Genomic DNA, 72,089 nt, shown 5'->3' with positions numbered 1-72,089 from the left:
ACTAGGCTTGTTCTACAATTAATTTACTGTACTTTTCCTGCACACACCAATTTCGGTTCAATTTACTAGACTAGGCTTGTTCTAATTGAATTTTTCTTTGATGCAGGATTCTACTTACAAATACTTCGAGATTATCCTGGTTGATGCTGCTCACAATGCAATCCGCAATGACCCTCGGATCAATTGGATCTGCAAGCCTGTTCACAAGCACAGAGAGCTTCGTGGGCTCACCTCGGCTGGAAAGAAATATAGGGGTCTCCGTGGAAAGGGACACTTGAACCACAAGGCAAGACCTTCACGAAGGGCAACCTGGAAGAGGAACAACACCCTCTCTCTCCGTCGGTACCGTTGATTTTAGTAGTATTATTACTTGGTGTTATTTTATTACCGTTGTTGTCTTGGATTTTCAGTTGTAGGGTTTGTGGCTCTCCATTTTGAGGAAAAGAGTTTTGATGTCGTATGTTTATGAGACTTGGCTAAACTCAAATGATTTTGGAAACTGTGATTGGTAACTTGTTTAAGAGTGTGGCAGTTGTCACTTTTGGGATCTCTTTGGCAATGATTCTATAGCTACTTTATTTTCTAATAAATTTCTTACTTGCATTAGAGATCATGTGATACATAATTTTGGTACAATGATTAATTTCATTGCATTGGAATTACCGTCTAATACTCAGCCTGCACCGCTGGGCACTGGTCCCAAATCTACAGGGGGCATAGGATGATTAAATTGACTTGGATTCGAACTTGTTGATTCTGTTAAATACTCTTTTTGGGTTCTGAATTTGTTGCTTGGAGTTGAACATACCATTAACAATGTTTTGCTTTTGCACTCAGTGAAGTGGGTAACCATATGATGGGTCAGATTATCCATCATTAAATACGTAGGATGTATAGGGTATTGTTACTTGCCAAATTGTTAGTGGTATCATGCAAGATGCCCCTTTGGGGTTTCTCATTTTGGAGTCTACACAAATGACCATTGTCGGTCGTGTAGACCCATTTTGGTCCATCTGCACCATACTGTGAAGTGTTGTTCCTTTCTTCTACCTGCAACTGTCTTGTGAGATTGTTAATCAAATACATGTATGGATCAAGTACTAGTCTCATTTATGGATCAAGTACCCCAAAGTTGTGGGCAAATATGACTGGTGAGGGAACATGTGGATTACAATCTAAGGATACCACATCAATTGCTTTAAGACCATGTATTGGTCGACTAAAATGGCAAAAGTGAAGTGTTTACATGGCCTAGTTTAGTTTAAAAGATGGGTGGTGTTAGGTGCATTCATAATAAATTTTGTGGTGTTTGGTTAAGCACAGATTTGTTAAGGCTGTTGGGAGTTGGTATCCGATCAAAAGATGAATAGTTACTTCAAAGCAAGAATGCTATCAATATCAATATTAGAACCAGCGATTTCATCCAAAATGTTAATCGTATTGCCAGAGAGCTTATGTCATTAGTGGATTCTTTTTCTGGAAATTTGCTTGAAAACATGAAAAGGCTACCGTAATCGGTGTCACAGATGTTTTCTTGTGGAAATGCTCCAAAACCTTAGCGTCGTTGCGAAAGAATAGTGCTTGCCGGCCCATTTTCATGACTGTAACCTTCACCATTCTTACTTTTCCAGTATTTTGAAGCTAAACTTGTAAGGTCAATCGACGATGATACCATAGACTTGTATTCTATTCCCATCATCAGCGAGTTACTGATCTCATTAAAATCAGATTTAGTGATAAAAACAGAAGAAACTCCTACAGTCCTACTTAAACCAAACCCCAAACAGAGCAAAATCATTATTTTGGATTAAGATGGCACTTTTTTTTATCTATAAATAAAAACATATCATTGTAACTTCTCTAATCTTCTCATTCGCTCTATCGTCCTCTCTCGAGCCTCCCCAGTTTCTCTATCTTTTCATTCTCGATTTCTCTCTTTTACCTTTTAACTCCCAACACCTTTTTCAAGTTCTCTTTTACGACATACCTCAATCTTGAGGGAACCGCGTCAATCGTTGTCCTTGTGTGTCTGATTGCATCTTGTGTTTATAGTGCATTGGTTAGGTTTTTTGTAACATTCACCCTTAGGAAAATGATTTTTCTCCATTGCCTAATGTTATTCTCTCACGATTACTCCCAACTCTAAAACTAAAAGCTAGCTCTTTTCCTCTTTTTCCTACGTACAATCAAAACAATCAAACGATGAAATTCATTTTCTCAAGGAATATTTTGCCAGAAAAATTCCCCCCAATCCTAGAGACCATCCATGTATGGAAAAGGGCTGCACTTAATCGTTGGTTTACTAATTAGGATTAATTTACTAATCAATTCTTGACTCCTTTGGCAACTCTTGGCTTGATTTTAGAAACCATATTTATTTGGACCACATATATAGGTTAATAGTCTGAAAACAAAGCATCTTACAATATTATCTACAAGTTTTACATATTTCTTCTCCAACTCTACTTTGTAAATGCATTGCAAACTATTAATATAACCCAATCTCTTGATTAAACCTTAATAATTCCAGTGATCGCTCGGTCCCTTCAATACTTCTCACTTGATGAAGCAGATTTTGTATACTATCAACCCATTTCTGCTTGTAAATCTTGTTCTTGCTTTTGAACTCTAAAATTTCTTGTGCAGTTTTCAGACCAAAGTAGCAACTCTCTTCCATGCTCTCCTCGCTTTCTCTCATCGACCACATGGTAATCCCATCACAGACACCATACACAACACCTGGTACAGACATAAAATCATAACATCAGTATAATATACCAAGGAACCGATAATAAATTTCCATCTCCATGGTTTAATAAACTTTATTATTACAACTTTGTGCAAATTATATGTGGATTGGTCCACAAAACATAAAATATATCCAATCCTGATGATTAATGATGTAAATTTACTCGACTTCAAAATCTGAAAAAGATAAAAGAAAGCTTACACTTCTTTTTCTTTGAAAAAGCTCCTGCAACATGTTTGCTTTTGAGCTTAACCATGACCTGTGAACTTTTGTTGATGTAGATGGAGACTCGCTTCCAACGAAGGATCCCTGTCAAATATCAAATATCAAATTTGTTAATGTCAAAACCCAGATTATAAAAACGCAAACACAACGAATATATAACACATACATCACCCATCAAGATTTATGTGGTTCGACAAAGTGCCTATATTTCCATTGATGAGGTAATGATTCATTAGCTCTGTTTTCGATCTCTAGAGCCTAGATGGTCAACCAAATGAATGGTTTGGATGAACGAAACAGTGGGCCATATGTACATTCAATGGGTTCCATGAAGGATCTTATTTTCCACAAGCTACACTAATAGAGTGATGGTGAAATTGTGACCATCTTATATATAGATTGAATGATAGCAATCGTTCAATGAGACTAACTTATGTTGAAAGATTGTTATGTGGGACCCAATTGAATGATATTTCCAATTCACTGCACATACACCTCAACGATACTGTTTACTATAGGCACTTGTTGCACATGAGAATCTAAAATGATCACCAGTTGAATGCTGATTTTGATAATGGGATAGACGGATTACCTTTTCGTGTACGATGAAGCAAGTCACCCTTGCACATAAAATCATGACCTCCCTTTCAGCTCGACAAGTATCCACGACACCCCTTTCATATGGAATTACAGCTGCATTGTTCCTCACTTCTTTCGGTTGTCTTGCTTTCAGTGCTGCCGCTCCTCGTAAAGCTTTTTCAATTGATAAAATTTGTGAACAAAAAATTGAAAATAAAACCGCTAAGGCAAGAAAAGAAGGAAGAACACACAGAATACAACAAGAACTAACATGGTTTGGTAGTGTGTATCCATGCAAATGTGATAGTGATTTACTAACTATGAGAAAGAAACTACGATTCGGTTTTTCTTTCAATAATCTTAAAAAGGAACAATGCAATTACATTTTCATAGATAATTTTTTATTTTATATCGCAAATGACAATAGCACCCTTACTTTTATTACTACAAAAATCTTTTTTGAGGCAAAAATGGAAAACACATGTGTGGAGTTACCATGTCCCGTTGAAGTCTTGAACGTTAGCATTTCCTATAGGCATTCCTTAAACTAGAATATCAACATTGCCCTTGAGATCCTTAATTTGGATATAGGTTTACAATATTCCTCATGTACAAATAAATTAATTCTTGGTGATGAATCATGACAAAATATTATTGATTAATAAAGGTTGGCATATATGAGTGCATCGCATTGCATCGTGAAACATTATTTGCCACAAAATCATTAGAAAATTTAGAAAAATGGAGCTGATACCTGTTGCAGCTGCAGCTGTAAGTGTCATTAGATCGCCCGGGGTTCTAACATCAACAGCTGATCTTACTATGGAAGCCACACGATCATGATCTGCCCCAGCTAATTCAGCAGTCTCGATACAATGTGATGCTAAGAGCTCTGTAGCAGATGCGACGGTGGTACCCATTTTCGAGCTTGGACCATTGGAGTTCTCAGTTGCAGCCACAGCAGCCAATGCTGCAGCAACTGCAGCAACTGATAAGGCAGCATGAACCCGGGCATTGTCCACACGTGCCCTCTCTTTCTTCTTTACTTTGTTATTGCTAAACTCCTTATTAAGAAACCATTTCCCAACTGACCCTGCTTTCCGTGCGTTAACTGTTTTAACCGCCTCATTAACTGTTTTGCAAAGCTGCCAAACAATAAAGATGATACAAGGAAAACATCAGAAAACAATTGGTAGCGTGTAGATCATCGTCAACAACATCAACAAAGCTTTACGCAAAAATTAATTTGGGAAACTGGTTGAGTGTAAGTATGATCTACTAATGGCATCATTTCCCTCCCAAGAGATCTTCGATGCCAACTTGGGACCTGATTGAATGATCCTAACGATCTGATATCTAGTTTTTCATTTGGACCATTGATTGTAATTTGCATTAACCATCCAAAATTTGGACGATGAGGCTCATTCCTTTCAGTGTGGTATCTAAATATCGAAACTTATCATATCTCAAACATATTTGGATGCTTCATTCTATGTTGAAAATTTTGGCCGACTTTGGCTTAATTCTACCATATTCATCATCATATATGTTGTTTATTAGATATTCACATAGAAAACATGAATCCTATTTTTTCATTCAACTCTTTCTAAAGTAGTATATTCAGCTAAGACTTGTATCTTAATATATTTTCTAATCATCTCTGTCTGTCCAAGTAATTTCTGGCCATCCTTTATCAAGCACTTCTAGATTTTCTTTTTCTTTTCTTTTTTTGGTAATAAAACAGGTGAAGGTGGGTTCTGATTTCATGTGTTGTATCAACATTCACATACTTTACCAACTAACTAAGTTTTTTTCTTTTTGGAAGGTAATCGTGAAGTTGGGTTCTAAGAGAGTCGAACCTAAGACGTGGGAAGACTTTCCACACGACTTACCAACTTGCTAAGCTGGCATCTTCAACTAAGTTGCTACTTTCTATAATACGCTTTTAGAGTTTTTGACTCGCATCAAAAGCTCATACAATTCAACAAGGTGCATAGAAAAGATAGATAGATCTTACATATTGCGGTGCAACAATGGTTTCCCGATTCTTATCAAGATGGTTGTCGAAAAGGAAATGTGTATGTTTATGAGTGAGAGCCTTGGAGATTTCGGAAGCAGAGAGAGTCCATGATCTTGACAAGAACTCCATGGGTTCCTTTGGTGTCTGTGGTGGAGGAATTGACAACAATGACGATGGCGCTACTTCCAGCACTTCATCCTCCTCTACATCCTCTAGCCCATGTAAAGAATTCTTTTTCCATGTCAAATAACGACCACCCTCCATTCTCCCAATCAGTCACTGAAAATGAAAACAAGATAGACATCAAAATTTCAAATCAATGGACCCACTTGTTTCTCTTGAAAAAATGCTAAATCTAATGGATAGAAATGATCAATCAGTTTGACTTCAAGGTTTTGAAGTCTATCTCAAAGTGCTAAATGGTACACCAATGAATCCATGAATGGTTTGGTCCATCATGTGTGGACCTTCACAATATTAAACAGCCTGATTGCTGATTTCCTGTTGTTTGATTCGACTAACCTGGTCGGGGGCTTGTTTGTGAAGCCCATGTTGAAAAATTGCTAAATCCTACAATGGTTTTCAAAGTTGCTTTCTACTTTCTCATCTGCTTTCATTACCAACAGCGCCCAAGCTGACTCGAATGAGTAATGTTGTATATAATTTTTTACAAATATATATTTATAAAAAAATATATTATAGGATCAAATTAATACTCAATCCAGTACGCATCATATTGGTTCTGGAGTCAATCAGATACTTATGGTTTGGCTCTGATCCGTTCCGAACCCAATCCATTGACAGTCCTTTCTAGCCATGTAGGGCTAGAGGTGCCAACGGATCGATTCTGCTTTTAGGTCTCAAAACCTTGCAAAAAGAATTGATCCTACAAATACACATTACCCATCGGTAACCAATGATAAAACCAACAAAAATTTTAATTAGAAAAGAAAAAAATAAAATTTAACATGTAAATTTCTCAATTGATAGTTGATACTAACCATGAATTCTTGACTGTCTTTGCAAAGAAAAAGTGGAAAAAAAAAAAAACAACTAAGTCTACACATTCTCTTCAGATTCTAATTTTAGCTGAAGTACATTTATTTCTGGTTAGCTCATTGATTAATATTTAATTAGATTACTCAATGCTTATATAAATTATAAATTATAAGGAAAAAAAATCCATTATCAGATCTCCTTCGAGTAACCAAAAGAGACCAGAATCTTAAAGGGTAGACCCAAAACCGATTAATCGGTTTTTGGATACATTTGGAAAGTGGGTGATTATGGTTTCAAATTAAATTTTGATAAAAACAAAACCACCCAAGCAGAGATTTGAGATTTTTCACATATTTTTAATTGGTGTAAAAGAACCCAAGCTATATAATTTCGAAAAAAAGATATATAGAGAGAGATGTATGTTATATTACCTTGCAAGCTCAGCTCTTAATAAACAAAGAAACTGACGACTTAGCTTCAATTAGAACTCCAAATTCTCTATGGATGTATATATATAGTAGACAACTAGTTGGAACAGAAAAGATGAAAATCAGGAGTGATCAGTAAGAGACAGAAACAGATACAATAGAGTCCTCGTGCTTGATTATTAATACTCCATGAAATCAGGTGCTGGGTTTTCTTGTTTTCGAGCTCGAAATCGAAATCTATCTACAAAGACACAAACAGTTGATGTTCATTCCATTTGAATTTCAAAGAAACATTCTCCTTGATAAATGGGTTTGTGCTTCACTTCCCTCGTGCAACCCAGCTGCACTAGATACTTATTATATATTCCAAAGTAGTGATCTTGTACTCTAAGGATGACAAGAATTTGTTATGAAATCATACGTGGAAGTTTTTTATAAGTTAAAATCTTTTCTTCGACACGTGTGATCAGCAAGACAGACGTTATATGCACGAGACCATGATCCATAATCATTATGTTCTCTTAAGTGGAGTTAGTCTTTAGTGATTGGGGCTTTCGGTGGTGGGCGAGCGTGCGTGCTTGCGTGACAGCGGTAGAATTTTATATGGAGACTACTTGACGTAAAAGCACAGGCATCGTGCTTTTCTAGGTGGATCCTAGGGAGTATGTCTTCCTTTCTGGCTAATAGCACAATATACACGATTCTTGTTTGGATGGTAAGGCCTCACTTGGATTTTGGAATCTTCACACGTGGTGGTCTTTCTATGAATATTTTAGATACCGTTGTATTTTCAAATTTGTGATATGCCCCCCATGACCTTGGTCTTCTTTCATCAACTAATGATAAATGACCTAAAAGACTTGGAAATCTTTGATTTTTCTTCCTCAAATCAATCATCTTTGAGCTCTTGATAAGATGATGATAATTAATGGAAAAAAAACAAGTGTAATGAACTAAAGTTATGAATATACTGGTAATGACAATGATGGTAATGACGATGATGGTGTTGGTGATAATAATTATGATGATTATAATGAAGGTATTTAAGTCATTTTCTACTAGGATAATGCTTCTTAACGCCAAGAACGTGGAAAGTATCTCATAAACGACTTCCCAAATACTACCATAAAAAATACTACTACTAAATAAAAAGTAAGAAAATAGTGAAGTGACCATGCAAGACATTGTGTCAGACACTGCTTACGTTGAGGTGGAGATGTGCACGGAACCATAGATGTGTTTCCATGAGATATGAGTGAAAATTATCAATGGTTTTGTATGCACCTCCTCCTCGTCAGCACAATTACCCTAGCACGACTCTAAAAAGTATTGGCAGTGTTATAAATTTAAGGAGCTTAATGGATTCATATAACACCTCGCTTGCCAAGCCTCAAAAAAAAAAAAAAAAAAAAACAATCCCACGATATATCACAAAACAACTTTGAAGAATGACATTATATTGAGTGAAAATAATATGCCTACTTTAGAAAAGCAAGCATTAATGATGCGAAAACCATAGAAGGGATTATTAACTAAAATAATATTCCAGAGATTAGGGAACTATTTGAAAGTAGAGAGTTGGGGTTGAAAATTTGCAACTAATAGAAAAGTTGCTATATTCATGTGGGTTTAGAATGCCAACTTAATAAAGTAGCCAACTCTCTCTTTTAAGGAGCCGACAATTCTTTACTTGTGAGGTGCGAGTTATAATTAGGAAGAGAATCGATAACTCATCAGCCCATAGCTTGATATAAGAAAACGATCGAAGATGAAGATGATCATTCGACTATATATATATTTGATAGAAACTCAAACCCGACCTCTTTCAAACATCTTAATTTCACAAATAATAAATCATACTAATGGCCAATTAATCTATTGAAGGATCTAAAACTGTCCAATTCAAGCATAAACTAAGTTGAAAAAGTACTGGAGTTGGATATTTCTAAAGACTACAACTGAGGTGATCAATTCTCACATGTAATCCTACCAAACACAAACACTTGAATCGTAATTATCTCTCACTATCAACTTTTAAAAGTTGAACTTTAGATGTCCAACTTTCAATATTATAATCCCACGAACCAATCAGACCCTAGTAGTATAAGAGTGTCACGTGGCATCTTAGGAAGTCGTTATCAAATTAATTTTAAATAAAGACATTTTATCCTAGCTTTTCCACCTCAGTCTCAGAAATGTTCTAATCTAAACTTACTTTAGAGTTGTTGGATTGGATACCTTGCTTGCAAACTCACTATTCCCTCCTTATCCTTCCCACTTGGGATCCAAAAAAGCAAAAGAAAGCTTTTTTTTATTTTTATTTTTTCCCCTCCACTATTCCTCTCTCTTTAGGATACAATATTGTGACTACTCAAATTTATTTGATCCAATTAAACTGTTTTTACTGAATCCAGTTCAGATTTTTTTTTTTTTCAGACTCGGGACAGATTAAGGGAACCTTAAATTTTATTGTACACCATGGGTTGGATTATATTCTGGTTTGTTTTAGTGCCAATCATGAAAAAAAAAAAAAAAAAATCTATGCATACTCAATCGACTCCCTTGACATGACTTGTACTAGAATCGTAAATCTGTACTCCTTGGGATACACAATTGCAATCCCCATAAATATATGTAATTGTGTATCCCGAGGAGGATGGACCTACGATTCTAGCACATGTCACATCAGGAGAGTCGATTGAGTATACCACGTGGGGTAGTCATTTTATCACGACTTGTTTCTTAAAATATCTCAAAATTTGGTTTTTCCTAGGTTCAACATTGAAAGATGAGTTGGACACTGAGTTGACCTAATTCAACGATTCTCTATCCATTGTCAGGTTAACTCAGTGTTGGACCCAGTGTCCAACACAGGCAGTCAAGCATTTTCCTTGAAAGATCCCTATATCTTTTCTCTTCAAAATTTTTGTCAGTATCATTATTTAAATTAAAATTATTTTATAATGTGTACTTCCCACTGAATTATTAAAATTAAAATATAAATATAAATTATTTTCCTGAAAAATGTTGAGTGGTTTGAGACTTAGAGAATTAGAAGTTCTCTGTAAAATCCATCCAAGCCATATTGTTTTTCCAAAAAAAATATTTCTTACATGCATTTTGGATAAAAAAAAAAGAATAATGTATATTATAATTAATTGAACATATTGTCATTCTATTAAGAAACATTCTAAAGATTAAAAGAGACTGTTATTGACTCTTAAACCACAGAATATGTATCTATATGCGAAATCAAAAAAATAAAAAAGAGAGGGATTTGCAACACTATAATAGAACCCATGGCCCAACAAATAGTCATTGAAGCGATAACAAGGCACTTGGGTCTATTTTTCACGTTAATCTGGTCTATTCCTCCCGAAAAAAATAAGGGTTAGAGCTCTATACAATTAAAAAAAAAAAATCAGCCCATCAAAACCGTACCACATCAGGAATTAGTAGTTCTTGTCTCGACCCTGCCTGCCTCTATAATGTATATATAGTTAGATTAACCAATGATTTAATGTAAAAAAATAATTAAATATATTGTAAAATTACGTCCAGTTGTCATAGGAGAAAATCTATATGGAAGAAGGGGATCAATTTTACCATAAAGTATTTCATGTAACTGTTGGATCAGGTTTACTATAATTAAGAAGTTCTTGGACTTATCCTTCCATATGGAAGAAGGCCATTAGATCCTGAGATTCTTCCACCTTCATAGATCGAATCCATTTCAAAGTCGATTATGATGGCATGCAAAAGAGCCCAACAATTAACCTGCATGCAGTAGGATCTTACGCATCACCATGAATCTGACCTGAGCCCACAAGGGTCGGATTTAGACTTAGTCAACTTAGTTCCTATATGAACTTCAGGGAAGTCGGCTTTTTGGAATCGATTTAAGATTTACCTAAGACTACCCATTTATGAAATAATAGAATAAGAAGTAATTTGTTCAATTTTCTCATTTTCTCTTCAAATCTCTCTGATTTGGGGGGAGAAAAAAATTGAACAATTTTCTCTCCATTAACTTGCTCTTCTCTCCTCACTTAACTTCCTAAACAAGAGAAATGGAAAGAAAATAATTTTTCGCTTCTCTTTTCTCCATTTCTCTCAATGCAAATAGAGTGTTACAGATTATTAATTTTAAGAATCACAAAAATATAATTTGCATAAATTATCACTAACATGAGGTATCATTATTCCATCCAGACACACCGTACAAATTAAACTTAACACTCTCGCACTCACAACCACCCACGCTTTGGTTTAGGATGACCAACCCTAAGTTTCGGAACTCAAAAGATGCCTATCGAGTCAGTCAGGTCAACTAAACTTGACAAAGTTAACGCAGACTATCAAATAAACATAAAATAAATGTGAGTACGGAACCATAGATACTTTTCTTCGAGATACGAGTGAAAAGTATCTATGGTTCCGTATACACCTTCACGTCAACAAAGTGTCAATTGATGTTACTTTTAAAGTAACTCCAACATGACTTAATTTAGAATTATTATCTATTTTCGAAAAGAATTAGAGTCCCTTTATTTGCACACACCAAAATGATAAATTGTATCCACTTAGTTGTGATACCCTCCTTAACTTTATAATAACCATTTGTACACCTAATTCACTGATTTCTTTAATAATTTTGATTGCACACACTTGTGGGTATGGCATGATTTTTCTTCCTCTTCGTCTTATTATTTGTATGTAGAAAGGTTTCAAATGAGAATTTTTCTTATCCTAATACTTTCAATCAAATTAAAATGGTTCACACGTGAATGTTTTGTATGGTAGATACCTACTGAATCTATTTTGTAAGATTCAACAAGTACTTACTGTGGAGGGAAATTCTCAGATGCATAGACACGTAGCTCATACGTTTCTCGGATGCGTAGACACGAATCTCGGATAACATGCATCGTGGATACAATGGTGGGAACTTCTCGGATGCACGGGCACGCAGCTCATACGTGCATCGCCAACCCATCAAGTAACTTGGAGGAAATGCTCCGTAGATATCGAAAATAAATATAAATCGGTAAGACGGATCTGACAGATGTACCATCAATTGATTGATATGACAACCCATATCGTGGCAGATCAGTTTTGATTATTCCAGGATTGTCAAAGCAGTTGCAACTACACCTGCAACTGACAAACCAAAGAATAAGTTAATTACTCTGAGTCACCTCAGGGAAGGGCACAGAGAACGAGGATAGAGGACTCCTATAAAGGGAAGGGAACCACTCAAGAGTAGGGGGGATCTCTCTTCTCTAAAAAAATATTTAAAACAAAAAAAACAAAAAGGAAAGAGTGCAGTTTTCTAACTTGATCGTCAGAATGAACTCTTTTGCAAGTCCGAACGGGCTACGAAAGGGAGGAAGAGCATCTCGAAATAGAGCAAAATTTAGCATCTACACTTTCCGAATCTATTTAGTAATATTCCATAGTTACCTATCGAATTTTCTAAAATAAGTTTGGTTTGAACTTACCAGACAAAATCTCATAATTAAGTCGATAGTGAAAATCCGACCCAAGTTACCCCACAATAGCAAGGAAAATCTTATTTATGATATGTAAAATAATTTTTGTTGCAACCAACGAGTTTTTGAGTCTACAAATTGCTTCATTGGTGATTCACTACCGCCTTAACTCAGATTTCGTCGAGTTCTGTCATTTTCTCGACCACAATCAAATCATAAAAATTAAACATTCTTTAAACCTTTTTGTTGATTTCATTATAAATTAATTGTACACATAATTAAGGGTCATTTGGTAATCTTGATTTATGAGTTTCATAATCAATTATCGATTTATAATTAATAATGAGCGCTATAAAAGGTGTTGGGTAAGATTTTACAAAATCAATTGTCTTAGAAAGATAAATAAGAAAATAGATTGTTTTAAATAAATAAAAAAAGTTATTTGTAATAAAAAAAATTAAGATTCGATAGTTGGACTTGGCTAAGACTAAAAATTTAATTAAGAAATAATCAATTAATTCATTGATTTGCCGATTTTATCGTCTGCTCTCTTATCTAAAGAATTCTCCTTTAAAAAAAATATATATTTAAGACTTTTGTGAGCTTGGGAGAGAGAGCACATTCCAACTGTTTGATAAAATGCCTCAATAATGAATTGAGGGCAAATAAAAGAAAAAAATTGGGTAACCGTGATCGTAATCCCCGTTCTGTTAGTCCTAGAGGACTAAGCTTGGGAGAGAGAGCACATTCCAACTGTTTGATAAAATGCCTCAATAATGAATTGAGGGCAAATAAAAGAAAAAAATTGGGTAACCGTGATCGTAATCCCCGTTCTGTTAGTCCTAGAGGACTAAGCGAATAGCTGTGGCTTTGGGGGGAAACCTAAGCTCCACACGTGTCTCTGCGCTCGATCCCTCCCCTCTCCCAAAGTAAACTCCTTTTCGAGTCCGCATCTCTACGAAATTCGGCCCGGGGACTTTCCTGGGCTAATCCATACCTGAGAGGTAGGAAGGCCCAATCGCTTCGTCACGGTTACCGCACACTCTCATGTTTGAAACCAATATAAAAATATATTTTTGGGCAATGTGGGACTATATCATACCGTCTAAGACACGCAGCCATGGTTCCTGTTATTAAGAATTCAGATTGTGTGCATCCAGGGTGGAGGAATAAAACGCTCCTCCCACACCTCAGTATAGGCCACGTTAGTCACATTTTAAGGAATTAAAGCCTTAAGTATCCTCTCTCTTTTTTTATTCAAAATTTCCTTGAAACGTAGCTAAGGTGTCATGTACTGACGTGTGGGAGGAAGGTTTCATTCCTCCACCTGCGTGCACAGGATCCGGATTCTTTTATTAATTAGTGTGCCAATTGTCGTCATATTTATCTGCCACGTGTCAAATTCAGTTATGATTTAGCACATTTTCTCTATGGCATGGGCGTTCTAACGGTAAAAGCTGCAGCCTTTCGAAGATCTTATCGCAACTCCTCGAATATCGCCATGACTCTGTTTCTCTGTCATATAAATTTGAGGATTTCTTCTTCATTTTCGATTGAAGTTCAAGTTCAAGTTCTCTGCAGCAACAATGGAGAAAGACGCAGTGAGGGTTCTCGTCACTGGCGCTGCTGGTAATTAACCTCTCTCTCAATATTATTCTCTTTCAATCTGTTTTGATTAAGCTTATTGGTATGTTCTTGTACGAAGGATTGAAATTTAGAGATTAGCTCAGATTCTTTGCTTCATGACCTAGAAAATTTTCCACTAGTTCAATTTCTTTTGGAAATTTTCTTGGAATCTCGAGGATTTCTTCGTTTTGGTGGATTTTTATTGATTTGGTTTTACTGTATTTATAAGAATGAGAAAATTTTCTGTTCTTAATCGAATTTTTTGGTTCTTAAAGATAATTAATATCGTTTTAGTCCCATTATATTGGGAAAATGGAGTACCTTGTATTACTTCAAAAGTTCGGCTATTGTGATATTACTTAGAGAAATTTTGAGATACTCCTCTATGTTTTGGGGTATTTCTGAGATATCCCTGTTTTTTAAAACTGGCCTCAGTCTTCAGTCGAAGACTAATGGAAAATGACCAAATAGCCTTGTCTTCAACCTCTTGCCTAAATCCTTAATTTTTGTCCTTAAAAACCAATATCTACAACCTCTTAACTCCACATCCCAGTGCAATTTCGAGTAAGGATTAGGAACTAGCAGATAAATCAATGTGAAGAAAATAGTAAATATTTTACTCTAGAAGACTTTGCCAAATAAATCAAGGGTTGAAGATAATTGGTTTTGGGAAAAAAATCAAGAGTTAATGAATTAAATCAAGAATGCCAAATAAATTAAATTTTTTTGCCTTAAAGGTCTATTTATTTATTTATTGTTGAATTTATTTATCATTATTATTATTATTTGGTTGGTTGGGGGGGGGGGGGGGGGGGGGGGGTGTTATTGTGAACCATGTGTTTCCAAATAAATTGCCTCTTTAATGTAAATGCTGAAGAAGTTGGATTTTTGGGGAAAACCAAGTGGTTGAAGATGGGGGTATTTCAATCTTTTTTTTAATTAATCTCTCTCACGGAAGCGGTTGTCAAGTGGGTTATGTCACCAATGTGAAAACCAGGGGTATCCCAAATGCACACCAAAATCTGGAACAGTACCTTTTTTATTTTCCTATAGAATAACTTCCATAGAACAATGTGTCTTTATAGTGATCAACTCACAATTGAGCTATGGACTCAACCCCAAATCTATGAGATTTATTATACTATTACTATCTAAAGAAGAAGTAACATATCCAAGAAAATGATGACGATGATCATCATCAATTCGGTCTAAAGTCATACCTTTTGTTAATTCAATTGTGGTTAAATCCTCCATTACTACTATCCACATCCTTCTGGGGCTTTCTCTCGTTCTTTTAGGCCCACTCATGTCTAAGCAATTTTTTTTTTTTACGATAAACACTAAAAAGAACTATGGCTCCATTGTCATATTGCTTTTTAATGTTCTCTTTTGTTCCATGTTTATAATGTCTGTTTGTGCATAATCTTTGACTACATATTTTGTATAGGTTGACATCCACTTGTTTTACAGGGCAAATTGGCTATGCTCTTGTCCCAATGATCGCTAGAGGGGTAATGTTGGGTCCAGATCAGCCTGTTATTCTGCATATGCTTGATATTGAACCTGTTGCAGATGCCTTGCATGGGGTGAAAATGGAGTTGATTGATGCTGCATTTCCTCTTCTTAAAGGTGTGCCTCTTATATTCCATGGTTCAATCAAAAAATTATAGTTTCCATAGAACTTTTTTTTTTTCTTTTATTTATTATCTGTGATCAATATATGGTTCAACAGGTGTTGTCGCTACCACGGATGTTGTCGAAGCTTGTATTGGTGTCGATATAGCAATTATGGTTGGTGGGTTCCCCAGGAAGGAGGGAATGGAAAGGAAAGATGTGATGTCCAAAAATGTGTCAATCTATAAAGCCCAAGCTTCAGCCTTGGAGGAGCATGCAGCGACTAACTGCAAGGTGAATTATGGATCTCCTGAATAGTTTGCATAATTTTTCAATTCCTAGGTAGTTATGGACATAGTACAGTACAATAGACAGATTTTTCAAACTTCAGTATTGCGAATTATATCCTTGTCGATTATCTTTTTGACTCTTCAATTTCTTCATTACCGTGGAATGATAATATTGATAACAATAGGTTAAAATCTATCCGATAAACAATAATTAAATGATTGAAAACCAATGTTGGAACGCCTGATAATTTTAGTATGAGAAAAGGATAAAGCAAATGACCTTGTGTGGTCTATGGAAAACTAAGAAATGATGATTGCCTGCTAAGTAACAAGCAAAAGACACATGTTTTCCAACACCAATACGAAGCATGAGACACACATTGGACCTCATGAACTGCATCCATGCTGTTAATTCCATATGTTCAGAGGATACAACTTTTTATCTATCTAGAGAGAACAAACTTGTTATTTCTTGGGATTCAGGGGCAGCCATATGTGCATGGCAGAATTATTTTTAAAGGCAATGTCCCCTCACTTATACCTGGTGGCTCCATCTAGAGAAATCAAAAAGAAAATTCTTGTTCAGAGAACCATTGTTAAATATCTTGTGTTCCTGTCAAGTTTGGAATGTAGAAAGAATGAAATCAGATAATCTATACATTTTAAAATCTTATAAATAATAAAATGAAATATTTGAATAACTTAAGTTTTGATATGCGTGAAACGTTAGGGAATGGAATCAGCCAGTAGATAGAGCTTTGCTTGGAATGTGGACAAAACAAATGTTTTTTGATAGTTTCAAATCCTTTATGGTGACGATGCAATGATATTATTTTGGAAACCACATGGACCTTCTGAATTTCTGGGTATGAAATATGTATGGTAGGAGGTAATGCTCTAAATCTGTGTTAGTTCACTCAATTTCTTAGCAAAAAAAACAGGGGATATAGGTTTGTTATATAAACTTTTATTAGAATTAAGGAATATGGTTTCTATAACTGCGGGAGGAGTAACCCTCATGGCCTGAGGAGTTCATAAGCTTTCCTTGCTTTTGTGATAAGTGGGTTATTCCAATTCAATTGTGTGCTTTGCAGGCATCTATTTCATTGAAGGTAATCAAAACATTTTTACTGCAGAAAAATTTGTCATTAGGAAGTGATAAAGGTACTCGGTCATATCTACATGTATCGGCTGGGCCAAATCCTTCAATATCATTGTTCATCCATTTAAAGCTAGACTTTGGATGCTCTTTTCATAAAAAAACGAAACAACAAAGAGGACAAAAATCACATAAAACACAAGGATTTACGGGGTTTAGCAGTGTGCCTACGTCCACGGATCAAATCAAGAACAATCACTATTTTCTTTCAAGTTTTACAGCCCTAGAGATCTCTATTTATAAAGTTGGGAGATGCAAAAATGTGTATCTCCCCAGAAATAGAAATTCAGAAAATATTACACAATTGCCTTTCTCGAAACCCTAAAAAAAATTGGACCTGGGGCTCCGCTCCCGAGCCCCTGGTATGGGACCTGTCCCCTTCACCCCCGCAACTCAGTGTACTGCCAACGGAATACAAGACATTTATACCACACTTTTTTCCTCCAAAGAGCTAATGTATGTTTTCTTTTTCAATAGGTTCTGGTTGTTGCCAATCCAGCAAACACCAATGCACTCATCCTGAAAGAATTTGCCCCTTCAATTCCAGAGAAGAACATCACGTGCCTTACACGACTCGATCACAACAGGGCTCTAGGACAAATATCAGAGAGGTTAAATGTCCAGGTCAGTGACGTGAAGAACGTAATCATATGGGGCAACCATTCTTCAACTCAATATCCTGATGTGAATCATGCAACTGTCATTACCAGTAGTGGAGAGATGTCTGTCAGAGAACTTGTCTCCAATGACCAATGGTAGCTCTCTAAACCAATCTTTTTTAGATTCTATGATGAATGACAAGAAGTTATGTATTTGTATAAATTTGCAAAATGTAATGCTGGTTACAACCCCAATTAAAAGGAATGTGCAACAAAGATTTAGACATCAGACCGATCCTGTGGTCCAACCAGGTCCTTGGATTTTATAATAAAACCTGTTTGGTTAGTGAACTGTTGGTTTTTGAGAACCATTCTAAACTACGAAACTTTTTGAAATCATTTCTTTTTAAGATAAATTTTTGGCGAAAGATTATAATTTCTACAATGGGATAATTTTTTGTAATCCAAATTATTATTATTTTTTTGGCTAAGTTTTTAATGATACTTTTTATGAAATATAAATGAAGGTGATGTAGGAAAAACTGCACTTTTTTTTTTTTTTTTTGTTGTAATAAATGAAAATTGGTCCAACCAAATTGAACCAGGGTCTGATGGTTCAATCAATTTGACAATTTTTCTTCCAAATATTGGATCGGTCTTAAACATAGATTTTGAGAGAGTGAGACGAAGAGCCAAAATAGAACATGGATTGGGGTAGTGAGAAAGGATATGAACACAATTGCAGAGATAGAAAACAGTGGTTTAGATAGAAATAAAAGGAGGAACATGAATTATTTAGCACTCCAAGGATAAGGCTTTGACAATGACGATGATGATGAGAAAGAAAAGAAAAAACAATATCACCCTTTGAGCTAAGTAACCATTCTAAGATTGAATAGTTAGAAAAGAAACTTCCATTTTGTAGCAATTTCATTGCCATGCAACTTTCCTACGAAATGTAAGTCAAAGTTTACTATCAAAGAAATTCCTAATGTTAATATTCACCAATCTTCATAAATTTTAGCTTATCTGCCAATTTATCCATTTCCTCCTTTACCTGTTTCACTAAAGACTTCTATTGTCATTTGTTTATCCAAGGCTGAAAACCGAGTTCATCACCACAGTACAGCAGCGGGGCGCTGCCATCATCAAAGCTAGGAAGTTATCGAGTGCATTGTCTGCTGCAAGTGCAGCGTGCGATCACATACATGATTGGGTTCTTGGTACTCCCAAGGTTGACTTCTCTTCTACTAAACCATATTTGATCTTGCATCACTTCTCTTCTACTCCCAGTACTTACATATTCTTATTTACTTCATTATTTTTTTAATATCCAGGGCATATGGGTATCCATGGGTGTTTACTCAGATGGGTCTTATGGCATCCCTCCCGGCCTTATCTACTCCTTTCCTGTTACCTGCGAGAAAGGACAATGGTCAATTGTCCAAGGTAAGTTGTCCGAATCCATCGGTAAAATATTGCAGGCACTTCTTTTTCTTTTCTTTAAGCAACTGAATGGTATAGTAACACAAAAAGGCGTTTCTTTGAAGAAGAAAAAAACCTGTTTAAAACACGTCTTGTACCTCTGGATTAAAATGTTAGTCGAGTTTTTTTTTTTTTTTTTTTTGAAAAAGACAAGTTTTTATTCATTTTAAACAAGTTTTTATTTTCACCTTTTTTTCATTAAAAAAAAATTAAACTAAACTAAACACTTTCTTTGTAGCCTTATAGTTGTTTGTGATTTTATTCATGAATGTTTTTCAATGTGGGATTTGTTACATAATAGAATTTGGTGATTCATAAATGTAGAAATATAGGATTTGATGACAATATATTAATGTTATGGTTTTTCATTTTCTCACTAGTGTATTATAAAAGATATGTTGATGAGTAATTTTTTTTTTTTGGCATAATAACATGTGTACTTATGTTAGAGAATATGCTATATTAGAAACATAGAATAAATTAAAATAAATGTCTTATGTATTACTAGGCATTTACATTTTTCCTAATTTTTAATATAGTTTTTATTCTTTATGTTTCATCGTTTTTTTCCCGTTTCTTTCTCATTTTTTCCAAAGTTAACCATTTTAAACCAGTACTCCGACTTTGTCAATATGCTGAATGGGGGAATATGAGCCGTTTTGTCGACCCCAGACTTTTGGGATCATCATCAATATTACATCTATAAATCTGGGGTCAGCGCTTTCAATTCTATCTAAAGCCATGCCCTTTGGTATTGCAAGTGTGTTCATATTCGTTCTCACTACCTCATTTGATGTTCTTTTGGTTCTTTCTCGCTCTTTTAGAACCTGCGATTTGTGCATTCCTTCTAACTGGGGCTGTAATTGACCTTAATTGCATGACCAAAGCATATCATCAATTAACTTTCTCGTAGTTTATCGCCAATGCCTTTGTGAAAATTTATGCCTATTGGAGATAAGGCTTTGATTATAATGAATTGAAATCCTTAATTCTTTTGAAATATGACCAAACTGGCATTCGTCTTTTGGAAGGTGAAATTTTGTGCTAATTCTTCAAAACAGGCTAGAAAAAGAAATTTTGTGTTAGATTTGCAAAAGCAAGTTTCAACCAAGAAATCAATCCAGGATATTTGCTGGTCAGTTGATGAGGCTTCGTGAAGCAATGAAAGTTAAATACACTAATCGCAAAACTAAGAAAAAATTGATAAAACATTATTATGTAGTAGAACAAACTCTTCCTCTCTTGACAAAGCCATCCCACAGAGTGTCGAAGTTTGATGATTTCTTACATTTTGTTGATATTACTTAGAAAATGTTATAATCTGCTATTTCTTTCAGTATAGCTGTTGGAATCATGCATTGTTTTTTTTTTTTCTTCGAAAACATCTCTCCTCGAGGCTTATTAAATGAAAAATGGCAGATCTCAAAATCGATGAATTTTCAAGAGCAAAGATGGATGCCACGGCAAACGAGCTCATCGAGGAGAAGTCTCTAGCCTATTCATGCCTCAATTGATGATGCACACATGCTTCCAAGAGAAAAGAAAACTGAATCCAATAAATCAACACAAGTGGGGAACAAAAGATGATTCAAGTCCTTGAATATTTGTGGTGAATAATAATGGACCCTCCCTTTATTTTGCACAATTATTCTAATCAACTACTACTTTGTGCTAGCTCTTCCTTTTGGATGATATTTTGTTTCCTTGTGGTGGTTTTGTTCTTTTTCATTCGCTCCACTATTTAGTTGGATATTTGATACATAATAGTCATGAAATGGAGTAAAGCCAGAATAAGCTTTTATCTTTTTAGGGAATGTGTTGGGCCAACTCATCTTTATGCCCGCAACACTGATGGATTCTCTAGTGCATTAAACATGAACCTCTATGTTTTGGTTAACACTTGAGACCCTTTCTGTTTTCAAACGAATGACTTACAACCTTGACTACAGTCTTCTCTGAGGGACTGAATGAAAATGTCTTAAATGCCTTCATATTCAACTTCTAACCTAAAGCCCTTCCTCTTCAACTGTTCAAACTCTAGTATTTCCTTTTAAATCTATTTGACCTCATCATCAACGTCTTGCCAAAACCCATTGATTTTTCTTTTTTTTTAAAAAAAAAATCCATCATCTTCAACTTCCGAAAAAGTCGTATCTTGTTAATTGGGAGAAAAATCGAGGGTTTTTATTTTTTGCATAAAGTTGAAGATGGTATTTAGGTCACTTTTTCAGTCTCTTAGAGAAGACTTAGGTCAAGGATAAGCCATCAGATCGAAAACACAGGATTATCTCAAATACCTACTTAAATGAGCAGTGGGGTATGTCAAAATTACGCTAAATTCTCTAAATCCAAATTTAATGATCTGTCAATGGAGTTGCTCAAACATAGAACAATGTTTAGTCTTTTAGTGCTCCAAGCTCATGCTTTGATCATCTTATGGGTTATTGAGGACAAATCAAATCAGATGATTCTAGTTATCAAACATTTTGACTAGTTCCTATGAATTTTGATTTTTCCCTGAAAGGGAAGACGAGCTAATCACCAAACCCTTTCTTGTCTATCCAAGGTAGAACAATTATATATCTAAAAAATGTGTTATAACAATATCTTGAGGACATGATGGAAGTAAAATCCAAATAAATAAAAAGGGCTTAAATTATTTATTAAATTATAATACATCACATCCTAAATGATTGGATGAGAGTCATGATTTAGCTGTAAATTGAACCCACCTAATCATCAACACAAAGTTCCATGTCCACCACTTGATCTTCATCAGAAGGCAGACATATACTAGGCCCACTTCATGTTTAGATAAAGTCTATTTTTGATGGCAGCATCATTTCAGCATAATAGACATAGCTTCTGAAAATTGCAGACTTAATTAAAAGCTACAACAAACAAGAATACAGAAAATGTAACCAAAAGATGGAAAAACTTCAAACCACATATGTTCCCTCCAAAGACCTCCATAGCTCACAACAATCTTCTTCCTCTTCCTTGGACTTACTTTTCCCTGTAAGGAAAGCTGAGCTTGGCTCCTGCATTAGATCAACGGTAACGTGTGCACCAGACTCATGAAATCGATCACAATTGGATGGATCGGGGAACATTTGGTGTTGGTGGGTCAAATGAGATATGAACCCAGCCGATTGGGAACTACCCATTTCGTCGATTGGATGGTGGGGCCAGCCTTGGTCGTAGAAGAGCTGCCTAGCAAGGATAGACGCACGATTCTCAGCGATTAATTCACGGAGAGCAGCACTGGATCGAGATGAGAGATCAGACGGCGAAACCCAAGAAATTGTCTTAGATGACAGAAGAGAGAGAGCACCCCCCGCCGGCGACGATATACAAGGATATCTCTCCCCCATTGATCGACTATCTGTGGAGAAAACAGCAGCAGAGATGGTTTTCATATTGGATTTAATATTTAACCACAGTAATACAGAAAAAATTCACTGAAAAATAAGGAAGCCGCAATGAAAAATATTTGTAATTGGTTTCTAAGCATATTAGATCAAATTTGTGTCACGTTACAATAACAAGAACCTAGTTAACGCTAAACAATGACATTGTAAGTGTTGGCTTTTTGCATGGCAAAACGATGATCGATCAATCAAATCTTATATCAACAAATAGTGATTTCATGTCCTTATTGACATCAACTTTAAACAAAACAAAGTAACTAACCTCGCACCATTTGAAGTCGAGAAGTCTGGAACAAACTACTTCACCACATATCCTTAAATCAAAGGGTGCAAAATTTTTGGCTTTGCATGACTGCCGATTGATGAATTAGCATTCCCCTTCTATAGATAGAGAGAAAGAAGTCCAAGAGTTTCCGCTCTTGAAAATTTCCTAACCCATCAAGGAAAATTAATTCATTTAATTCAACTATTACTTTCCTTTATTGAACTTTTGGTTCAGGAATCCTTTCATGGTACGTATTTCTAGGAAAAAACTTTGAAGAAGGAACCCTCTCCATTGGATTACACGTGGCATTTCCAAGGAGGTATTCTAAATTTCGGTGGAAATGCAGGGATGTGAAATAAATTCAAATTGCCATGAGTCTTGTAACGAGGGTTCCTTCAAAATTTTGAAGCAGCCTGCCCACTTCAAAGTTGGACTTGTATTTCTATTAGAGAATCCAACATTTTAGGAAACTTCAAACACAAAAAATGGGGCATGCAGGTCACGCAATTCTAAGTAATAATCTAGCATTCTCCCACCGGACTGATGTGATTTTATCAAACTAATTTTCTTAAAAAAACTTCGAATTTTGCAGAATTACTCTTGTTGGATTTGACAACTAAAAAACAATCATACTGTTTGCTTTCCGAAGCCTTGATGAAATTATAACTGCAAACCAAACAACACAAGAAAATGGAGAGAAATAAAATTGTACTTCAAAGAGAAAGTCACAAAAGACCAAGACTCTTGCCTTCACAAAAGGCCTTTAGGAGACTTCTTCTCAACTCTTACACTAACTGTCCCACACTTCCCCTTTGTAGACCGAGACCCAAGGGCGTTGCCTTTCCATATTCCTAATAATTTTCTACAACCAATATGACTTATCAACTTCCAAGAAGAGATATTTCTAGAACTATTTTCTTTAACCAATATGACTTTCAACTTCAAAGAAGAGGTATTTCCAGAACTTAACTGTTCAAAAAATCATTTTCCAACATGGAGAAGACGAAAGGGTGTTTTTGGTTTGCACACCTTTCAACACACACACACACAATCATGATTAATTTTTCCAAAAAAATTCAAATCAATCCCATTCAAGGCTGTGAGTAACAATTTTCTGTAATGTTTTCCTCAACTCCCATTGATGGAGAGAGGTTTATTTTTTATGTTAAATTGCAAAAGATGCATTCTTTTTTGTAGGAGATTTACACATGCTCTCTTTCTATAAAGAGGACAAAAACATTCCTGACAAAGGTTTCTAAATAGGATAGGATGACAATCACAGAAACATGCCCAAAGGAAATGTTTCTAAAGAGGAGAGTTGTGGTTGGGTCTCTCTTGCAACCTTCCATAAAGTCAATCATCTTAATAACTTAGTTAAGTAGGACCACTAACGTATGTCATTGCGGTTGTATATCAATATACAACACACTCCCTTCCATGCATTACGCACTAACAACCTTGACCTGATTCATAAGTTGGGGAATTCGTAAGCTATTACCTACCAACACAACAGACAAAATAATATCTTGTCAAGACTTTCCTGTCAACAATCCAAAAATGCTATGTGCACACATAGTTGGAAACAAGAAATGCAAAAACACCCTATCTTCAGATCTCAATATGATACTCTAATAGTCTTAATCACCAGTCCCTATGATCATAGATCATCATGGTTTGCAAATATATAAGATCAATCCTTTCACAATGTTTTCTAAAGGTCTTCGACACAAGCTCTAGTCATTGGATCAACAAACTTATGCATGCTATAGACATCTGATGTTTCTAAACATTCTCTTTAACAAGGTATCTTGTCCATTAAAAAACTTATTGTTTTAGAGAAGATGATTACCGTGACATCACAATGGATTCTTAAAACTTATTGAAGGTGTTGACAATCCCAAATATTGAGATAAAGATCCGCAACCCTAACTTATGTTACATAGCCTCAAAGCATGCCATGAACTGGACCTTCTTGATGGCTCCATTTGCGAGTAGAAAACATAAAATAAATAAATTTCCTACTATTGGGGCGGGGCATCCAATGAAATCCAACTTTAAGTGATCATTTTTAAATGATCAACCCTCCTAAGCATGAGCATGTAATTACTAGCTCCCTGTAAGTATCATATCACTTTCTTTGCAACTTTCTCACAATCCTTTGTAAAATTGATTTCTGATCTAGTACAAGTCTAGACATACATAACAGAAGCATAAAGTATATCTGTTTAACATTAATCATTGAATAGTTTTACATACTAAATCTCTTCAAAACTCATTCAATATATACTTTTTGAGACAACCTTAACAATCCTCAAAATTGATCTTGAACTACCTCGTATCTTTAATTGTAATTTGTAAAGTTTCTGGTGACAAAATATTTAATCTTGTTCAATAGACCTAAATCATTATCAATGTGCAAGATATCATTTATATATAAGATCAAAGATATAAATGTAGTACTATTGACCTTCATATATAAACACCAAAACTTATCATTACTGAAAAATATGTTTATATCCATATGTAAACTTCTTAATTTTGAATGAGTCATTATTGGATACTAGATAAAAGGTCTCCTTTTAATCGATGCTTAGTTTCTAAATGAAAGCATCGACCATAGTTAGCTTTTTTCGCTGATATTGCCTTTAATGCCATACTTGGTCCTAAACACAAACTTACAATCATTAGGAAATTCAATGAGATCCTACATTTCATTCTTGTCCCTTGATTTCAAGTCAACTTCCATGATATTGAGCTAATCACTACTTTATATGGCTTGTAAAAATAAAACCAGATTCTTAACAATCCCTATACAAAGTCAGGTTCTTTTAGATATTGTATAATTAGCTGAGATAGAAGATCTCTAAACTCTTTGAGAACTTATTAAAACTATTGGATATGGTGTTTCCACACCAAGTTAATTGGTGACCTGATATAGGACCAATTAGGGAAATTAGTTAAGCAAAAATATTCTGGTATTTCAAGTTTAAGGATGAAGGGGAACAAGATTGGGTTTGGATAAAAACTGAAAATAAGGACTTGAAAATAGTAAATTAAGGTTTATGGGGTTGGTTCAAAGTATATAGATTAGAATGGGAATTAGGGTTTACTATATTGGAAATCTTTAGATGAAAGAAAAAAAATGGGGAGCAATAAAATTGCAATAATACTTAATTTATGTTACAAAAAATCAGTCCAGCAAATCTCCAATCAATCTTCAAGGTCCGCAAGACAAAAAAACAATGGTAGCACAAAAAAGTAATATGGAACCTGTAGAGAAAGCGGAAAAAGAGAGAAAAGCTCTAAAATCACTCTAGGGTTCCTAGAAATCACTTCTAGGATTTGAGAATTACTCACCAAGATTGTTTAGGCAACCACAATTCAAATCTTATTCATTAGCCTCCATAAAGAGAACAAGGAGAGTATTTATATGCTATAATAGGTGGAGCATCCAAACCTAATGAGTAAAATTACAGATTTATTTTGACTCCCAAAGTGATCGTAAATGACCAAAAAATGACTCATAACTCACCTAACGACTTGACTAAACACCATGAAACTTTAAAGAAAGATAAAATAAGGCTCGAAGAAACATAAATACCCTTGGTTTCTATAGACAAGAAAAAAAATTATAACACTAAAAAAAACAAAAAAAAAAAAATCACAAAAACCATCTTCATCACACAATCTTTAGTTGTCATTCAACTCTGCTTGAAAATATGGGGGAGATTGGCACTTGTGTAGCTTCTAAATACGAGAAACTACCATTTTTTAAAGGTTTTGAGTACAATTCAAAGATATTGAATTATGTTTGGCCATCTATCTCTTTTGATCAAAACATTATGCTCACAACAATTACTGATGAATCGGAAATATATATGGTCATATGTCAAATGAATAATTCCAGTGCTCACGGGCTTGATGGATATTTTGGAACCTTTTATGAAAAGTATTGGGAGAATATCAAGGAGGATCTAATTGTTATGTGCATAGTTTCGGTAAGGAATGACTTATCCTGAAATTGGTCAATTCTACATCTACTATGCTTATTCCTAAGGTGGATGTAACTATTTCTTTCTTTGAATTTAAACCAATTAGTCTACAAAATTGCTTATGTAAGAACTTTCCAAAGATTTTTGCCTTGTGATGCCTTCTTTATTGGAGAAAATCACCTTTGGATTGGACATTTTTTATAAATATAAAGGGTTGGTGGTTATATAGCAAGGTCAAGTTAGGTTCAAAGGGTTTTGAACCTGGGTTAAAAATTAACATCGATGGTTCTAGTTTGGGGAATCCAGGTCCCTCAGGTGGTGGATGTATTGATATTAGAGATTCCCACAAAGATATCATTCATGCATCTTATTGGCTTTTTGGGGTTTGTTCTAAAAGGAATTAAAATGTAAAACACTATTGGAGTGCCTACGATCTTCTAATCTATGGTCTGATGTTTGCTCGTACGTTGTGGAGATTGAATTCAAGGTTGAAGAAGATCAAAGAAGTATTATCTGGTATTTATTGAGAAATTTATCATAGGTCTTTTTTTTTTTTTTTGATGTTTATAAATTTATCATAGGTTTGGAGAAGGGAATGCAGTGATAAAAGCTAAATTCACGTAGTCCGCATAGAGTTCAGTTATCTTTCCAAATCAAAACAATCTCTTTATTAGTCCTAGTAAAGTTTATAAGTGATAGGATGGGTCTTGCATTGTTTCGCCTACTGCAACCAAGGGATATGTCCCATGTATACTTGTGTTCTTAATTCTTTTTATTAAATCTCGCCCAATTAGCCAAAAAAGAGACATTTTCCATGGGGGAGGGGTAAATGCTCCAGCATTTTTATGTCTTTAGCCAATCCTTCATAGTTCATCAAACGCCCTTGCCTTTTCTTAGCATTCGTCATTCCTTAATGGACCAAATGCCGTACTATTTTCTTATCTCAAGTCCATCATTGGCAAGTTATACCGATCCCAAATGTTGGCTTATTTAATGGTAAACTACCTGTCGAAAATACAATTGAATAAAAAACTTAGTTCTAAAGGTTATACATATCATAACAATGATTAGCTTCAAAACCTTATCCCAAATATTTGAAGTCCTCTAAAACGAATCATGTTCCTCCATTCCACTTTGTTCAAAGCTGGCCAAATGAATCATGTTCCTCCATCCCACTTTGTTCAAAGCCAAACCTCCAGTTATTGAGTCAAAAATTTCTAGATAAAGGAAATTAAATACCCCAACTCCCTCATGTGATGCAAGCATGAACATCAAGTTTGGGCTAGATTAAATCGGAAGTTATTCTTGCAATAATTTTTAGTGCATATAAGCACTCAACTATATCCAAGATGCACATCACATTTTGAACTCTATTTCATGGTATTAACACGTTCATTATTCCACGCCATCTTTGGCCATCTTCACTCTTAGCATGCATCTTCCTATCTTTTAACTGCCTCTATTCACATCCTTAAGATCCCTGGATTTGCATCAAAATGATCCTCATGGCTGGTTTTGTAATAGATGTTCTTTTTACACGACCAAATCATCTCAAACACTTCCATTTATATTATTTACAATGTTCTTTGGATAAAATAGTTTATACTTTGCATGGACATACATGCGAGAACCTTGGAAGTCCATTATTTATACATGTATTTGAGTCACACTCCCCCATAAATTGAAGAAGCCATGGCATTCTCACAAGCCATGTCGGTCATCCCGCAAATCATGTGGAAGAGATAATCCATTCACCACAATTATTCTCTATAACCCAAATTTCTATTGTCCACAGAATCAAGATTTGATAAGATGCTAGTGTTGGATGGCATGTACGTTTGCACATGGCTTACAAAAATTGGCATTTATTTAAGGTTAAAATTATCCTTATACTTAATATAAGAGATTGTTAGATACTCACCCTTCTATCATTATAATAGTAACGATATTTCTATCCTTTAGCAAGCCCTTCAACAGCATATATTTTTAGTTTTGTAAAGTTCTTTTATTTTGCTTGATGTATACGCATAAAAACTTCATGATTTCTAGGTTGGTACATCTTGACAAACTCTAAAGTTGCAACTCTCATTGTTCTTCTCATTTTTCACTCTTCTTCTTCCATTAGAGTAAAGAACTTCACAATTCCCATTTTAATTTATTTTGTCGTCTCTAGAATTACCATTTATCCGTCTCAAAATTCTCATCATTGGCATGCTCATTCATGGACATGTTTCTTGACTACCAACCATTCAGCTTCATAAAGCATGACTAGTTTGGTTTTTGTCTTATAAAAAATTTCTTCTAATATAATTGGTATATGTCAATAGTTATGAATCACTTAATCACCCGTCATTACATATGTGGAAGTTATTAAACAATCTCTTTATCATTGTGAATAATTGAACCCAAATAGTAGCAATTATCTTTTTGGGGCATTTCCAATCAGTAAACCTTATATAACATCCCAATCAGTAAAGTTTAAATAACATCAAATCTCTAGAATAGTCCTTACAAAGGGCATGCATTTATTATCTTGAAATCCTAAATTTATACGGTATCAAACCCTTCATAATTATAATTTTCTATTCACTTTATCTATAATGTCATCAACCAATACTAAATCATTATAAATAATTTACTGAAATTGAAAAGTTAATCCATCCATAGCTAGTGCAATTAGGGATGGAACTAGGATTGATCCCCAAGGAAAACCCACTTTAAGTGGAAATTAATTGATAACATGCATCTAACTTACTACACAAGTACATTCACCAATTTCCTTTAAGTCGATGAATAGCCTTCAACCTCTAAGAGATCAATAGAAATGGAGTTACCGACCATTAAAACTTTAAATACTATAGAGCATTGAACATCATAAGGAACTATATAAAAAATTTGAAGGCATAAACTTATCGTTCATGTTTTGGTCTCCTCTAAAAGGATCAATACTTCCCATTTTCTTGCTGCCATCCATTATTAGATTCCAACTACCCTCAACTATCAAATTCTTTGGCCGCGTGAATTTGATGCTTGAGGGTGTGTAAAGCATTTTCTTTTTCTGATTATCATTCACGTTGATAGATCATCCTTGTTGGCAACTAGATTTTCGTCATTGTATATACATCGTTCCATCTAAACATGCAATGTATGAAGGTGACAACTTGCTAAGTTGGTTAAAGACTTTGATTGTTGATATGATGACCTGGGATCAAAACCCGCCTTCCCCTACTAATTACCGACGACTAATCTTGCTTGCCAAAAGTGCAGTGTATAAAATCACAAGATATGTGATCTTACTATCAGTTATACAAGCAAGTGCAACCCATCCAATAAGTTTGGACAAATGGTTGATTCTAAATAACCAAAATCGATGATTCAGGTTAAGCTCATGTCTAATGGATATGATGAATTCACAGGTCTCCAAGGTTTACAATTTTATTTTAGAGGAATATTTCAACCAAGGGGAACAAAATGAAAAATTCATTGAAAAGGAACAAATCATTCCAAAGCATTTGAAAATTTTCAAAACACTCCTGAAACATTCATTAAAATCAATATTTCTAGAGATAAATATCGTAAAAAAAAATGTTTCAGAAATCTCTCTCCTTTTCTTTATATTTTCTTATTCTTTCCCAGGCATTATAAAAATTGAGGTTTTGATTTTTGTTTCTGAAATTGGTATTGGAAACCATTAACATTATAACAATTGAGGTTTAAAGATATCAACTCAGTTGAATCAAAGAGTTAATACTTAGTATCATATAGCCAGGGACCTTGCACAAAAGGGTAGAGTCGTCTATCTTCAAGAACCGGCACTGGCTGTGCTTCTTGGCCATTAAACTATGCAATAATTATAATATGGTGACCAATTTTCAACACTAAGGATGACGATTAAAATCAAACAAAACGGGAATAAAAATCAATAAAAACATGAAGAGTGTGTAGGTGGTAAGAAGTAAATAATAGGAATGGTGAATAAACACAAGACTTTTACTTGAATTTGAATCTGAACCATTGACTACATAACATCCAACGATTTTTTTAAAAAGAGAGACTCTGATGATATATATTGAAATGAAAGCAAAAATTTACTGATGTTAGGAAATTGAGATTCATAAACTTGTAGCAAAAGAAAGAACTAAGTATTACGAAAGGGAAAGGGTTCCAATTATAATTCCAAAAGTTTTTTTTTTATAAAGAAAATCAGATATAGAATCATGTGATCTTTAGTTATATAACATAGTTTTAGGGTAAACTAGCCCATTTAAAATTGAACTTACATCTTTTTAAAGAATTTTTTTCTCTATCCAATGCATCTCTTGGTTTTTATTAAAAATAGTTTCATTAGAAAAAAATTCATCAAGATCTTTCCAAGCAATATATTATAAAATATTTTATTTTATGGTTTAAAATTGATTAGAAGAGGATATTGAGAATTTGAGATAGATAAAGTGGTAAGACTTATGAGCCTTAAAAAAGGAAGAAGAAGATAAAATTTAGGAAATTTAGGATTAAACCCATGGAGAACTTTGGCTCAAGTTGGGGATCTAAAGAGTAGTTAGCAGTAAATAAGCCATGGCAGTAATTTGAAATTTTGAATCAATCAATCAAAATAGATAGAAAAAAAATAAAAGAAGATTAAAATGCACCTTGAGAAAGGTTTCTAGAAAGAGAATCGTTGGAACTCTTTCTCCTCCGCTCATTGTGCCCAGCTAGTCTCCTTCTACAACTCCTCTTCGAATCATCAAACTCTGATACTACATGAAACCTACACCCACACACGCCATCCATCCAAAATAACTCAAAAAAATAAAAATAATTCTTTATAAGGAAAAAAAAAAAACTAAATATCTTTCAAAATCAATAAAGGAGAAAATTTTAAATTGCTGTTCTTTAAAAATTCAAAAACACACTAAACATTCTGATTTATTTTATTTTTCTAAATTTATTTTGGGAAGGTGGAAATGAATTTAACCTGCTACACTGTTGGCAAAACCTCTGCTCAATCCCAAGCACCACAACTTTAGGAGCCTTGGAGTGCATCTCACACACCTTATGCCTTCTATGATAGTCCTTAGCATTCAACAACGCCACGTGGCATCCTTCTACTTGACATCTCGGTACAGTACTAGACCCTAGCAACGAAGATGAAGAAGATGACCCACCAACACCAATAAACGATCTCCCTCTCTTCCCTATAGGAAACCCAGACACGTGTGGACCACCACCACTAACACTAGTATCCTCAAAGTAATGTCTCTTCCCAAGCTTCAAACACGTGAGGTGAGGGTCAGGGTGCACGTGCGAACCTCCCCCTCCTCCCCCTCCTCCTCCTCCTACTGCGGAGTAGAAAGTCGGATGTTGGGATTGGTGGTGCGCATTATCCCCTGTATGAGAGAACATGAAAGCGTGCGCTGCTGCTGTTGAAGCAGTAGTAGTCGTCCTCGTGTCATCGTTCAAAGGGTTGCTCCAATCAAATCTACACGTCCCAACTTCCCGAAAATCCCACAAAAAATTTATATTATTACCATTTTGCCCTCTCTCGTTGTTGTTGTTGTAGTGTTGTTGCTCTCCCCCACACCCATTGTCCATCTCTCTCTCTCTCTCTCTCTTCTGGTCTTTCTATTTTTAAACCTACTATACTACTTATAAGAATACTCCTGTGTTGCTTTCCCAATATAACAGGAGAGAGAGAGATAGATAGAGAGAAAAAAGCTTAATTTCTGTGTTCAGCACCAATGGGGTTACATAGCAACGACGAGTCTGGTTCTGGGTTCAGCTCCAATAGTGTTATTAAGAGAAAAGCTGCAGATATCGCAGCAGAGAGAGAGAGAGAGATGAAAGCCTGAGAAAGTGGGCCAGACACGTGGACTGAAATGATTTGAGGGAGAGGAGAGATAGAGTCAGGGTGACAGTAGTGGAAATACTGAGAGAAAGTTGAGATGACAAGACTAAAGACGGAAGAAGAAGATGAAGAGAGAGAGAGAGCATTTACTTGCTTTAGGCAGCTCAGTCTCCTTCCTCTTCACTTCCCTCCCCTCGTCCAAAAAAGTTGATTGGAGATTCTACGCTCCACGGAGTTGTCTAACTATTCAACTTTAACTTTCACTTCTCCACATATGGCACATAACCTTTTTATGTTTAAAATCATTTAGAAATTTAAATAAAAAGAGGAAGACATTCAACTCCTCCCATAGTACAGGATCAAGACGTTGAAAAAGCCAAAAAAAAAAAATCCACGTCAAATCCTTGCCAGTTAAGATTTTGTTTTTCCTTACCCCATGGATCGGCTTCATATATATTTTACGTGTCGTAAATGCCCTTGTAAATATCATGATTGACAAAAAGTGGACACGTGGTGATATGGGAGGGTTGAAGTGAAAGATTTGCTGTGTCAAGAATCAATTCGACAAGATATACGTCGCTATCAAGTAGGGCAGTAATCGAATGGTGGACAAATAATTCAACAAAACCAACGGTCACAAACTCAGAATCAGTTGAACTGGATATCTTGGGTAGGACCATACCAAATCTACCTTACTAAATAAAGCCTTCCAACTTGGGTCCCACGCACAACCCACCTTAAGTGCATTCTACGAGTCAATAGAAAGTCTTCTTGATAGGGAGTGTTTGGTTACCGATTTTAGTCATACACCTGTTCATTTGAGTTTGACACTTTTAACAATGTTACCAACCAAACACACCCCTAACATATCATCTAATTGCAATTGTTTGATGAGAGAGCCTATCAACAACCATATTATTCTCTGCTATATAGGTCTGTCCATGGTAATAAACATTTTCTCTCTTCTTCTTTTTTCTTAATATGAGATTTAATGATAATGAATTGATTTTATGAATTTTTATTAAATATATTTTTTTTTTATAATTTTTATCCCTTATCGATTTAACCCATACTTCAACTTTGTGACCATGGCCCCATCTATTAAGGGTAAGGCCTTCAAATCAAAATATCTCACCTATGTCTCCTGTACATACACAATACCCCAACCAATTACACATATCAAATAAGATTAGATAAATCTTTATGAGTGGTCATTAAAGGGGTTTAATCTCAAGACCTCTCCCTGTTTTAAGAGAGGCCCAGGCCATTACACTTCAATTCATTATATGTAATTCAATATTATAAATAAAAAATGAAATATATATGCTTATACTATAAATCAAGTTTATTCTAAAATAACAGATCACAAACTTGAATTCAAATCGATCAACAAATTATAAATGCTATCAGGTATCATTAATTCATATAATAATATTGGACTTTGAGATAATTTTTGCCCCACAGAAAAATTATTCACGGATGTAATAGAATCCCGATAACCGATTCCACAAAATCTAATTAGGGTAATTTTGCAAATTGACAATATCCTAAATACACTTGAGTGCCTGTTATCAAACTCGTGGATTGACTTTTATGTGAGCAAAATAAATATCTTGGACTTTAGCACTTGACGTCCATTTCAAGTTGCATTCTATTTTCTTTATGTATTATCAAAATTAAAATCAAAATAAAATAAATGGAACACAGACTGTAAATGCAGCCTACAAACAAGTTAGCTACACAAGTGTCACAAAAAAGTGGGAACTACGGGGGTCCTATAAAGCAGGGGTGATCGTGACCACACCTTTGCATTCTTTTTTGTGAAAAAATATAATTTAAAAAAAAAAAAAAAAAAAGCTCCTCGTTTGCTTTTAAAGTTTAAAGGATGGTATTTTAGGTAAAATTAGAACAAATGGCTTGACCGTTGAGGGGGAGACAACAAAAACAGAAGCTTTTATAGACAGAGAAAGAGAGGACAGCACAGACACAGAGTGCCAGCAGCGGATGCAAATAGTAAAATTGATCTGCAGCAAACAAAACCCACTCATCCATATTTACTTACATCCACTCTTGTTTATGGTAAAATGGTAAAAACATGCCACACAAACCTGACGAATATCACTAGTAAAAAACCTGAATCACTCGTCCCAAACCCTCAACCTCAATTTAGTACTTTTTTTTTAACAGTTATAATATTGTTGTTGGGGGTAAATCTGAGGGTCTAACTTTTCAAATTCAATACGATTTTACAGTATTTACTATTCATTGGGTCTCACCTTCCCAAAGCTTTCTTAACCATTTGATCTATTACATATGAGTGGTTAAAGAGTGGATAAATAATGGTTTTTAAATTCGAAGTTGATTGGGATGGGTCAAAATTGATTCATGGCCACTAAATGTGTTGAGTTTAGTCCCACATCAAATACAAATTGTCTTATCTCTCTCCTTCTAAGATCTTGGGCCTCTCCACTCATTACTAATTGATTTTGAGTTGGAACCTCCAAATTTATCAAAATGGGTTTTTGATTTTTATTTTTTTTATTATTATTAAGCTAGGGTTGAAAGGACCCCTCTCTAATAATCGACGAGAATAATTACAACATACATCCTCCAATCAAATTTCTCATCAATTATAAAAGAACATTAATGATATGTTTGGATTGAGAGAAATGGAAAGATAAGAAGATAAAATAAATGAGTTTCTTTTAGTTGGATTGTTAAGTGGGAGAGAGAAGATAAAAAATTAGAGATAAGAGAAAAAAAAGTGATCGAGTTTTCTTTCCAAAAGTTGAGAGAAACATAGGAAAACCCTTTAAAAATATTTTATAATTCCAATTCTGCCCTTAAATTTTTTTTAAGACATTTTAAATTTCAAAGTTATCCCAATTTCTCTCTTACCAATTCAAACATGGTATAAAGAAATTGAGTTTCTCTTCTCTTCTATCTACTTCTCTCAATCCAAACATAATGTAAAAGAATCTTCCACCATGACTCCTTAAGCATGGTAAATAATCTATAATTCTATTTGCCTCACGTCAAAAGATTTGAAAGTTCAAGAAAAGAATGTTGAAGCAATACTCTAATTCTCTTTCACCATTTGGACATACTTCAATGGATTTTCAACTATTAGTCGGTCACTAACTTGGTGGATCTCAAATTTGAGTTGATTCATCTAGGTTTTCACAGATTCAAATAAGTCAATCAATCCATTCCCTTGAAGATATTTGAATGTTGTGAAGAGAAAATTGCAATTATTGAAAGAGATGATAATGAGCAAAATGACAACTAGCAATGTCATTGCATCAATATTAATAGCGATCATGAGTGCATATTATGGGATTATTATCACCAACTGCAACATCTTTCGATGTTTCAAGTATTGTGACTTTTGATAAGCATAGGCCAATTTAGCAAGAATTAATCCAACTATCTAGTCTATAAAAACAAGTTAGAAAATTTATATTTTCTTTAGGAGTCGTGATAATTTGACTACCCCAAGTGGCACACTCAATCAAATTTCTTGACGTGACAAGTCTAGAAATCATAGATATGTACGCATCAGGATACACAATTCCCTCAAGATACACATTTTTATGGGAAAATGCAATTTTGTATCCCGAGGCGTACAGATCTACGATTACCAAACCTGTGACGTCAAGAGAGTCGATTGAGTGTGCCACATGGGGTAGTCAGATTATCACGATTCTTTATTTAACAATAGTAATGAGTTGTTGGGCTTACACCTATAGCTTTGTTAGTTTGACAAATTGCAAAACAACTTTGAGCTCGTGAATTCTAGTGTGTTTTACCTATTTAAAAAAAAAAATCAACATTAACGAGTCCAAGGCTCACCAAAAGCAACTTAGGCTCGAGATCTTTGAGAAGGTGACCTGAGATATACCTATGTGAAAGGCAATCAAACAACCATAACAATAATGATAGAAGAGAAATGTTACCACTCTTACAAAGAGCGAAGCTAGTAAGGAGCTCGTGGGAGCAATTGCCCCCACCAAACTTTCTGGGGTGGTTTTATATATCCTTTAATTTGATATACCCTTGTATTTTCCATTAATTACATGTCCCATCTATCCCTACACTATCACCTCTCTCCATTTTTAAACCCCCTCTCACTTTCATTTTTTTGAAGATGATGTTGTCTCTTGATTTGGGCCTCCTCTCATACACTAATTGGAAATGACCTAAAAGTCATTTTTTTTCAATTTCTTACTAAAAATCTCTAAATTTCTTTTCAAAATCATTCGTCTTTAAACTCTTTAATTATATCATTAACTACAATTTGCCCCTACTACAGGAAAATTCTGACTCCACCCCTTACTATCCTTATACACTAACTCTCATATTAAGGATTGGGTCTTGGATACATATATAAAACCTAATATTATTATTATAACATCCATTGATCCATATTTACAAGTGGAGGTCGTGACGTCACACGTAGATAACAGTTTAGATAATTCAACTTTTGAATTATTGAGATCTTATTGATCATCCTTACAAAAATCAACCGGCTATGAATGTTATTCATAAGAGCCCCCACAAACATTCGTAGCGATCCAAATTTAGAAAACTTGGCTTTGATACTATACAACCGGTTGCCAAAAGATGATTAATTGTGTTCCAATCATTGATAAGCAGCCTTCCATGCATGTACAGCACGTGTACCATTATATAGGGTGTATACAACTTAGGAGTACGTTATATCTACGGTTTTCCATTAGTAATTATCATTTAAAATGGCAGGGAGAGCTTTTAAAATTATTTAGGAGAGTGATGCAGAATTCCTGAAAAGTAGGAGAAGCTATCACTTTGTAATTATTTAAGGGAGTGATGACACGTGTACATCATCAGCATTCTCCAGCGACAGTTACTTTATGAGAACTCTTATCCACTCTTTGTTTCCCTTAGTGAGACAGTATAAATATGAAAACTCAAACAGAAAAAAAAAAAAAAAAAGAGGGAAAGGGGACCATTTAAATGAAGTAGTTAGGGCAAACTGATTTTATTTGGTAATTTTGGTAAGTCATTCTTACAAAAAGCTATCCATTCTTGTCGGTTATTAAAAAAGAAAAAGAGAAAAAATGAAATGGATCCGGATTGGTAGACCCATGAAAAAGACTAATAAAATACAAATAAAGACAATAATACGTACACTAATGCCAGGGTGATATTGGGATTTACGATTCTCACATTTTTGACGTGGAGGTGTGCACATAACTATAGATACTAATAAAAGCATCTACGGTTATGTGTGCACCTCATCCCCATGTCAGAAATGTGAGAATCTCAGTAAATCCAAATGTCACCCCCAGTACGACTCTAATACATATTCTACCCCCATTAATGAGTGTTGCGCTCCCCAACCCTAATGAAATACTAACTTTTCTTTTGAGTAATAATGAATCACTTGGAAAATTAGGTAATTGATTTAATTGTATAGAATTTTTAAACGACTCAATAGACATATTTGAAAATAATTTATTTTGGGTATAAGTTGAAAAAGTATTATGGTGAAATTAGAACTCCGATGGATTATGCACTTTGTATTTAATATTATTCTTTTGAAGACGACCTATACGTTTTATGGAACTGAATGTTGGTCCATCAAATAGAAAACATATGTATTAATTAATTGAAAAATTAGAAAAAAAAATATATATATATTAAACAAGTATGAAGAAAAGAATGTAGAAGTAACCACAGTCGATAACAAATTAAGAAAAAGTGAATTGAAGTTATTTAGTCACTTGAAAGGTGGATTACGATGCAATTAAAAGGGGTGAATAAATTAAAAATATTAAAAAAGATGAGATGAAGATAAATATATATACATATAGTGAGAGTGGAAATGAAAATACCTTGTAAAAGACGTGTTTTTTTAGAAAAAAAAACTGAGATACGATCAAGATAAACTCAACTAATCGAAATAATTGGTATTATAGTTTGATAATAATGAAGATGGTTATTTCTTTTAAGTATCATTTCCTTTTAAATCACAAACAAATGTGTTAAAAGGAATTCAAAGGATAATGATTATTAAGATTATTGTGGGTTGGTCATTGACATGAGATAGATAGGACCAACAACCACTGGGTGTTTGGTCGATTTTTTAATGATTAGTAATTAATTGGTTGAGGGGAATTTTGAACCCAAATCATGATATCAACTAAGAATACCACTTAGTTCGGTTTGAGGCCAAACTCAATTTTATGGGTTGCCAATATTCTATAAATTTAAAGTAACATATTTTTAATGAAAAAATAAACATATAATAAATATAAAATTTCATACAATAAAGCATTATTCTATTCATAAAAAGTCATTAATTTATCTATAAAAAATCATTAATCTATATCCTAACTCCTAAAATAATACATATATAAGTCGTATTCGACAACCAATATTTTTCTTATACGGGTTAAAAGTTTTGGATTAAGCTAATTTTTTTTTTGTTGAGGATGATCGTATGGTGAGGAGATCATCCTTACAACAACAAAAAAAAAAAAAAATCAGCCTAATCTAAAACTTCTAACCCAAGTGGTTTATAAGTTGAAGAATTGTGAACTATCAATTTTGACTGTTAATTTGTAAATCACTTTTGATGGGGTTAGAAATTTCAGAATAAGTCAATTTTTTGTCAATCACGATAGAGATCATCTTCACAAAAGATCAGGCCAATCAAAAAAATTTAACCCATATAGAACAAATTTTAGCTTTCTAATGTTGGCTATCGAACTTGATCATATATATTACATAATGTTTCAGTTCTTGATTTGGTTTGAATCTATACAAGCTCAATCCGAAAACCAAACCAAATTGATCGATTTTCGATTTTCTTAACTCGAAACAAAACTACAACTTGTTCCAAACCATCCCAAAGCTATCAGTTTGGTTCAATTATCGATTTGAACCAGACCAAGTTACACCCCTAATATCAACACTCACATACTTTAAGTAAGTTGGAATTATGATTCTTATTTCTCTTTCTTTCGTCTCCCTTCACTCAATTGTCGTAGTACTAGCCAAGGATGATCAACTTTCTTCTCACAAGTTTGATCACCTCTCTCACTATCATTAATTTCAGTGCACAATGACCAAACAACCAACTAATTGATTTAGGTAACAGTTGGAGCCATCTATGAATCATTGTATTGCATTTATTCACTTAATGCTTTCTCACAACAATTGTAAGATACACCTAAGACAAGCTAGCGTATTTTGCTCATGCGATTCTTTAATGTTCCCCTCAAATTCAAAGCGATCAACAATCTCGATGAGTTGGATAAAGGAGTTGGTCCAACGGCCCCTACTATATAGGAACTTGATCATAAAGTTACTTTGGACAAACATATAGTTAGCTTCAACTCTTAGGGTCCATGATGAGATGGGACTTCTAAAGGTAAAAGAAGATGAGTTGTTGTTTTTTTCTTTTAAATTAAAAAAAAAAATAAAAAATATTGATTTGAAGTAAAACAAGAGGGAAAATGCCAGTAAGGAGAACCAAAAAGTAGAGCCATCTAAGCCCTGTGAAACCCTATATTTGCAGGGAGGAAGCATGTCCAAACTTTCCAGAGTACAAATCTCACAAGATATGTCCATCAATGCTTGGTCATGGTGTGGGTCCTTAAAATCACAGGTTTTCTCACTTTACAGAGAAGAAAAAAAAACTGATGAGAGTTCTTGGCATAAAAGGGCAAGTGAAGTTATGTGGGACCCACTTACAGCTCTCTTCTTGTTGTCACCCATGAAGATAAAAGGTCAAACAATTCCATTAAATGTCAATGGGGGATGCTTTTAACAGAGGGACTGGATGGTGACCACGTGTATAGTCACATTACCTTAAGTTTAGGTGCACCACACATATATGCAACCCTTGGGGGCCCACTTCTAGGAATGGCAATAATATTGGCTGAAAGATTTCAATGAACCCCAACCACCCCTTACGGTATGTTTGGATTTGAAAGAAATGGAGAGAAAAAAAAAAGTCTCTCTCATTTCTCTAGTTTACATTATTAAAGTGAGGAGGGGAAAATGAGTAATTTTTTTCCCTCTTCAAATCGGAGAGAAATGAAGGGGAAAAAAAAAAACCTTATAATTATATAAAAACACTAAAAATTACAATTTTACCCTTTTTTCTCTTCACACTAAAGTTTTTTTTTATTGTTAAACCAAAATAGATGGAAAGAAATTGGATTTATTCTATTTTCTTTTCTTTAAATGAGTTTTTTTTTTTTTTTTTTTATATCTTCATTTCTCTCAACCCAAACATGGCGTTAGTTTTTAGGACTGAGCCAAGTTTGAATCAACTTGAATGAGTCAAAATGGACTCAAAGACACCCAATGGTTTTCTACTGCCACAATTGATTGGGACCCCTTGAGTCGGTCAAGAGCTAGTTCAAATCACAGTTTCATTTATTTTTCTGAATTTTTTTGCTTTGTGACCAATGATTTGAGGAATGTGATCTGGGTTTTTTCTTCATTTCAAGTTTTAGTTTGTTTATTTGGAATGATTCATAGCTATTACAAAAAATCATCAATGATCCTAAAAAGCTAAGTATCAAATGAATAGCCCCAATTTTTTTCATTTAAAATCAAAATTTTATAAGTTTTAAGTATATTTGAAGTCATTGTAATAGTGTGAGGATGATCTCCAAGATATGCAAGAAATATATCGTATGGTTGGATTGTCCAAAATACTCTTTATATGGGCTTAGAAGTCTAATTTATTTATTTTTTTGTGCACAAGATCCAGATCCACCAATCACATGAGCCGTGTAGTATTGAATGACATCTCTAATTCACAAAATTACCCTCATTAGGCTTGACATGGTTCACAATGGAGGGCCTCTGAGCACTTGTGACGAAAATGTGTGGAAATTTTTTTTTTCTCTCAGAAGACCAAAAATGGTGAAGTAATACAATTTTTAATTAAAGAAACAAAGGTGCAAAATAATTTTTTTTTTTTTTTTTTAAGATAAGAAATTCTTAAAATTGAAAAGAAAAAATTGATTTTAATGGGATTTAAGTATAAAGATATGCATAAAAAAAAATAAATAAATAAATAAACATACTTTCATATATACATCCATTTAAATATGTCTGTAGAACCCATAACGGTTTTTCCTATGTTAATGTGCCAAGCCTAGAACTTAACATAGACTATGTTGATGGGCTACGGTTAGGGGCAATTAGATAAGGACAAGTAGTAGGGAGTCTAAGTGAGAATTCTTTTGAGGGGTCTTAGTGTAATTAGGTAGATCGAAGGGTAGAGGTAGTCATTTTCAAAAAACCTAACCAAAGAGAAATTGTCGGGGATGTCCCAACCAATATCAAAGGCTAGTTGGGCCGGCACGTGGGAAGAATTCTTCTCACTTTTTTTTAGTCATTGTAAAAATTCGAAATTTAAACTCTTTCCTCTCCTTGTGCTTATGTGGCATTTAATTATTGGCTAGTGGGTAAGAAATTAATAGATAAAATGTCCACGTTGGCATTATTTATATTATTTGTGTTTTTTTTTTCTTTTAAATCTCAATCATTAGATGGGATTATAATCTAACGGTTACTAAAAACTTTTCATTGTAATCCTATAAATAATAATGTATGGAAACTATAGGTAAAAACAACTACCTCACTTCCCAACTCTAATCTTGATTCTTGCAAAAAGTCTTTAGGGTCTGTTCTTTACAGAAGCCAGCTCTAGTTCCAGAAGCTGGCTTCTGGAAGAAGTAGAAGCCAGGAGCTTGAAAAGTCATATTCAACAGAAGCTTGTTCGTTACAGAAGCACAGAAGTCAGAAAAGCCTGTTCGTATTACAGCTTTTTATTGCTGGATTCTAGTAAAATGACCAGAATACCCTTCATGTTGATAATGCACCCAGAATGCACAAAAAATGACTAGAATATAATAAATATATAATTACACTAATATATATATATATATTAAAATAATTATTTTCAATTTAAATAAATGTATAAATTTTATGATTTTATCGAAATTTCGGCAGCATCTCCTCATAAAAATTAACATATGAAATTTTCCTGATAAAGAAAATACCTGCATAATATATAATCTGATATCTACATAACATCCTATACACAAATCCAACATCCACATAACATCCCATACACAATCTAATATCCACATACACATTAACATTCAAACAAATACATATTATACAGAAATCAAAAGTGTTACAATGTCATACAAATAGAGAAAAATAATTTTCATTATAATAATCCAAAGAGTCCATGCTTACATGGGTTTATCTTGATCTTTAATTTAGGAATTAAATACCGGGAGATAGCGAACCCACATATTTTCCAAGATAACTATATTTGAGAACAATTGATAAGCTAGAGATAGTATTATATCAACTAAAATTTTATATAAGGATAACAAAAATGAGAATATTCAGATGAATGAGTTGGGAAAAGTACTAAGAAAAACAAATAAAATATGAATATATTTAATGAAATTTAGGAATGCCTCCAATAGGAGATAAAATAAGATAATCAACTGAGATGGTTTGGCATATACAAAGATGACTAATAACAACACTAGTGAGATGCAACATTTTAGTGCAAGATCAAACTATTATAATTGTAAATTGTGCATCACCAATGGATGTGGTACAATTTAAACATATTTACACTAACCTATTTCTTTCTATGTAGGGGTAAAATAAAAGATCTCAACTGTGAATGAAGTTGATTATTCGCTTGCTCAAGTTTTTCCACTGTACAAGGCTAAGCAAAATTATTTAATGTCAAAGAGATAAGAGTAGAAGCTATTGCTTTTATTCTGATTCAAAACAGGCAAGGTTCATTTACAAACCATTTTTCATATAAACCACTAAAGTATTTGGCTCACCAAGATCTGAAATCTGTCTAGCAAAATAGTCTCTATTTCCCAACAGTGGAGATGAAAAAAGTGCATTTACCCAATACTTATTCTATAAAAAATCCAACAGGTAGCTATCGAGTGAAGAATTGAAATATGTGATATCCAATGCATAATACTATAACAAAACAAGGATATTACTACAATGGCCAAAAGAACCAATGGCTTATATTCATGGTTTCCAATCTCGTTCGAGACCGAGATGACTCGAGCGAATGAGATGGATAGATGTGGCATCTCAAGTCTCAACAGTGTGGAATCTCGCGAGATAAATGAGATGACTTGCAAGAGATTTTCAAAATCTTGTCCAAGCAAATAGAACTCAGACGAGTCAACCTGGAATTTCTATATTTTAATTAAAACAATCATTTTTTTAGAATTTAAATACATATTATCTAAATAAATATGATCTTATGTCTAAACATTTTCTAATCAACAAATTTTATAAAAAATTATAATTATTTGCATATAAACATATGTATATGAATAAATAATTGTAAACCGAGTTTATTGGTTAATCTTGTTCGAGACAACTTGGTCTAGTCCACAAGCAAGATGAGACGTCAAACCGAATTTTAAAACCATACTTATATTTCAGGATAACTAATCTATGAAGAAGAATGACATGTTTGCCATGTACACCAAAGTCTTCAAACTTATTGAGAGGGATAGTCTGATACTCCGAAACAGGCTCATCAGAAGGCTTATACCCCTCAGGGTAAGTCCAAAATGCTCCAATTTCTACTTTTTCCAGCAGATATTGTTCTTGTTGGATCAATAACAACTGCCATTAATGACCTATTAATGTCATAGGCTAGTGACACCCTTCATGTAACCCAAAAGAATTATTGTAATTCCTCTAGAAATTCCCCTCATATAAAATTGGGTTAGAACCCCACAATCAAAACCAACTACAATGATTCCATAACTTTCCTATAAAGGTTGTGTCTAGCTCTTCCCAAATCTCTACAACAATTTTCTTACAAGGTTTTTTATTTTTAAGTTTGATTTTCTTTATCCTTATACCAATCATAGACTTGAGGCGCAGAAACAACAAAACAGAGAAGAGAACTCTACTTAAATACAAAAAAAAAAAAAAAAAAAAAAAAAAAAAAAGAACAGAGGAGAAGAAATCCATAATTGAAAATTCATGAAAGAGAAGTAAAATGGAGAAGGTTTCTACAAATTAACATCAAATAAAGGAAAAATAACAAAATCAAAATCAAAACCAAAACACAGGAAGGAACGAGAGAGAGATCGAAATGTCGAGCTGTGCATGTGGCATACCTGTAGTTTTTGTAAAAATACCGCTTTTGAAGCACAAACGAACAGCCTCTCTGGTTCTAGGGTTTGTGGAGTGAGAGCTTCAATGGTGGATGACGACGAAAACTCTTTCAATTTCGTTAAGTGCACAGAGCTTCGTATCTTTTGGTTATAAAACCTAGAAGGCTTGGGGAAGAAGAAGAGATCACAGAGAGGTTGGGACTGCAACGAGAGAAACGCAGAAGGGGTTTACATTCGTTGAAAGTCGATGACGAAAGAGGGTTTAGGTTTTACTTTCGTTGAAAATTGAAATAAAGATGGAGGGTATATTGGTCATTATACCTAAGCTGTTTTCAGTAACGGGCTTTGCGTAGAAGCAAAATTACGAAGCCCACTTTACACGACTCTAAATAAAAGCTACTTTTAGGCTTTTGTTGATTTTCGTGGGAGCCGAAAAAACTCAAACGAACGATGTTTAACTAGCTTTTTTGGCTCAAAAGCTAAAGAAGCAAAAAGAGCTCGCTTCTGAAGCTCAAATGAACAGCCCCTTAATTTGTGAGATTTTCCTACCCCAGTGCTTGAGTTAACAAGAATAAATCAAAGGGGGGTTTCATAATTAATCAAAAAGTTAAATGTAGTTCATCTCTGTCCTCATTTCTATCTTTATAGTTGAAGAGAATTTTGATCTCTTTAGGTAACTTCTGCTGAACATCTTGTGATTTGATCCTTATTCCTTATAAAATTAAAATCTTTCTACCCCGTATATAATTCTAATTCTTTTTAATTCCTTATACTTTTAATCTTAATCTGGGAATTGATTGTAATTATAATCCTAATTAACCTAGAGATTCTTCCATTGGCACCCAAACTTTTACTTATTACACCCCAATTAAAAAAACAGATCAATCAATAATAAGTCTAAGTTGGGTTGTGAATAGAAACCCTCACTATATTTTTAGACTTCTATATCTTAGATTTGAGATTTTATATGTGCCCAATCCTAATTGTAAACAGCTGTTGAAATTGTTTCAATGTGTCATAACTCTTTGTAATGTTGAAATAATAACTAGAATTAAACTTTTGCAATGTTTGAATGATGTATTTTAATCTTAGAGTGATAAATAATTTAAGAAATTGGGGTGTAAAAAGAAAAGGTTGGGGTGCTAATAGCAGCTCTATAAGGAAAGTTATTTTAATTTTTGTGAATAGAAAAATTACGGCACATGACATACACATTGGAAGATAGAGCAACCGTTAAATAGAGAGAACTATTTTTACTAATAATAAAAAATAAAAATAAAAAAATCTATAACAGAATCCCGAATGGACCAATCACAACATGTCACATATATTTAAAACATCCTAACATTGGTCATTTTGTAAATTGTGAATACTCTTAGTACATGTGGCATCCTACAATTGGTCAATCCAAATTTATGAATTCATAGATTGGTTTCTTGTATAAACTTTTTCTCCCAAATACGTAGTAAATTTAAATCAGGCAGGACACGTAGCAAATTATATCCAACAGTGTGCGGGAATGTGGTAACAAGAAACAACTCCATGTCTCCTTTGTTATCATATTTTTCAGCATTTTTGAGACTTCTATTGGTATTGGAACAGCTAGTGCGTGTGATAGTCAATAATTCTTGCAAATTACAAGAGTTTGTGCGTTTGGAAGAGAGACTCAAGCAATTTGTCGACTCACTAACACTAAACTTCCTTATTTTGACGTATTTCAACTTTCACCTTAACAGTCTGAATGGTGTGCTCCTACAACAACATACTTTTATCTATGTGGCATGTTTTTATTGGAATTTGAACACATGAGACTTTGTACTACATGGAAATCGGCTTGTGTAAGAATCCTAAGTGTTTTAAACTCTTATCATAACATACCATGTAGACACGTATTGTATAGGAACGAGAATGGTATACCATTCTGGATCCTGAATCTACTTCAATCCTTAACTTGAACTACCACTGTTATGTTCCACTAGTATTTTTAGAAAAAAACAGTTTCCTTGCCAACTTAGGGAGATTTCAAATCTTATTAAGGGTAATTGAGCTCAAATGGATTAGCAGATTGGCAAATCCAACACCACATCCCTCTAGATTTCTTGATAAAACTGAGATCCAAAAACACATTAAAAAAAAAAAAAAAATTCCTTTTGTTCTTAATCCAAGGTTTTGAAAATCAATACTCATTTGTATGGTAATGATATCAATAAATCATACTTTAATTAAGCTTTTGTAAGACATTATGTCACAAATAACTTTTAGTGGAATTTCTTTATATCATAAGGAAATAAAAGATGATTTTATCGAAAGAAATGAAGAAAATTCTCATTGTTTTCATTATATAGATAATTAATTAATATAATTTATATTAATATGTTAAATATCGAAAAGGCCTCATTTAGAGTTTTCGCCTCAGGCCACAACTCGTATCAAGCTGGGCCTGCTTGTCTTCCCAAAATAGACCTGTCAATTTCAGGGGGAATTTCATTAACTCAAATATTTCACTCAAAAAATTGAGGTTAGAACTGAGCAGTAAGACCAATTAATGTGACCACGGTATTTTTTTTATTCTCTTCCATGAAGAAGAAACAAGCAACCAATTTGTGCAGAACTAACAAATTTGGGGAGAAATAAAGGATGAATGGATGGAAATTACCTGATCCAAGGAGTTTCTAAGCTTTGCTCTCCATTTCATCTATCATCCTTCCCATGTTACAAGGTTCATATTCATCTAATAATTGTATTCCATTTGAAGTACAACATCAAAGCATGGTTATGATACCAAATTTGACACACCAAACAACAAATGTCTGTGAGTCCCACATGGAGATGAGTCAAAAGGGCTGATTTTGGGTGAATGTGATCTCATCATGGAGACCAACCCCATAAAAATATAAAAATAAATAATCAGCTCTTTCAAAAACTTCTAACAATATCAAATATGGTTTTCAAGTTAATGGGAAAATGGAACCAAGGAATGCATAGGTACCCCTCCAACATGAGTGCATCACCAAGATTCCGTTAGTGTACGCATTTACATACTAGGGATTGGAGACCCTAAAGTTAAGAGGTCTTCTAGGTCAACAATCACTCTGATGAACAATCTAGTCAGCCAATCTGTTGACCTTTCTTCTAAACGGTAACCGTACAATCAAGTATGGTCCGACCGAAGATATATCTTAGGATCCATGAAAAGGTGATAGATGAATACTACACACCTTTTTGTCTAATGGATCCAGGCATTCACCATGCTACAGCTTCATAAAGGTTTGTTATGGTAAATCACACCTCAAGATAACGCCATTCAAGTTTATGCTAGGTTGAAAAGGGGTGTTCAACAATTTCCCATTCAAATACCTGTAGTCCACAACAAAGGAAAAATCAGAATAAAAAACAACACACATTTCTTGGAGGATAAATAGAAAGCTAAAATAGGAGTACTCAGAATCTGTGCAGTGGTAAAGTGTTTTGTCAGATGCCATCCCATTAATGGTTGATGATAGTCATTATGGACATTATGTCAAACAGAGATCCTTTTCTCATGATTAGAAATCACTCTTAAACGATGAAGCATATTATATATGTGGGCAGAGACATTCCCAGCAAATCAGTCTTTAAATACATTAGTGTGATCGAGCCTTCTGCTTGTCAGAGAGCTCAGGATCACTGGATTTCTCTTCACAAACCTTAATATACCTCAAAGCCTTTAGCTTCTTCAGACATATAAAGTTGGGGGAAGTTCGTGGTTGAGAGACAATCCATCAGTTATTGAGATTTTGAAATTCATCTCTGCCTTTTCCAGATTCAAGATTTCATTTAGCTGTCCTTGAGGGATGTGCTTGTTCTAAGCAACTCCTTGTTTTATGTGCTTTTGCCTACATCTAGGGCATCTGGAGGTGGTGCCTGACAGATTTGTGATGATGTAACAATAATCTGTCCTCCTTTGAGTTGAAAACTGGAACCAAGGGATTAGCTATTCATCCCAAAGAAGGATCTGAGTTTCTAAACTAAAGCTTTTCTTTTTTTTCTTTCAAAAAGCTCCTTTGGGGACACTACTATTTTCTTTAAAATATGGTGACCAAATGTGAATGGAATACCTCTCCGGCTCTCCCAATCCCCAAAAAAATCAATTGAAGTCAGTGAAGATTTTTGGAATTCCTCGCCTGTGGATTTTTTGAGTCTTTCAAACCCTTTTCGGAGTCTCTGGTAGCCTGGTGGATGTTACACAGGTAACTCCTAACCTATCCGACATAAGGCTATCAATTGAAGGTGAGACATGTAGAAAGGGGGTCATCCTATAAAAAATCTCCATCCTATTTATGTTTCATCGCAACTGTTGAAAAATATTAAAGGGGAGACTGCAGGGCAGTTCTTGCTTCCTGATGTTGATTGAAAGGAAGAATGACAACATTGTCTTAGGCCTTTGTTTTACTTATAAGTAATAAGTAGCAGGGGGTGAGAGACTCTAACAAGGCAAAGTGGGCAGTCGACAGTCTTAATTTTTGTAATTATTGTGAAGCAAGAATTATGAAGTGAGCCAAGCACCTTTTTAGCATTGGGCTACAATTTCAATGTTTCCTTTCCACCAAACCCAAGGTCGCCACATCCATAAGGCATGGTCGAACTAAAGAAAGGGTAAAAAAAAATTGACATTTCTATAAGGAATTTCAACTAGAAAGGAGAAATCAACCAATTTCGAAAATCTCATACGGAAAAAAGTTTAACAATTTAGAAAAAGGAAAGGACAAAGCTTTTCAAAGGTAAAGAAAGGGAAACATTGACACTTCTAAAAAATGTTGCAACTCGAATAGTGAATTACCATTTTCGAAAATCTTAGAAGGAGAAAATCAAATGTTTTTAAAAGGGAAATAACAAAGCATTTGTTGAAAGATAATAAAACATAACTTTGACGATTTTATAATATGTTGTGACTCAGAAGGAGAAACTCAGAAGCTTTAAAATGAGAAAAACCATAACTTTTGAAAAATGAAACTTGGGTAACACTAAAACTTATGAAAGAACGTTAGAATTAGAAAACACAACTCTTCAATTTTTGAAAATCTTAGGAGGAACTTGAATGAATTTAAAAGAGAAAAGACAACGTTTTCTTATAACAAAGAATTGGTAACACTTAACACTTCTACAAGAACGTTGGACTATAGAGGAAAAATCTACCATTTCAAAAATCACACAAGAAGAAACTCATTTCCTTTTAGAAGAGAAACAACTAAAATTTTGAAATATAAAGAATGGGTATTTTAAAAACTTTTGAAAGAACGTTGCAACTCGAAAAGAAAACTCTTACATTTTCGAAAATCTTAGAAAGAGAAACCTCAATGCCTTTAAAAGGGAAACATTGACACTTCCGAAAGAGCGTTAGACTCAAAACGATAAATCTAACATTTTAAAAAATTTTGAGAAAGAGAAATTCAAATATTTTCAATTGAAGAAAAAATTCTTTTGAAAAATAGAGAAAGGATTTATAAAAAAATTCGTGAAGAGTTTTAGAACTCCAACGGAGAATTCAACCAGTTTAGAAAATATCAAAAAGAGAAAATTGAATGTTTTCAACTCGGAAATAGGAGAGCATTTGAAAATAAAGAATGGGTATGATTGACTTTTCCGAAAGAAGGGTTTATAACTAAAAAAGAGAGATCGACCACTTTCGAAAATCTTATATGGAAAAACTTTAACGAATGAAATAATTAAGCTGTCTAAAAGTAAAATTATGGGTAACATTCAAACTTCTGAAAAATGTTGGAACTAGAATAGAGAATCTACCATTTTTTGGAAATCTCATAAGGAGAAAAGTGTATGCTTTCAAAAGGGAGATGAAAAACCATTTGAAAGATATGAAACATATCCTTGACAATTTAAAATAACATTGTGACTAAAAGGAGTGATGCAATTAGAGGAAATTGAGACTAATTTGTGTGAAAACTTCAAGAGAAGTTAAGTTGAGAAAAATCTCTCTCAAATCTATTTTATTCAACTAAATACTTCTTTACAACTACATTTGATGGCCTATTTATAGGAAAAACAAAAACATAACAGCCCAAGTGAAATGACAACATTACCCTTAGATGAATGCTTAGTGACGAAATAAGACTAAGAGAAACTAAAAACTAACTCCAACAACTAACTATTTCAGGTTGTTACTAACCAAAATAACAAACAAGTAACTAACTAACAAACTCCAATCACTAACTAACTTGGATTGCATCATTCTCCCATCTTTATTAGAACTCGACCACGAGCTAGGCGACATAATAGGGCAGCAAATGTTGTACACGAAACAAATTAGACGTGTCTCAATATGGATGAAGCTCCACCCTAAGCATTATCATTGATGCACTCCAATATCTTGCAAGGTCCTACTTTGCGAGTTTTAAGTTTGGTGTATAAGCCACCCGACTGCCTATCTTTGCTTAAAACTACCCAAACCAAGTTGCCTACATTGTACACAACTCTCCTCTTATGAAGATCAACAACTTCCTTATCTTTGTTGTTCAAACTCTCAATTTTGAATTTGATTTGTGCATGAAGATCCTTCATGTATCTTCAACCCTAGCAATTGTCCTCTTGTTAGTAGGTAAAGGAACCAAATCAACAACACTAGAGGGCTTTGAACCATACACCACTTCAAAAGAAGTATTGATGACTTCCGTTTGCCCATTGGTTTGAGGGTGAAAGGAAGTGCTGAAATTCAATTCAATTCCCATGAACTTCCATAAAAGACGCCAAAAATGACTAAGGAACTTGGCATCTCTATTGGAGACAATAGAAGTAGGCACACCAAACCTCTTTGAAGATGAGTTTTAGCAATATGTGAAGCATTCATAGTTTTCAGGCATGCCATGTTGGAGAACTGATCCACAATCACCATGATAGAGTCATTATTTCTTTGAGTGGGTGGGAGGCCCAACACAAATTCCGTACTAATGCACAACCAAGGTTAGTTATGTACAGGAAATGACAAGTATAGCCCCGCATTGGTAGCTATACCCTTGCCTTTTTGGCACACATGACACCTTTGAACATACCTTATAACGTCCCTTGTAATTTCCGGCCAAAACTAATCCTTGCACAACCAAGAGTCTTATCTCAACCAAAATGACCCAGATTGTGTAACTCAATAATAAACTTTTCTTGACATTTGGCACACACAACTACAATCCCTTAAAAAGAAAGCCATCGTTGAGTAGAAAGTCAGCATTTTTACCTTGATGAATTGTATGTAGAATAGGAGCAAAATAAGGATCCTCTTGATAATGATCCTTGAAACTATCAAAACCAGCCACTACATTCCTCATCTCTATCAATAAAATAGCTCTTCGACTTAACCCATCAATTACCTTATTAAGAATACCTAACTTGTGCTTCACAAAGAGTGAACTGTTGTAAGACATTCACCCACTTGGCATGTCGCTTGTTTAGATGAGATTGGCTATTGATGTACTTAAGGGCTTCATGTTCGGTGCAAAGAATGAACTCCTTGTAAGCCAAATAGTACCCCCAATGCTTGATAACTTGTACTATAGCATAGGACTCCAAATCATAAGTTGAATACTTGAGCTTGGCGCCATTTAACTTTTCACTAAAGAAATCAATGGGTTGTCCTTCTTGATTAAGAACACCTCCAATTCCAACTCCTAATGCATCACAATCTAGTTCAAAAGTCTTGTCAAAGTCGGATAAAGCTAGAACAGGAGCCTTGGTAAAGTACCTTCTTCAAGAGCACAAAACTATCTTGTGCTTCTTGTGTCCACTCAAATACCTTCTTCTAAGGCAATTCTTGAGAGGGGCTGCTAAGGTGCTGAAATTTCTACTAAACCATCTATAATAAGTGGCAAGACCATGAAAACTTCTCACTTTTTGAATGCTAAAAGGTGTAGGCCAATCCACAATCGCTTTGACCTTGTCTTCATCCATGAGTACTCCATTGGAGGACACCACATACCCCAAGAAAAACACTCTTATCAACAATAAAGCTACATTTCTTCAAATTTCCATAAAAGTTCTCTTTCTTCGACAAATCAAACACTTGTTGAAGATGGAATAGATGCTCCTTCAATCCACGGTTATAAACCAATATATCATCAAAGTAGACCACCACACATACTCTCATAAATGAGAGTCCTACTTTGTTGTTTTTCCACCAACAAAACTCGATAATAGGCCTCTGAAACAGTCCACAAATTTTGAAGACCAAGGATATCTTGAATCGAAAGCTTCAAGCGACTAAGATACCTTACGAACATTTGTTCTTCGGTTTCGTTCAAATCAACTATGGATATGAATTGATAGAACTCCATGGTATATTCAGTCATACACCCATGTTGTCGAAGATTGTGCAAGGCATTATACATGGTCTACATGGCAATTGAAAAGAAGAAATAGCTCCTTGAGCTTCTTCTTCTTGTACTAATCCTTGATCTTCCCTTTACCTCTTCGAACTCGACTCACTTGCATTGTTCTCACGATGCGGAGGTTTTTACCTTGAGCTTGATGCCAACTAATTTCACCTTCCGTTCCTCAAAAACCTCCTGATACTCGAAAACTTGTTCAAGAGTATTAAGCCAATCAATAAATTCTTCTATATAGACTACCTTGATATTATTTTCAATAAAAAATTACTATTCCAATTCATCCAAAAAGGATTTTCGAAATCGAAGGTACTCATTAAAAGTATATCATATTTGGACATAGAACGAGGAGTTTGAGGCCTTCGAGGTTGCTCCATTGGAGGTTGAAGCCTTTGAACCATTTCAGTTAAAGCCTCAACTGGTCTTCGAAGGTGTTCCATGTCCCATTTCCTTCCGGATTAATAGCGGCATTGGTGCATCTCTAACCACATTGATTTCGTCCTCGTGGTTGTCGATTCATTTCGAATACCCGATGATACAACTTCAATGGTTGAGCAACAAAATTTTCAGATCTTAAATTGAAACACAAATTTGAATATTTGCAACTTCAATAGATCTGAAATTGAAAACAAATCTGAAAAATCTGCAACTTCACTAGATCTAAAATTCGATGAACTTCTCTCCAAATCAGACTGCATTCCCTTTCCTTGATACCAAATGATGCTGAAAATTTAGACTAATTTGTATGAAATCTTCAAAAGAAGTTGAGAAGTCAAGTTGGAAGAGAACTCTCTCTAGAATCTATTTCATTCAACTAAAAACTTTTTAACAGCTATATTTGATGGCCTATGTATTGGCAAAACAGAAACATAACAGCCCAAGTGAGAAGACAACATTACCTTTATATGAACACTTAAAAGGTACAAAATAAAACTAAAGAGAAACTAACAACTAACTAACTAACTAACTATTTCAGATTGCTATTAACGAAAATAACTAACTATCAAACTCCAACCATTTACTAACTTGGACTGCATCAAACATGTATGGAAATTTGATAAGGAGAAAACTTGAATGCTATTAATTGCAGAATAAAAATTCTTTTATAAAATAAAGAAAGGGTGACAGAAAACACTTCTAAAACATTTTAAGAACATCAAAGGAGAACTCTACCATTTTAGAAAATATAAATAAGAGAAAATCAAATGTTTTCAAAAGGGAAATAAGGGAGCTTTTAAAATAAAGAAAGGGTAAAAAATTGACATTTCTAAAAGGTATTTTAACTAGAAAGAAGAAATCAACCAATTTCAAAAATCTCATAAGGAAAAAAGTTTAACAATGTAGAAAAAGGAAAAGAAAAAAACTTTTTAAAAGTAAAGAACGGAAAACATTGACACTTCTGAAAAATATTGCAACTCGAATAGCGAATCTACCATTTTCGTAAAAAAAAAAAAAAGAGAGAATCAAATGTTTTTAAAAAGGAAATAACAAAGCATTTGTTAAAAGATAAATCATAACTTTGACAATTTTATAAAACATTGTGACTTAAAAGTAGAAACTCTGAATGCTTTAAAATGAGGAATATCATAACTTTTGAAAAATAGAACTAGGGTAACACTAAAATTTTCAAAGAACGTTAGAACTTGAAAACACAACTCTTCGATTTTCAAAAATCTTATGAGGAACTTGAATGAATTTAAAAGAAAAGAAAAAAATTTCTTAAAACAAAGAAATGGTAAAATTAACACTTCTAAAAAAATGTTGGACTATAGAAGAGAAATCTACAATTTCAAAAATCACACAAGAAGAAACTCGTTTCCTTTAAAAAAAAAAAAAAACTCGTTTCCTTTTAAAAGGGAAACAACTAAAATTTTGAAAGAAAGTTGCAACTCAAAAAGAAAACTCTTACTTTTTCAAAAAGCTTAAAAAGACAAACTTGACCGTCTTTAAAAGGGAAACGACAAAGTTTTGGAAAAATAAGAAAAAGGGAAAACTGATACTTCCAAAAGAGTGTTAGACTTGAAACGATAAATCTAACATTTAAAAAAAATTTGAGAAAGAGAAATTTGAAAAATAAAGATAGGATCTGTGAAGACTTTTAGAACTCCAAAGGAGAACTCAACCATTTTAGAAAATATAATAAAGAAAAAAATGAATGTTTTCAACTCAGAAATAGGCAAGCATATGAAAATAAAGAAAGGGTATAATTAACTTTTTCGAAAGAACGATAAAAAAAAATATCAACCAATTTTGAAAATCTTATATGGAAAAACTTTAATGAATTAAAAACAAAAAGGAAATAACGAAGCATTTTAAAAGTAAAAAATGGGTAACATTCAAACTTCTGAAACATGTTGGAACTAGAATAGAGAATCTACCATTTTTGGAAATCTTAGAAGGAGAAAAGTGTATGTTTTCTAAAGGTAGATGAAAAAGCATTTGAAAGATAACGAAAAATATCTTTTGACTATTTAAAAAAACATTGTGACTAAGAGGAAGAACCACACAAATTTTGAAAAATGAAAATTGTTTAAGGCAAAAACTTTTGAAAGAACCCTAAAACGCAAAAATTAGGTGGAACTTGAATGAATTTAAGCGAGAAGCAAAAGCTTTTTAAAAACAAAGAAATGGTAACACTAACACTTCTAAAAGAACGTTGGATTACAAAAGAGAAATCAACAATTTTGAAAATTTTAGAAGGAGAAACTCAATTGCTTTTAAAAGAGAAACAACAAAACCTTTGAAATATAAAGAATGGGTATTTTCGAAACTTTTCAAAGAGCATTGGAACAGGAAACTAAAAGTAGTACTCTTTCATTTTTGAAAATCATCAAATGAAAACTTAAACACTTTGTAAAGGGAAACAACAAAGTTTTGGAGGATAAGAAAAAAGGTAACACCAACACTTCTGAAACGATAGATTAGAAAGGGAAAATTCAACTATTGTTTGAAATGGAGGAACTTGAATGCTATTAATTGGAGAATAAAAATACTTTTGAAAAATAAAGAAAGGGTGACAAAAAACACCTTTGAAAGATTTCTAGAACATCAAAGGAGAACTTTGTCATTTTAGAAAATATCGAAAAGAGAAAATCAAATGTTTTCAAAAGGGGAATAAGCAAGCTTTTAAAATAAAGAAAGGTTAAAAAATATTGACCTTTACAAAAGGTATTTTAACTAAAAAGAAGAAATCAACCAATTTTGAAAATCTCACAAGGAAAAAAGTTTAACAATTTTGAAAAAGGAAAGGACAAAGCTTGTAAAAGTAAAGAACAAAAACATTGACACCTTTGAAAGATGTTGGAACTCGAATGGCGAATCGAAAATATTTGAAGGAGAAAATTGAATGCTTTTAAACGGGAAATAACAAAGTATTTGTTGAAAGATAATAAAACATAAAATTTGACAATTTTATAAAATGTTGTGACTCAAAAGGAGAAACTTGAATGCTTTAAAATGAGAAATACCATTACTTCTGAAAAATTATACTTGGGTAACACTAAAACTTTTGAAAGAACGTTAGAACTAGAAAATACAACTCTTCAATTTTCGAAAATGTTATGAGGAACTTGAATGAATTTAAAAGATAAAAAAAAAAAAACAAAGTTATCAAAAATCAAAGAAATGGTAACACTAACTCTTCTAAACGAATGTTTGGACTATATGAGAGAAATCTACCATTTCAAAAATAACACAACAAGAAACTCATTTCCTCTTAAAAGAGAAACAACAAAAATTTTGAAAGAAAGTTGCAACTCAAAAAGAAAACTCTTACTGTTGAAAATCATAGAATGAAAAACCTGAATGCCTTTAAAGGGTAACAACAATGTTTTGAAAAAATAAGAAAAGGGGAACGCTGAATCTCTATTTCTTCCAAAAGAGAAAAAAACAAAACTTTTGAAATATAAAGAACGGGTATTTTTGAAACTTTGAATGAACATTTGAACTTGAAAGGAGAATGTGAAACTTAAATGATTTTCAAAGGGAAACAACATAGTTTTGGAAAAATAAGAAAAAGGTAACATTGGTACTTTTGACAACACATTAGACTTGACAAAGAAGATATAACAATTTTGAAAATTTGAGAAAGGGGAACTCGAATGCTATCAATAGGAAAAAAAAATGTTTTGAGAAATAAAGAAAGGCTAACGAAAAACACTTTTGAAAGATTGTTAGAACATTAAAGGAGAACTCTTACCATTTTAGAAAATATCAAACAGAGAAAATCAAATGTTTTCAAAAGCGAAATAAATGAATTTTTTAAAATAAAGGGTGAAAAATTGACATTTCTATTAAGTATTTAACTAGAAAGAAGAAATCGACCAATTTTGAAAATCTCATAAAAGAAAAAGTTAAACAATTCAAAAAAAGGAAAGGACAAAGCTTATTAATAGTAAAGAAAGGGGAACATTGACGCATCTGAAACAAAAATGTTGGAACTCTAATAGAGAATCTACCATTTTAGAAAATCTTAGGAGTAAATTGAATATTTTCAAAACGGAAATAACAAAGCATTTGAATCAAAACTTTGACAATTTTAAAAAAAGTTGTGACTCAAAAGGAGAAACTCAATTACTTTAAAATGAGAAATACCATAACCTCTGAAAAAAGGAAATTGGCTAACATTAGAACTGTTGAAAGAACGTTCGAACTAGATAAAACAAATCTTCATTTTCAAAAATCATAGGAGGAACTTGAATGAATTTGAAAGAGAAAAAACAAAGAAATGGTTCTAAAAGAACGTTGGACCATAGAGGATAAATCTACCATTTCAAAAATCACACAAGGAGAAACTTAAATTCCTTTTAAAAGAGAAACGATAATACTTTTGAAACATAAAGAATGGGTACTTTTAAAACTTTTGAAAGAGCGTTAGAGTTCGAAAAGAGAACTCTTCCTTTTTTGAAAATTTTAGAAATAGAAACTTAAATGCCTTTAAAAAGGAAACAACAAAGTTTTGGAAAAATAAGAAAAATGGAACATTGAAACTTCTAAAAGAGCGTTAAGACTCAAAACGATAAATTTTACATTTTTGAAATTTTGAGAAGGAAAAATTCAAATATTTTCATTTGGGAAATACAAATTCTTTAGAAAAATAAAGGAAGGTTATAAAAAACATTTTTTTGAAGACTTTTAGATCTCCAAAGGAGAATTCTATCATTTTAGAAAATATCAAAAAAAGAAAATCAAATGTTTTCAATTGGGAAATAAGCGAGCATTTGAAATTAAAGAAAGGGTAAAATTGACTTTTTTGGAAGAACAGTTTAACTAGAAAAGAGAAATCGACCAATTTCGAAAATCTTATATGGAAAAACTTTAATGCTTTAAAAAGCCAAAATGACAAAGCTTTTTAAAAAGTAAAGAAAGGGTAACATTAAAAATTATGAAAAATGCTGGAATAGAGAATTTACCATTTTTGAAAATGTTAGAAGGAGAAAAGTGAATGCTTTAAAAAGAAAAATGAAAAAGCATTTGAAAGATAATGAAACAAATCATTGACAATTTTAAAAAACATTGTACCTCAGAAGGAGAACTATACCATTTTCGACAATCTCAAAAGGATAAACTCGATTGCTTTAAAATGAGAAACAACACCACTTTTGAGAAAAGCAAATTGGGTAAGACAAACTTTTGAAAAGATGTTAAAACTCAAAAAGACGACTCTTCTAAAAGAAACGTTGGGCTATAAAAGAGAAATCTACCATTTCAAAAATCTCACAAGAAGAAACTCAATTGCTTTAAAAAGAGAAACAACAAAACTTTTGAAATATAAAGAATATGAATTTTTTAGAGAACATTGGAACTCGAAAGGGGTATCTTTTTCGAAAATCAAAGAATGGGAAACTTGAATGCTTTTCAAAGCGAAACAACAAAGTTTTGAAAAAATAACAAAAATGTACCACAAACACTTCTAAAAGAGCATTAGACTCGAAAGGGCAAATCTAACAAAAAAAATTTTAAGACAACTTGAATGCTATCAATTGAAAAAAATTCTTTTGAAACACAAAAAAGGGTAACGAAAACACTTATGAAAGATTGGAACATCAAAGGAGAACTCTACCATTTGAGAAAATATCAAAAAGGGAAAATTGAATGTTTTCAAAAGGAGAATAAGCGAGCTATTTCAAATAAAGAAAGGGTAAAAATTTGACAAATCTAAAAAGTATTTTAACTAGAAAGGAGAAATCGACCAATTTTGAAAATATCATACGGAAAAAATGTTTAGCAAATTAAAAAAGGAAAGAACAAAGCTTTTTAAAAGGAAAGAAATGGAAACATTGACACTTTTAAGAAATGTTGCAACTCATATAGAGAATCTACCATTTTCGAAAATCTTAGAAGGAAAAAATTGAATGCTTACAAAAGGGAAATAACAAAGCATTTGAAAGATAATGAAATATAAGTTTGACAAAAAAACATTGGAACTTAGAAGAAGATCAATCTCAAAGGGAGAAATACGATTGCTTTAAAATGAAAAATACATAAATTTTGAAAAAAAGAAATTGGGCAATACAAAAACTTTTGAAAGAACCTTAGAACTAGAAAAGACAAATCTTTGGAGGAACATCAAATGAATTTAAAAGAGAAACTACAAAGTTTACTAAAAACAAAGAAATGGTAACACTAACACTTCTAAAAAAACGTTGGACAATAAAGGAAAATTCTACCATTTCAAAAATCACACTAAGAGAAACTCAATTTCTTTTAAAAGAGAAACAACAAACTTTTGAAATATAAAGAATAGATATTTTTAAAGCTTTTGAAAGAACGTTGGAACTCGAAAGGAGAATTCTTCCTTTATCGAAAATCTTAGAACAAGAAACTTGAATGCATGTAATAGTTTTGAAAATTTTATAATAATAATAAAAAAAAAGTAAACACTAACACTCAAAAGAGCGCTAGACTCGAAACAATAAATCTAACATTTTTTGAAAATTTGAGAAGGGGATATTCAAATATTTTAAATTGGAAAATAAAATTCTTTTAAAAATAAAGAAAGGGTTTTAAAAAATATTTCTTGAACACTTTTAGAACTTCAAAGGAGAATCTACCATTTTAGAACATATCAAAAAGAGAAAATAGAATATTATCAATTAAAAAATTAGCAAGCTTTTGAAAAATAAATGATAAAACTAACATTTCTAACAAAACGTTCCGTTTAGAAAGGAGAAATAGACCAATTTCGAAACGTAGAAGGAAAAACATTAATGATTTCAGAAAAAGAAAGGACTAAGCTTTTTAAAACTAAAGGAAGGGGCAACATTGACACTTCGAAAACTGATGGATCTCGAATAGACTGCCTACAAGTTTTGAAAATCTTAGAATGAGAAAACCGAATACTTTCAAAAGGGTAATAACAAGGCGTTTGAAAGATAATGAAAAGATAACTTCGACAATTTTAAACAAACATTGGGACGCGGAAGGTGAAACTCCATTGCTTTAAATCGACAAACAATAAAACTTTGGAAAATTAGAAAATGGGTAACATTGAAACTTTTGAAAGAACATTCAATAAATTTCAAGGAAAATAAAAAATTTCAAAAACGTTGGACCGTGAGAGTTGGAACTTGCAAGGAAAAGTTAAATTTTTATGAAAATCCTAGAATAAGAAACTTGAACGCTTTTCAAAGTGAAATAACAAAGTTTTATAAAAGTAAGCAAGAAGAACGCTAGACTCGAAAGGAGAAATCTAAATATTTTGAAATTCGAAGATGGAGAAACTCGAAAACTTTAATTTGGAAAATAACAATTCTTTAAAAATGAAGGGAGAAAAAACACTTCTAAAAGTCCGTTAAAACTTCAAAGGAGAACACTACCATTTTAGAAAATACAAAAGAGTGAAAATCAAATGTTTTCAAAAGGGAAATAAACAAGCTTTCAAAAATTAAAGAATGGTAGAAAGGATAAATCTACCAATTTAAAATAGAAAAAATTTCACTGCTTTCAAAAGAGAAAATGACAGTTTTTAAAAGTGAAGAAACGGTACAATTGACACTTCTTAAAAATGTTGGAACATGAATGGGGAATCTACTATTTTCGATAATCTTAGACATACAAAACAGAATAATTTAAAAAGTGAAACAATAAAACGTTTGAAAAGCAAAGAAAGAATAACTTTGACAATTCTAAATAAATGTTGGGACTAAGAAGGAGATATGTACAACAATCTTAGAAGGAAAAGCTCAGTTACTTTAAAACGAAAAATGACTTAAACTTGTAAAAAAATAGAAAATGGTTAACATTCAAAGTTTTGATAGAATGTTCAAACTCGAAAAGACAACTTTTCTTTTTTCAAAAATCTTAGGAAGAGAAACTAAAATGAATTTAGAAGAGAAACAATAAAGTTTTCCAAAAATAACAAGAACAATTCTAAAAATACGTGGAACTATAAAGGAGAAAGGTATCATTTCAAACATCTCAAATGAGGACACTCGGAAACTTTCGAAATATAAAGTATTGGTAACTTCTAAAAAACGTTGGAACTCGAAAGAAGAACTTTTCCTTTTTGAAAGAACTTAGAATGAGAAACTTGAATGTTTTTAAAAGGGAAACAAGGATTTGGAAAATAAGAAAAAAGTAATACCAACACATCTGAAAGAACATTCCACCTGAAAGGGTAAACCTAACATTTTTAAAAATTAGAAAAGGAGAAGCTTGAATGCTTTTTATAGTAAATTAAAAATTCTTTTGAAATAAAAAGAGAGTGTGACAAAAAACACTTTTGAAAGATTGTTAGAACTTCAAGGAAAACTCTACCATTGTAGAAAATACTAAAAAGAGAAAATTGAATGTTTTCAAAAGGAAATAAGCAAGCTTTTAAAAAATAATGGGTAAACCTGACATTTGTAAAAAAAATGTTTTAACAAGAAAGGAGAAATCAACCAATTCAAAAATCTTAGAAGGAAAAACTTTAACGATTTCAAAAAAGGAAAAGAAAACTTTTTAAAAGTAAAAAAACGAATAGAGAATTTATTATTTTAAAAAATCTAAGAAAGAGAAAACAAAATGTTTTCAAAAGGGAAATAACAAAGCGTTCGAAAGATAAAAAATGACTTTCACAGTTTAAATAAACATTGTCACTCGAAAGGAGACCTATACCATTTTTAAGACTCAATTGCTTTAAAACGAGAAACGACATTACTTTTGAAAAATAGAAAATGGGTAGCAATGAAACTTTTGAAAGAACGTTCAAACTCGAAAAAACAACTCTTCCATTTTTGAAAATCTTAATAGGAGGATCGTGAACGAATTTAAAAGAGAAACAAAAAGCTTTTTATAAACAAAGAAATGGTAACACTAACACTTCTAAAAGAACATTGGACTATAAAGGGGAAATCTACCATTTTAAAAGTCTCGTAAGAAGAAACTCAACTACTTTCAAAAGTAAAACAACAAAACTTTTGAAATATAAAGAATGGATATTTTTTAACCTTTTGAAAGAACATTGGAACTTGAAAGGAGAGCTATTCCTTTTTCGAAAAGCTTAGAATGAGAAACTTGAATGTTTTTAGATGGGAAACAAAGTTCTAAGAAAAAATTGGAAGAGGTAACACTGACACTTCCCAAGAACGTTGGACTCAAAACAATAAATCGAACATTTTTGAAAATTTGAGATGGAGAAATTCGAATGCTTTCAATTGGAAAATAAAAGTTCTTGTGAAAAATAACGAAAAGGTGAAAAAACAATTTTGAAAGATTGTTAGAACCTCAAAGGATAATACTACCATGTCAGAAAATATCAAAAAGAGAAAATCAAATGTTTCCTAAAGGGAAACAAGCGAGCTTTTAAAATATAAAGGTTAAAACTATATAAACTAGAATGGAGAAATCAACCAATTTGAAAAATCTCAGAAGGAATTTTTTTAATGATTACAAAAGAAAAGAACACATGTTTTTAAAAGTAAAGAAAGGGCAACATTGACACTTCTGAAAAATGTTGCAACTCGAATAGAGAATCTAGGAGAAATCCGAATGCTTTTGAAAGGGAAATAGATAGCATTTGAAAGATAAGGAAACATAACTTTGACAATTATAAAAAAGGTTGTGACTCAAAAGGAAATATATACCATTTTTGACAATCTCGGAAAACGAAACTCGATTGCTTTAAAACGAGAAACAATATAACTTTTTACAAAAGGAAATTAGTTAACACTGGAACTTTTGAAAGAACGTTAGAACTCAAAAAGACAACTCTTCCATTTTCAAAAATCTTATGAGAAGGAACTTAAATGAATTTAAAAGAGAAACTACTAAGTTTTTGAAATGGAAATAACTAAGCATTTGAAAGATAATGAAACATAACTTTGACAATTTTAAAAAAAGTTACAACTCAGAAGGAGATCTATACCATTTTCGAAAATCTCAGGAGGAATTTGATTGCTTTAAAATGAGAAACGACATAACTTTTAAAAAATGAAAATTGGTGACATTGAAACTCTTGAAAGAACATTAGAATTCAAAAAGAGAACTCTTCAATTTTTAAGAATCCTAGGAGGAGGAACTTGAATGAATGTAAAAGAGAAACAACATTTTCTTTTAAAAAAATTATATATATCTATATATAAGACAACACTGGCACTTCTAAAAGAGGAATCTACCATTTCAAAAATCCCAGAAGGAGAAACTCAAATGCTTTCAAAAGTGAAACAACAAAACTTTTGAAAAATAGAGAATGGGTACCTTTTAAAGTTTTGTAAGAATATTGGAAGTCAAATGGCGGACTTAACCTTTTTCAAAAGTCTTAGAATAAGAAACTTGAAAGCTTGTCAAAGTGAAATAACAAAATTTTGAAAAATAAGAAAATGTTAACTAACTACTGAAAGAACATTAGACTAAAGAGGAGAATCTAACATTTTTGAAAAATCTGAGAAGGAGAAACTCGGATTCTTTCAATTTGGAAAATAACAATGCTTTTAAAAACTAAAGAAATGGTGACAAAAAACACTTGCAAAATATCATTAGAAATTGAAATGAGAAATCTACCATTTTAGAAAATCTCAAAAATTAGAAAATTGAATGCTTCAAAAAGGAAATAAGAAAGCTTTTGAAAACATTAGCATGTCATTATAACACTAAATCTGTTGAAAACATTAGCGAGGTACACACTTGCACTCAATATCTCCCTTTACAAATAAAATTGTAATATTTGGAAACATGAAAGAAACTAATATAGGATGCTTTAAAAACTATGGAGCCCAATGCTAAAAAAGAAACTGACGCACTTCAATTAAGTTATGAATGTCACCAAGAGAAACTCAGTGATTTGTGAACATGATGTAACAAATCATACATGCCTGGCAAGTCAACCAAATCAACGGCCAATTCTTAACTACACCCATATCATTGAGAAGAATAGAAGACGAGATTATATTAAAGGAAAAAAATTAGAACTGCTCATTAAACTACAAACAATAGATAGATGCATAAAAAACACAAGAATAGGTAAAAGGAAAGTGAAATACCTGTGATTAGATAATGCGCCAATGATACGTAATCCATAACTACTACAAGTGCTTTCAACATTTTTGAGTGCAGCAATATATCTTGGTATCTCTACTGCCAGTGCAATCACATCAAGGGAATAGTTCTCAATAATTTTCCCATGGAAATGATCCAAGCCTAAGATAAGTTACATCACATTATATAGTTAGTAAGAGCTATAATAAAGACATGGTAACTAATAAAACCCAAAATATTATAAAAGAATTTGAAGAAATCAGGGTAAGAGAACAAATGAAAGGGACAACTAGATCTATCAAATATAAAACGAGGTGCTACAACGCAATACAACAGTCCAATTCACAAACAAGGAAATTAGGTAACAAACGATTGATTCTGACTGCAAAACGACCATGCATCTGAAAGTAATATCATGTTCAATGTAGAAATTTATATTTTAGCAGTCTGACCATTTAAAGAAAGCAGATGCTAGATTTTAGAAAAGTACTACTTAGAAATGTGTTTATGATTATCCATCCTAAACCAAATGTTGAGCTATTTTCCAGATTATGTTATTAATGTATGTCATGCACACGTGTATACTCGTTACAAGCTAATCAATGTCACTTCAAACAAATTCTCTAAATAGCCTTCATTCGATCTCACTCTCAAGAAGGTGGTTCAAGTACCATTCGTATATCCAAGTCTCATGATATTCCTCAATTAGAAAAATAACTAAATTAAAATTAATCTATCAGCGATAAAACTCCAACCAACATAATGTACTATAAAGTTATCAATGCAATAAATTATTACAACCCCAATTCCCTAAATTGTTTATCACACCCCAATTAAAGATTAAAACACCCCATTCAAACATTACAAAGATTTGGCTCAAATTATTATCTCAACATTATAGCACTTGTTCATACAATTCCAGTAGTTGTTTACAACTATGATTAGGCTCATATAAAATCTTAAACCCTAAAACCAGAAATAACACCCAAAAAAAAAAAAAACAAGAGAGAGCTTCTATTAGCACCCCAACCTTTTTATTCTCAACCATTTATTAATTATATTTATTTTTAATTGGGGTGTAATTAGGAAAATTTGAGGTGCCAATAGCAGCTCTCTCTCTCTATATATATATCAACCCGATTTTTACCAATTTTCCAGACATCGATGAATAAGAAACTCAATAGTATACCAAGGTCTTCCAATTAATAATGATTAAGTTAGGCCCAAATGCAGCCCACTACACAAAATCCGACAAAACAGAATCAAAATAGTCAAAAGAACAGAGAAAAGCAGATCAATCAATTATATAAATGCAATTTCTTTCTGTTCTGTTCTATAATATCTACTAGATATTGTTCAATGCTGTCAATTTAAAACTAACCAAATATCATAGGTTTATTGTTCAACTTGAGATTTTTCCACTCTCACAAGTTCTCAAGAGGTTGGAAACTTCTGAAAAGGTTCAGAGAGTGTTTGAGCAGTATGTACTACTCCGGAAAAATCTAGATGGTCCAATAATGTTTATGTTATAGTTATAGAGAATTCTAAAGTTTTCTGACTGCAAAATGACTATGTGCAGCTGAAAGTCATATCCTGTTCAATGCAATTTCTTTCTGTTCTGTTCTATAACATCTACAAGATCTAGAGAAGAGATCATCGAATTAAAAATCAAGTAATGGAATTGAGGGAGATTTCTGTATATAAAAAAAAATTAATGGAAAAGAGGGGGTACCTTAGTAATTTGGAGAACTGAGGGACCCCAGAAGAAATTGAGCTTCCCCCACATATAGGAAGAACAATTGACGCCAACTTCACTATTTCCTCTCTACTCTAATGGTTTCTGGACGAAAGATTAGATTAAATTGGATTAGAGATTTGATTTCAGGTTTAATTTGGATCAATAAAGTACAATAACAAGGTGGCTTAAAGAGAAATGGAGAAAGATCGAAGAATGGTCCGTACATTTTTATCTGCCCAAACCCTTGTGCACAGGCTTCTGTCTCCCGAAACAACCCATAAATCACTTATTTCGTGGATAATGGAGACGAAGGCTTCTTCTCGTAAGGAGTAGAAGGAGAACGAATAGTGATCTTGAAGGTTCTCCATTATCGTATCCACCAACGACCCCGAATTGGAAACCGAATCCTCTGTGCGCTCCACCATTGTTGGCTAGCAGAAGCTCAATTCGAAACCCTAACTCTCGCCAAAAAGACTGATAACGATGCCAAAACTGCCTAGAAACTGACGCCAACTTTCACTATTTCCTCTCTACTCAACAAGGTGGCTTGCATACTACACACATACAGCGAAATTGAGAAAAATCGAAGAGGGTTTTGTACATTTTCCTCCGCTTAAAACCTTGCTTCTGTCTCCCGAATAGCCCTTAAATCACTTATTTCGCGGATGATGGAGACGAAGGCTTTTTTTCGTAATCTAAATCGAAGGAGAACGAATCGTGATCTTGAAGGCTCTCTCCATTACCTTCTCCAATTGGAAATCGAATCCTCTGTGCGGTCCACCATTGTTGGCTAGCAGAAGCTCGATTCGAAACCCTAACTCTCGCTAAAGTGACTCTGATAAAGATGCTAAATGCCTCTAAACTGATCTCTCTCTCTCTCGTTACTGTGACTTCTGATTGGGGTACCCATTTGGGCTTTTTATAGAGAACAAAAGGAGTCTTGGTTCGGAGTTCGGGGTTCGAAATTAGAAAGTTAGGTTCGGAAATGTCGAAAATTAGAAAGTGAGGATTGGGAAGTTGAAACGAACCTCTTGGTTCGGAGTAATTCGAAATTGATGAATTATAACGTATCTCACGCTCTTTCACGCGTATGACGTTACAATCGACGCTATGCATTTCACGGAATCAACTTCTTCCATGATGTCCGTTAGTTACTTTAAGACATGTGAAAACAAATGTCACACGTGGATATACTTGAATCAATCACTCCTACGTGGCCATAAGAGTCATTTACGTGGCCAAAATTACCATTATAATTGGAGTCCTAATGATATGACTCTCCAAGTGGCATACTCAAACGACTATGACATGGTCAAGTTCGGGTACCGTATAAGTGTTTCTCGAGGTGTAAAGATTTACGGTACTTGAACTTGCCATTGAGTCATTTGAGTATATCACCTATCATGTCATATTATCACACTCTCATGAGTAGCAATTGTTTTGTCACATTTAAAATTTTATTTCTAGTTTTCAACTAGGGCCGGCATTGAATCGTTTGAGTATGTCACCTATCATGTCATATTACCACAACTCTTATGAGTATCGATTGTTTTGTCATATTTGTTATTTTATTTCAAATTTTCAATTAGGGGTGCAACTTGGTCTACTTCAAATCGAGAATTGAACCAAATTGATAGTTTTGGGTTAGTTTGGTTTGCAAGTTGCGATTTAATTCCAATTTAAAGAATGGGGAACTAGTAAATTTGGTTTGATTCTTGGTTCAAGACTTTTATAGAACCAAACTAAACCGAGAACGAATCTTATTTAATAAATAAAAAAATTTAGTATGAAATATTTTAGGAGTTAAAACATAGTCTAATAATTTTTTATGGATAAATTAATGGTTTTAGGAGTTAAGACATAGGTTTAGGTTTATTGTAAAAGCAGACCATTTTTGTTTTTAATATGAAAAAAAGGTCGAAATGCTACAATAACTGGTGTGAATGGACTAAAATGCCATTTTATTAACTTTTTAGTATTTTCAAACACATCCCTTGTCTTCAACACTCTAGATCGAATCAAAGAGGGCAAAGAACCATATTTCTCTTCATCTCTTTTTTTACCATGTCTGATATCTTGGATTGTTTGGAATATCCTCAAGAAACAAAGAAGAAGAAGAAGAAGAAGAGGGTAGAATTGACTCCTTATCACATTCTATTATTTCTTGAGAAACGAAGAAAAAGAGATTTTTCATATAGGAATACTTCTTTATCTTTTTTTATTTTTTCAAACAAAATACCAAGGTTAATTATGTTCTAAAACAAATGAAATTGTTTGCTCCATTTTTATAGCTTCCACTATGTGAAAACTGAAAATTTTGATAGAAAAAATTGACGGGCCAAGGCCCACAAATTTTAGAAATTGAATTTTGATGGTCAATGACAGTTGAAATTCTTGATGTTCTTAGATTTTTATGGCTTAGAATTGTCGAATTTTTCCCATCCTTCGTTAATTTGACAATTTTGACCTATCGAAAAAAAAAAATTGACAATGAAAAATTCGATACTTTGGTCTATCGAATTTTATGAAATTTGATGGCCTAGAACTGTCAAATTTGAGCTTTTTTCACATTGTGTTCTTTTGTATTTTGGTTGAAGATGAATTGTAAATGAAATTGATGTTCGACGATTTATAATTATATGTCAAGGTAGTACGTATCCAATATATAAAATCGACGAACTTCGATTGTAATGCAATTTATCTGAAATTTGTAGAAATTATTTTTAAAGATTAAAACACCATCTTTTACTTGTTACACCCCAATGTCTTAAATTATTTATCACACTACAATTAAATATTAAAACACCATCTTCAAACATTGCAAAGTTTGGCTCAAATGATGATCTCAACATTATAGCACTCATTGAAACAATTTCAGTAGGTGTTTACAATTATATTTAGGCTCAAATAAACTTTTAAACCCCAAAAAACTATAAATCTAGCTAAAAAACTATGGACACATCAATTTTTACTTATTACATCACATTCACTTATTTTCATTATTTTTTGTTGGGGTGTAATTAGTAAAAGTTGGTGTGCCAATAGCAACTCTCAAAATTTATGTGATGAATGACACATTTTATGCACATGATGCATTTCAAAAGTTAAGTTGACACCATTGTAATAGTTGAGGTTCAATTGATTGACATACATTGAAATATTACTTTGAAGTGATCATGCTCAGCATTGACAAAGTCTCTTTTAGAATTAAAATCATTTTTTGGGGGATTTATGTTAAAAACTAAAAATTGACAATAAAACTGTTGGAATCACTCATCATCATACCAAATCAACTTTTTTCAACTCTCTTGAGTCGTTTTTCACTCCCTCTTAAGAGTTCTCCATCTCAAAAGCAGATTCACTATCGTTTTGACCATTTTGATCTTATTTTGAGGGAGTTTCGACGATTTCCTCACTCAAAATTTATTGTCACAAATAATCTAGGTAATAAGGATTTCTTTTATTAATTTTTATCTTTCCTAAAGAAGGATTTTATAATAAATTGTCGATTCGGTGATTGTGCATACATTTAGAATGATTTTAGGAAATCAATTAGTAAATTTAGTATTGAACCTCATCGATTTTATGTTTTGGAAAAAACCTAAGGCATAATCATAGGTTTCGTACAAACCTATGACATAATGTTTAGATTTCATACAAAATTTTGCATTATTATGATTATTTGTAGTTTTAATAAAGATTTGATATGAAAAAAAAAAAGTTTGCTTCCACATTAATACCAACTTCGAGATTCAATTTCAATGTTAGAACCATTGTCGAACCTAAACTCTATAGACGAACCCTAACTCTTGATGCATCAAATCAACACATAGACAAGTTGAATATGAGCTATGATGATCAAAGATATGAGGAACAATCTTACGTCACTTTAGCATTATTCTTACATAAGAGAACATAATATTCAACAACATGCACTTCAAAATTTTCCAATCAACCGCGCGTAATCAAAATCCAACATTCCCAAGTAATGGACCTTATTCAAAGGAACACAATTACAAGTAAAATGAAAGAAGCCATTGTTTAAAATACGATTCCAGAGTAATAAATATTTTTTTCCCATTGAATTGTAAATAATTGTGTTAAAAAAAAAAAAAAAAGTATGGAAATATTTTTAAAAAAAAATTATAATAATTATACAAAAGAAAAACACAATATCAAAACTAACACAGAAATGGCCCACATAGACCATTTGGCTCTTAATCCAACGGATTGATTAGAAGTAGTATCAGATACTAAGGAAGAATCGAACTTGAAATTAGGGTTTGACCCATAGAGAGCTTGAACCCCTTCCACATCATCCAATTTCAAGTCCGATTTCTTAATCCTAGGGCTCACGCTAGGGTACATCACTGCTTCCTTAACCGATGTGTGGCCCAACCCTAGTACATGGCCAATTTCATGGGTCAACACTGATTCCAAATCAACGGCTACCCTTGATTTCTCGGATTTAAAATCAACAGCCCATGTCTCAGCTGCATCAAGATGAAGCCTACCTCTTTCTGGTGTGAAAGCATGTGCAAGCACACCAAGAACCCCATCGAACGGCTCTCCATCACCATGATCTCCACGATAGAACCCAATCTTGATATCAGCTTTCCCATAATCTTCAATCTCAGTGAAATTTACTGGTATAACATTAGCCCACCGAACAAAAGCTCGTTGAAGGACGTTCCTTATATCCGAAGATTTTAAATAGTCGATGGAATTATTGGGTGATAATGCGTAAGTAAGCGTCATGGGAGTTGATCGAGTCCACCTCGGTTGCCCCGGGAAGTATGTGAAGTGCTGTGTCGTATGTAATACATGTGACGTATCACTTACACCACACCTCGGCGACATAATCTCCGAAAGGGTGGTGGAGTCTAGCTTTCCCGTGATGGGTAACCCAAGTTTTGATTGGTATTGTAGAAGAGCCGATTCGAAGCTGGCATCGAATATATCGGTGAATATTTTTGTGTCGGGTATTGTGAGATATCCGAATCGATGAAAGTAATTTTTGAGTTCGGACATGCCGAAGACTTCGCTACCTCTCTCGATATCGAGGAACCTCTCAAAACTGCTCCAAGTGGCGTTATCATTTCTGGGTAAAACAGGTATAGTTGTGGCGGAAAAGCAAGGTTGGGAAAGAAAGAGAAGGAGAAGGGGAAGGATGAGGAGGGAGAAATAACTGAAAAACGGAAACATGGAGATTTGGTATGATGGGCAAGGAAGGAATGAAGAAGGATTAGGAGGGAAATGGAGGAAAACTTTACGATAAAGTTGAGTACGATAAGACTTAAGAGCGATACACACGACAATGAATGATGTTAAACTTAAAAGTTTGGAAGATTCTTCCGTGTGTTTAATCATTGAGAGATTCTTGATTTATTGGTGGCCGAACTAACTGTCTGTCTATTTTCTTTCTTTTTTTTAAATTTATGATTTTTTTGAAGTTTACACGAATGCCCTTGTGTTATCTATGAAAATAGTCAGGTTTGGTTGACTTAATAAGATTTCAAATCTTTCTAGT

General features: G+C 33.3%; 4 protein-coding genes, 1 long non-coding RNA gene, 1 other non-coding gene and 1 pseudogene across 7 annotated transcripts in view; 2 read left to right on the top strand and 5 right to left on the bottom strand.

The window, feature by feature from the left end:
- LOC147381985 (large ribosomal subunit protein eL15z-like) overlaps positions 1-547 on the top strand; it is a 4,673-nt gene extending 4,126 nt beyond the window's left edge. Inside the window, exon 4 of the mRNA XM_086429721.1 lies at positions 107-547. Coding sequence (XP_086285847.1) covers positions 107-352 — 246 coding nt within the window. The 3' untranslated portion in view covers positions 353-547. The remainder of the gene's footprint in view (positions 1-106) is intronic.
- A 2,009-nt stretch (positions 548-2,556) lies between these two features.
- On the bottom strand, positions 2,557-7,346 carry LOC147381984 (uncharacterized). The gene is made up of 6 exons (XM_086429729.1): positions 7,004-7,346; positions 5,571-5,852; positions 4,308-4,698; positions 3,567-3,727; positions 2,951-3,058; positions 2,557-2,739 (listed from the first exon to the last, which is right to left on the bottom strand). The coding sequence occupies exons 2-6, from the start codon at positions 5,835-5,837 to the stop codon at positions 2,695-2,697; spliced, it is 972 nt and encodes a 323-aa protein (XP_086285855.1). The 5' UTR covers positions 5,838-5,852; positions 7,004-7,346; the 3' UTR covers positions 2,557-2,694.
- A 5,955-nt stretch (positions 7,347-13,301) lies between these two features.
- LOC147381983 (RNase MRP) lies at positions 13,302-13,529 on the bottom strand. Its single transcript, XR_015174224.1, has one exon.
- A 420-nt stretch (positions 13,530-13,949) lies between these two features.
- On the top strand, positions 13,950-20,939 carry LOC147381982 (malate dehydrogenase, cytoplasmic-like). Its single transcript, XM_086429731.1, has 7 exons — positions 13,950-14,121; positions 15,589-15,747; positions 15,851-16,026; positions 17,659-17,936; positions 18,879-19,014; positions 19,118-19,229; positions 20,685-20,939. The coding sequence occupies exons 1-7, from the start codon at positions 14,079-14,081 to the stop codon at positions 20,777-20,779; spliced, it is 999 nt and encodes a 332-aa protein (XP_086285857.1). The 5' UTR covers positions 13,950-14,078; the 3' UTR covers positions 20,780-20,939.
- A 976-nt stretch (positions 20,940-21,915) lies between these two features.
- On the bottom strand, positions 21,916-32,987 carry LOC147381981 (squamosa promoter-binding-like protein 7). Its single transcript, XM_086429718.1, has 3 exons — positions 31,929-32,987; positions 31,603-31,721; positions 21,916-22,650 (listed from the first exon to the last, which is right to left on the bottom strand). Exons 1-3 carry the CDS (start codon positions 32,543-32,545, stop codon positions 22,205-22,207), a joined length of 1,182 nt encoding a protein of 393 aa, XP_086285844.1. The 5' UTR covers positions 32,546-32,987; the 3' UTR covers positions 21,916-22,204.
- An 11,846-nt stretch (positions 32,988-44,833) lies between these two features.
- Positions 44,834-67,467, bottom strand: LOC147381980 (uncharacterized). 2 transcript variants are annotated; one of them, XR_015174222.1, is made up of 5 exons: positions 66,784-67,466; positions 66,554-66,661; positions 64,827-64,983; positions 47,655-48,355; positions 44,834-47,461 (listed from the first exon to the last, which is right to left on the bottom strand). It is a non-coding gene; the product is annotated as an uncharacterized LOC147381980 (long non-coding RNA). The 2 variants fall into 2 exon arrangements; XR_015174221.1 differs by lacking the exon at positions 44,834-47,461 and having other exon boundaries at positions 47,618-48,355; positions 66,784-67,467.
- Positions 67,468-70,683: 3,216 nt separating this feature from the next.
- Positions 70,684-71,888, bottom strand: LOC147381979 (metalloendoproteinase 1-MMP pseudogene; annotated as a pseudogene).
- Positions 71,889-72,089: the final 201 nt, after the last annotated feature.

Source organism: Akebia trifoliata, unplaced genomic scaffold (assembly GCF_017979445.1).
Source record: "Akebia trifoliata isolate Shusen 1 unplaced genomic scaffold, ASM1797944v1 Contig00095_ERROPOS300000, whole genome shotgun sequence".
Lineage (NCBI taxonomy): Eukaryota > Viridiplantae > Streptophyta > Magnoliopsida > Ranunculales > Lardizabalaceae > Akebia > Akebia trifoliata.
Note: the sequence above shows the minus strand (reverse complement) of the source record. Positions and strands in the feature narration are given on the sequence as shown.

Excerpts from the sequence above, each read along its gene's own strand:
- LOC147381984 (XM_086429729.1), bottom strand. The coding sequence starts at position 5,837 with ATGGAGGGTGGTCGTTATTTGACATGGAAAAAGAATTCTTTACATGGG. Across the intron at positions 3,728-4,307 it reads TACAGCTGCAGCTGCAACAG|CTTTACGAGGAGCGGCAGCA; the intron begins GTATCAGCTCCA and ends CAATTGAAAAAG. Across the intron at positions 2,740-2,950 it reads TTTTTCAAAGAAAAAGAAGT|GTGTTGTGTATGGTGTCTGT; the intron begins GTAAGCTTTCTT and ends TGTCTGTACCAG.
- LOC147381982 (XM_086429731.1), top strand. The coding sequence starts at position 14,079 with ATGGAGAAAGACGCAGTGAGGGTTCTCGTCACTGGCGCTGCTG. Across the intron at positions 14,122-15,588 it reads TCTCGTCACTGGCGCTGCTG|GGCAAATTGGCTATGCTCTT; the intron begins GTAATTAACCTC and ends CTTGTTTTACAG. Across the intron at positions 16,027-17,658 it reads ATGCAGCGACTAACTGCAAG|GTTCTGGTTGTTGCCAATCC; the intron begins GTGAATTATGGA and ends CTTTTTCAATAG.
- LOC147381981 (XM_086429718.1), bottom strand. The coding sequence starts at position 32,545 with ATGGACAATGGGTGTGGGGGAGAGCAACAACACTACAACAACAACAAC. Across the intron at positions 31,722-31,928 it reads TTTTGCCAACAGTGTAGCAG|GTTTCATGTAGTATCAGAGT; the intron begins GTTAAATTCATT and ends GTGTGGGTGTAG. Across the intron at positions 22,651-31,602 it reads TTCTAGAAACCTTTCTCAAG|ATAGTCGATCAATGGGGGAG; the intron begins GTGCATTTTAAT and ends TTTTCTCCACAG.